This window comes from Brassica napus, chromosome C2 (genome assembly GCF_020379485.1).
Source record: "Brassica napus cultivar Da-Ae chromosome C2, Da-Ae, whole genome shotgun sequence".
Lineage (NCBI taxonomy): Eukaryota > Viridiplantae > Streptophyta > Magnoliopsida > Brassicales > Brassicaceae > Brassica > Brassica napus.
This window is the reverse complement of record NC_063445.1, coordinates 52,981,025-53,042,588: the sequence shown is the minus strand read 5'-3', so window position 1 is coordinate 53,042,588 and position 61,564 is coordinate 52,981,025. Positions and strand designations below refer to the sequence as shown.

The 61,564-nt window shown below is 34.9% G+C and overlaps 9 protein-coding genes and 1 long non-coding RNA gene across 15 annotated transcripts; 6 read left to right on the top strand and 4 right to left on the bottom strand.

The window, feature by feature from the left end:
- Positions 1–5,018: 5,018 nt before the first annotated feature.
- On the bottom strand, positions 5,019–7,912 carry LOC106347677 (probable polygalacturonase). Its single transcript, XM_013787267.3, has 6 exons — positions 7,675–7,912; positions 7,123–7,434; positions 6,708–6,828; positions 6,433–6,607; positions 6,273–6,343; positions 5,019–5,888 (listed from the first exon to the last, which is right to left on the bottom strand). The coding sequence occupies exons 1-6, from the start codon at positions 7,678–7,680 to the stop codon at positions 5,239–5,241; spliced, it is 1,335 nt and encodes a 444-aa protein (XP_013642721.1). The 5' UTR covers positions 7,681–7,912; the 3' UTR covers positions 5,019–5,238.
- A 7,480-nt stretch (positions 7,913–15,392) lies between these two features.
- Positions 15,393–16,970, bottom strand: LOC106347686 (protein PXR1-like). Of its 2 annotated transcripts, XM_048747038.1 has the most exons (4): positions 16,835–16,970; positions 16,242–16,694; positions 16,075–16,147; positions 15,612–15,747 (listed from the first exon to the last, which is right to left on the bottom strand). In XM_048747038.1, exons 2-3 carry the CDS (start codon positions 16,662–16,664, stop codon positions 16,124–16,126), a joined length of 447 nt encoding a protein of 148 aa, XP_048602995.1. In that variant the 5' UTR covers positions 16,665–16,694; positions 16,835–16,970; the 3' UTR covers positions 15,612–15,747; positions 16,075–16,123. The 2 variants fall into 2 exon arrangements, with proteins under 2 accessions (XP_013642729.1, XP_048602995.1); XM_013787275.3 differs by lacking the exon at positions 16,075–16,147 and having other exon boundaries at positions 15,393–15,747; positions 16,835–16,969.
- A 3,447-nt stretch (positions 16,971–20,417) lies between these two features.
- Positions 20,418–23,361, top strand: LOC106380122 (probable pectinesterase/pectinesterase inhibitor 58). Its single transcript, XM_013819938.3, has 3 exons — positions 20,418–21,215; positions 21,668–22,039; positions 22,533–23,361. Exons 1-3 carry the CDS (start codon positions 20,567–20,569, stop codon positions 23,222–23,224), a joined length of 1,713 nt encoding a protein of 570 aa, XP_013675392.1. The 5' UTR covers positions 20,418–20,566; the 3' UTR covers positions 23,225–23,361.
- Positions 23,362–25,419: 2,058 nt separating this feature from the next.
- On the top strand, positions 25,420–26,376 carry BNACNNG36230D. Its single transcript, XM_013819930.3, has 2 exons — positions 25,420–25,759; positions 25,838–26,376. Exons 1-2 carry the CDS (start codon positions 25,694–25,696, stop codon positions 26,291–26,293), a joined length of 522 nt encoding a protein of 173 aa, XP_013675384.1. The 5' UTR covers positions 25,420–25,693; the 3' UTR covers positions 26,294–26,376.
- A 213-nt stretch (positions 26,377–26,589) lies between these two features.
- Positions 26,590–36,926, top strand: LOC111204150 (ATP-dependent DNA helicase PIF1-like). The gene is made up of 4 exons (XM_048747037.1): positions 26,590–28,768; positions 29,029–29,143; positions 29,213–29,392; positions 29,471–36,926. The coding sequence occupies exon 4, from the start codon at positions 34,462–34,464 to the stop codon at positions 35,653–35,655; it is 1,194 nt and encodes a 397-aa protein (XP_048602994.1). The 5' UTR covers positions 26,590–28,768; positions 29,029–29,143; positions 29,213–29,392; positions 29,471–34,461; the 3' UTR covers positions 35,656–36,926.
- LOC106367134 lies at positions 32,128–34,219 on the top strand. The gene is made up of 3 exons (XM_048749229.1): positions 32,128–32,632; positions 32,732–33,238; positions 33,411–34,219. The coding sequence occupies exons 1-3, from the start codon at positions 32,128–32,130 to the stop codon at positions 34,217–34,219; spliced, it is 1,821 nt and encodes a 606-aa protein (XP_048605186.1).
- LOC106367124 (F-box protein At2g35280) lies at positions 36,616–37,154 on the top strand. Its single transcript, XM_013806836.1, has 2 exons — positions 36,616–36,889; positions 36,955–37,154. Exons 1-2 carry the CDS (start codon positions 36,616–36,618, stop codon positions 37,152–37,154), a joined length of 474 nt encoding a protein of 157 aa, XP_013662290.1.
- A 7,747-nt stretch (positions 37,155–44,901) lies between these two features.
- Positions 44,902–47,435, top strand: LOC106347664. 5 transcript variants are annotated; one of them, XR_001270763.3, is made up of 8 exons: positions 44,902–45,142; positions 45,237–45,338; positions 45,644–46,032; positions 46,136–46,259; positions 46,342–46,423; positions 46,526–46,648; positions 46,727–46,884; positions 46,973–47,435. It is a non-coding gene; the product is annotated as an uncharacterized LOC106347664 (long non-coding RNA). The 5 variants fall into 5 exon arrangements; XR_001270754.3 differs by having other exon boundaries at positions 45,237–45,314; positions 45,644–46,259; XR_001270752.3 differs by having other exon boundaries at positions 45,644–46,259.
- LOC106367113 (protein GAMETE EXPRESSED 2-like) lies at positions 46,997–54,748 on the bottom strand. The gene is given in 15 exon segments (XM_048747036.1): positions 46,997–49,366; positions 49,452–49,543; positions 49,628–49,776; positions 50,139–50,295; positions 50,379–50,617; positions 51,119–51,348; positions 51,438–51,728; positions 51,730–51,956; positions 52,040–52,164; positions 52,244–52,552; positions 52,635–52,767; positions 52,844–53,109; positions 53,187–53,513; positions 53,712–54,050; positions 54,352–54,748. Coding segments are annotated over 15 exon segments (3,363 nt in total). The 3' UTR covers positions 46,997–49,284.
- A 156-nt stretch (positions 54,749–54,904) lies between these two features.
- LOC106347636 (Fanconi anemia group I protein) lies at positions 54,905–61,204 on the bottom strand. Its single transcript, XM_013787224.3, has 13 exons — positions 60,044–61,204; positions 59,615–59,696; positions 59,329–59,520; positions 59,155–59,219; positions 58,927–59,086; positions 58,487–58,732; positions 58,288–58,404; positions 57,890–58,081; positions 57,713–57,797; positions 56,538–57,451; positions 55,934–56,435; positions 55,666–55,856; positions 54,905–55,586 (listed from the first exon to the last, which is right to left on the bottom strand). Exons 1-13 carry the CDS (start codon positions 61,072–61,074, stop codon positions 55,080–55,082), a joined length of 4,284 nt encoding a protein of 1,427 aa, XP_013642678.1. The 5' UTR covers positions 61,075–61,204; the 3' UTR covers positions 54,905–55,079.
- Between the last annotated feature and the right edge of the window lie 360 nt (positions 61,205–61,564).

Sequence of the window (61,564 nt, the reverse complement as noted above, 5' to 3'; positions counted from 1 at the left end):
TGCCAACTTGTTCTTAATTAAAAAATGGTTCATTATAAAGATGTTGGGTTGATGGGTCAACCATTAACCCATCTGACCCATTTAATTTAATGGATCATGGGTCAACCCAATCCATTTATTGAATGGGTTAGGTTGACCCATGACCCATTAACAATAAACCCATTTGGGTTATGGGTTGGGTTGACCCGACCCATTTTGACACCCCTACATACAATCACATATTTATCATATTTACACATACTCATGTACGACAATAATAACAAAATTTAAAATTATTCTTGCATCATAAGATTAATAAGGATAATAAAAAGTTGAATTGTATCAAAAAATTGAAAGAAAATACTCAGGAATACTATTGTGTTTAAAAATAAATTATATTAAACAAAAAAGAATTATAAAATCCTACAAGTACAATAAATTATTTAATAAAAATCATAAAGAAAAAATAACTATAAAATAAGTAATATTCTTCTTTTTAAAGCCTAAACAAAATAATATCGTAAAAGTACTCCTATTGTTTTATTATAAACTAGTATTAGCCCGTGCATACGCACGGATAAAATTTTGTTTTCTTCTGTAAATGATTTTCTCATAAACCCGTAATGTATTGACGTTTGTTTTATCAAAGTAAAGATTGCATATTTTGGAGCTGGATAACACCTAGAATCTCAAATTAGAAATGGCTACAGCCAAACAAAAAAATTGAAGCATTTAAACAATTATTATGATTTTTTGAAAAGAGGATGTACATATGGAAGCAAAGATGCCTCACATCATTTCCGCCAGTAGAATGATAGGTATTTCTTCAAGCATGTAAAAGTTACAAAAACAAAATAGAGTTCTTAAAGAGTAACAAAGAAAAAAGAGAATCAGAGAAGAACTAAGTATACCACTTGGTTTTAGATTATGTGTGGTTCTTCTCTTGTACTCCGTTTGTTGCAGAGAACGCTCTTTCGTTTAGTTTGTATGTAGTTTGAAATTTTCTTTTGCTTGATTATCTATTGGCCCAAGATATTCTTGTTAAAGCAAGTTTGTCTTTAGTCTTCTTCTTCCCCTTTTTTTGTTGGATGCATAATGTACCTTACAAAAAAAATTTATACATTTCATTTTGCCTTCTGTATTTGAGATTTTCGGATTTGAAGAAAAGAGATACAATCCTGAGTTTTCTGACGGCAGACCTTGTATGTGAGCGAGATAGTCTTCATATACAGAGTATAAAAAGAGTGAGATAAAATATAGATTGAATAAGAAAAATAAGAAAATAAGTTGTTATTTTTTGCCTCGAAGAAGAGAAACGTTGAATACCAACACTTGATTTGTAGATTTGAGTAGTACAGAAAGTTTGTTTTTTCTCAAGTAGATCAATAAGAAGACAAATATACATTATGCAAAAAGGTATCTGGCGATTGGTGATAAAACCAGTGATCGTGGTGGAGACGTGGGTAAGAAAAACAGTTGGAGAGAGATAGCTGAGCAATATTTGAATTTAGAAAATATTTTTTACAATAAATCGAAAACTTATTATAAATAACTAACTTTCCTTAGATAATTGTATGTTAAAAAAATTATAAACCAAAAATAGTTACAAATATTTCACAATTATATTAATTAGGTTTAAGCTTCCTCGTATTATTTTCACAAAACAAAATAGAGAAAATTTATATTTACCATTTTTATGGTACCATTATTCATCTTTACCACCACTAAATAAACATTTTCAAAAATATATCATTCATTAAGTGACAAAAGACTCTTATATGCTTGTTCATTCTCTATATATATAATAAATAATTATTTAAATAAATAAAAAAATAACAAATTATACTTTTTTAAATTCGAACTTTTTTATAATTTTTTTATTGAATTTGTTTTTCCCGAAATTGTTTTTTTCAAAATTTCTTTTTGGAAATCAATAATTATGTTTGAAACTATTTTTAAATTTTTTAAGTATTTATTTATATATTTATTAGAATCCTAATTTCACATTCCAAAAACCTTACATCACCCCTCAACTCTAAACCATAAGTCTAGATAAGTTAACTCTATGGTTATAAATGTCTTTTATCATTCATTAAAAGTAAAGGTAAAAGTGGTTAGTATAAACATGAAATGTGGTTACTATGAATGTGGTATTTTTGATAATTTTCCAACAAAATAGTATTTACAAGAAAATTATTACATGGGTATTTTATTTTAATTTTTTTATACTTATCTTTTTATTGTCATTATTACATCTGATGATGCTAACATATTTTTTTCAATTAAGATGTTTTGTCGTATATGAGTATGTGTGAATATAATGAATATGTGTATGTACGTATAAGTAAAAATATATAATAAATTAAACAGAATTTATATTAAAATAAATTAGTTGTATAAATATCTTTAAAAGTGAATTATAGTATCCTTTAGATACAAGATATTGTTCAATAAAAATATTAAATAAAAATTAATTATAAAATAAGTAAGTTTCCTTTTTAAAAAGTCTAAATAAAATAAAATTGTAAAAGTAATATTATTTTATTATAAATAACTAACTTTCCATTTTAATAGATAATGTGTGCTTAAAAATATATAAACTAAAAACAACTTCAAATATTTCACCTGATATGATTGTGACATGTACCAATAAAAACAAATTACATTGTTAATGTGTAAGTAAAAACCTGCCATTGAAAATAATATGTTTTTCCTAAAATCCTAAATAAAAGATATTTGTAAAATATTTTTTTCCTTTATTAATCTTAACCAAATAAGTTTTTTTTAAATCCTGACAAAAGAGAAATGTAAAATTTTATTTAATAGTAATTCTCATTTTTAAAATTTAATGAAAAAACATGATACTAAAATGATTTAGTTAACAAAGAAAAAATGTTAAAATATTAGTGATATTTAAAAAAAAAATGAATTATGAAAATAGCAACTTTTTAAAATAGTTAATATTAACTAAATATTTATTTGGTAGTAATTTTATTTTTCTAAATCCTAGACAAAATAAATTTGTAAAAGATTATGCAATATTAATTTCCTTTTCTAAAACTCTTAAAAAAACTGTAAAAGTATTTAATAGTTTTTTTATATTCAATAATCATAAACAAGAGATTTTAATCATATTTTTAAGTCCTAACCAAAATGAAATTGCATAAATTTATTTGGTAATGTGTTTTAAGAGAGAATTTGATGATGATCATGATACCAAAAATTATTTAATTAACAAAAGAAGTGTAAAAATAGTATTGATAAAAATTGTAAAATAAAAATTTAAAATTATTTAATAGTAACTAGAAATAATAATTTGATAACAATTTAATTTTCTGAAATTCTAAACCGAAGATAATTGTAAAAGGTTATATGATAGTAATCTTCCTTTTCGAAAATCCTAAACACAAAATGTAATCGAGTATTTGATTTATTTTTTAATTTTAAATACAAAGGAGCCTTTTTTAAAAAAATCTTAACAATTTTTTTTCAAATTATTTAATTATAATTTTTACAAAATTGTTAACAAGTATGATGTTAAAACTATTTAATTAAGAAAAAAAAAATTAAGATGTTGTCATAATTGGTATTTATATGTGTTTGGTCATACGAAAATCAGACACATGTTTGATCGTAAGAAAAATCAAAGACATGTGTCATATATATTTTCATTTTTGGTGATAAGAAATAAATTATTATTATTGTCACCGTAAGTGATCTTTATATGTGTTTTGTCAAAAACAAATCAAGATCCTTCGTCATCTTATTACATTTTTTTGTTTTTACTATGTAATATTTTTCTACTTCAATTTTTAATTAAAATGTTATTATGGAATATATCATTAAGAAATAATGAATTAAAAAAATTATTAAACATCAGATAAGTTTAATAAAATATTAAATTAGTACATAAATTTCTTTATAAAGTTGTCATTGATTCAACTGGTCTTATTTAACTTTCAATTTTTTTGTCTTTCCAATTCTTAATTCGGGTTGGGTTCGGTTTAAATTTATAGGTATGGGTATTTTTTTCTACCCCTAAATACAAAGTTGATAACAATTCACGTATGCACAATGATTATAAAAATACAAATATTAATTGTAACTTATGTGTAAAAACGAGTTCTATAAAATAAGTCTCACACAACATATGCAAACACAATCCCAAAAGTACAATAAAATTATTTCTTATTTTTATTTTTTTTTAGTAAATTAAAACATCAAACAAAACTCGTTGCAACGCACGGACGGATATCTAGTTGTATAAATAAAGTCATATAAAAGTCCATATATTTATCTCTGCATATTAGCTATATTTTCATAAAAACTCAAATAAAAGAGAAAAAGAATAATTGAATTTTTTTAAATAAGTTTTAATAAAACAAAAATTATTCAACATGCTTACGAGCTTATAATTATTTTCTGATATTGAATTTTAATAATTTCAAAATTGTAGTCATCAAAAACAATAAAAAAACTACAAATTTGTCTAATAATTTATATAGCATAGACATAAAATATATATACTCAAATACAAAATATAAAATAATCTAAATTAAATTAATATATATGGAAAAAATATTCGGTATAGTCCTGGGAAAATCTTTAGTATATGTGAATTAATGATGTAGGGTGGCAAAGTATAAAACTGCAAATTATCTATATAGTATTTTTAATAATTTATAATACCATTATAAATAATTGTTTAAAAGAATTTTTTAACTAAAATCACAATATTTTTTTATATCACTAAAATCATCTAAAACTTATTATAATCAATCAGAATTCTAAATATTAGATTAATACAGCCTCGAACAGAATTCTGAAAGGACACAAAAGAAACTGATGATGAAAGATCTTCTCTTAAGGCCATATGAAGAATATCCACTGAACAAAACTCTTTTAGGTTACACATGAATAAACAAATGAAATTCATTAAAATTCAAATTACTCCAAATTCAAAATATTAGATTGAATACATCCCTCAAACAACCTCTTGGCCTAAAAAAAAATAATCTTTGTGTAAGAACACAAGAAAGTGATGACTGAAATATTTTTTTAAGCCATATGAAGAATATCCGCTGAACAAAACTTTTTTTCGGTTACATATGAATGAACAAATGAACCTGTACAAGATATATGAATCTCACAATCTGCAAATAACATCAACAATGGGGTTTATTTTAGGAAAAAAGAATCTGACCTTTCTGCTAACTTCAACAAAACAAATATGAATCATGGAGACATGAGTTTTGGTTCTCATAAGGCCACAGCTCTGCCGTATGAACTTTCAAAACTCTTCAGCTCAAAGCACGGTTCAGGAACCACTGATTCTGAAGAACCCTCCACATACGAGCATCGCCAAGAATCATCATCATCAGGAGAATCCGAGCTCATTGACAGAGAGATATTCGATAGCAAAACCGAGGTGAAAGGAGACTCTTTAGTTCCAAAAAACTCTCCTGCTATACTTATGTTCTCTCCAACAATGTCATGTAACATGATGTGACTCACTAGCGGGTAAGCATTTGCATCGAAACCAGAGTCCGGGTGAGTTCCAAAGCTACCATTTGCTAGAAACGCAGTACCAACGTTGACCATGTTGATGTTTGAAACATCAATCTCTTTCATGTAACCTCCTCTTCCTTTTGTTGTTCTAAAGGCAACTCCGGATACCGAGTTGCGTATGTGAGCATCTCGGACCATGACGTCAGATATGCCACCAGACATTTCACTTCCAAAGGAAATGGAGGAACCAGAAGCTGCTTGGAGGTAAACGTTTTGTATCTGGACATTTGCAGTAGGTCTTGCATAGGATATACCGTATTCGTCCCAACCACTTTTTAGGGAGATGGCATCATAGCCCATGTTGATGCTAGAATCTTGGATGCACACATTATCAGAAGAATCTGAAAGAAGCAAAAGAGAAGGTTTCATTTGGAAAAGCAAACTCAAACAAGTGAAGCCATATCATTTTCACTAGGCAGAAATCTTGTGAACAGAATGCCAATTAACATCGGAAAAAGCAAAGAAACTTAAGAGAGCAAAATATAATTGAGTCAAATATCCGTTTAGAGTTTGTATATTGAATAATTTACAATCTCTTAGATCTATTTTATATTAGACTTAAAACCCGATATTCTTTTTCCCTTTAGAAACATTATCTCATTGAATTTTTTTTTCCTAATCCTAAAATGTAAACTAATGTGGTATTTTATTGGTATGTGGCCTTTTACCGGTGCACAGAGATTTAAGTCACTTCAAGAATCAACAAAAAACACAAAACAACTAACCGGGGACAATGCCGATGGTATAAGGAGATTCTGGAGAAGTAGTAGCTGTTACTTTATTTATGTACACATGGCTGCACAATATGAGTGACCAGAGTCAAGATTCTACTAAACCAAAAGGAGCTATATTGATAAGAACGGGAGTTTCAGACACTATTTTTACCTACAATAAACCGAGTGGATAGTATAAGCAGGAGCATTCAAGAACGTAAGATTTGAGACAATGACATTTTCAGAAGAGACAAACTCGACGAGATGCGGTCTACTGTGCTTCAAAGAATGAGAATTAAACCGATCCCACCAAAGCAGGCCTTGCCCATCTATAGTACCGTTATCACCTAAAAAACCGAGAAAACATGGAAATGTAACGGTGAGTTTTTTTTTATTTAGCATTAACAAACAAACAAAATGAAGTGAAAGGTTCAAATCATGTGTAACCTGTCACTACTACATCATGCAGCATATAGCCGTTTATTAAACTCATGTATCTCCTCCCAGGTAGATCAATGCCTCGTCCATATGATGGTAACGGATCCACAACTTGCCAATGCAATGGATCCTTTATACAGAGAGACAAAATGAAAAACACAAATTCATAAATGTTCTTATTAATTAGGCGGGCGTCTAGACCGATTTTTTAAGCGCATTGACCGATTTCTAGAAAAATTGTTTCGTTTAGGTCTGATTTGCCGACCCAATAGAAACAGACTTTGATTCAAACCATCAGAAAAAAGACATGAATCTTTGCATCTAATCAAGAACCTCTATGAAACAGTGAAGCCAAACAAACTCTGGTCTTACTCTTTAGAATGATCAAAGCTTTAGACTAAGAGAGGAGGAGAAGGAGGCAAACCTGGGAGGCGAGAATGACGGCGTCTTTTTCAAGAAAGAGAGTGAGATGACTGGTGAGATTGAAACTTCCGGTGAGCCACCGTCCAGGAGGAACATAAAGCTGAGCACCACCTTTATCAGCAAAAGACTTTAGATAGAAGACAGCGTTCTGAAACGCAATTGTGTTCAACGTTTTCCCATCTCCCACAGCACCAAACTCCAGAATCGAGACACTGTGTGGTCTCGTGTTGGGTCTCCGACCAAGATCGCATACGTTTCCGGCGCCGTGACTCTGAATCAGACAGCTCAATGCCAGCAGCAAAACTAATGCCACCTGCCAAAAAACATACAAAAAGAAATCATATCAGAATACTCTGATTCCAAAGTTCAGATCCAAGAAAGTAAATATTTTTCCAACGGATCCATCGAAATGACGGAGACCCAGAAACCGAGAAACCAAAACGATTGATGGGTTTGACTTATAAGCTTCAACTAGAATTCAATCTTGGACAAGACAGGGGAAGAAGGACAAGAGACTTAAGAAACAAAAAACATAATAAGAACACGTACTTACTGGCATCTTTATTTGTAACGAAACAGAAAGCTGTCTGAAAACGGAACTGAAAGAAAAGCTGTCCGAAAAGAGAAGAACTTTTCGCGCCAAGTGCAACCTGATATTGAGAAAAAAAGCAGAAGAAGAGAGAAAGGAGAAGAGTTATTGACCACAGAGGAGAAGTTTTTCTTTTTGTTTTGATTGGAAGAAGAGTATAAATGATAGTGGACAAAGACTGAGTTATTATATTTTTTTAATAGAATAAAATAATTTTCTACCAAGAATAAATAAGCAAAATAAGGTAGGGAAAGATTTAACGCCAAAATGACAGCCTTTTTTATGCGAATAAACATTATTGGGGGATAGAATAATAATAATAAAATAATAGAATTGAGTAATTTTTAATGAACTCAATTTTAATTAGCATTAATTCCCACTAATTTGCAGTCAATACATGTTAGTGTGTGTACTAGCAGGTTTAAGAATAATCGTAACGTATTATCACCGACGGCTCTTCGTAACACACCGGGGAGATCGAGAGCCGAGAGGGAGAGAACGACATTTTGTTCTTCTCTTCTTACAAAAAAAGATATAGAAGAAAAAAATGAGACAAAACTGGTTGTCTGAATTCTGAAAATGATATTTTTGTTATAAATTAAGCATTGAAATGATCATCCACTTCTTTACCAAACTCAAGCACTATGATCATCCACTCCTTTACCAACTCAAGCACTATGATCATCTACTCATCAAGCATTATGATCACCCACTCATTTACCAAATTAAGCACTATCTTTGTTATTTTATGTATTGTTGTTCACTATAAATACCATCACTCATCTCACTCTTTTGTACACCATAAACAAGAACAAGAGTTTATAATCAAAGAACCATTACATCTTCTTCTTCTTACTTATAATAAACTCTCTCACTTATAGTAGTGTTATTTGCTTCATACGGGTATTAAATTCTACTCTTATTTAAATTTCACGATACTATAAATTATAAGTTATTTCATAACACGTTATCAGCACGATCACTCTGCGATTCAGTAAAATTTATTTGTATAATTTATACCATGTTATAATGGTCGGTATACCGCCTCTACTATTATTTATATCATGTTATAATGGCCGGAATACCGCCTATATTATTTACTAGTAATTTAATTTATTTATTGGTCGGCCGAGCCGCCTTATATCCTGTTTATTATTTATTGGTCGGCCGAGCCGCCTTATATCCTGTTTATTATTTATTGGTCGGCTGAGCCGCCTTATATTCTGTTTATTATTAATTGGTCGGCCGAGCCGCCGTATAATTTATTTGATATTATGCATTGATCGGCTGAGCCGTCGCATGATTTATTGTCATATAACATAAATATTTCATTGTCATAATTTTTCACTTTTATGAAATTTTATAGATTTGATTGACCGTTTAATACGATATTTTCGGACTAATTTTTGGTGCACTCGATTTAACCCCAACGGTCACAAAGAATTTTTTTCAAAAATTTCCCCTTTCTCCAACGGTCATGAACAGTAATTTTCATCTATAAATACAACTCATTTTCACTTCATTTCATCATCCAAAACATTTCATCTTCTCTCAAAAATTTCAAAATCGCTCTCCTCCGATTTTTCAAGAAAGATGATTCGCGCACTTTTGTTTTTATGTGCCATTTTTATTTGTGTTTCTATTTATGGTTTATTCGATGGAGAATTTACTCCGAGTGAATTTAAGATGATTATCGGTTTAATTTTCTTTACATCGCTTCTCCTTGTAATTGCTTGTATGATTAATGTAAACGGTTTTTAAATTATGAAGTTCATAATAAATGGTTCATTTTAAAATTGCGAAATTCTAAATATATATATATATATAGTCATTTTAGACGATGATATATATATATATATCAACGCTTGTCTATATGTAAGAATAATAGTTATTTGATGAATTAAATTTTGCTTATTATACTTTAATATGCTTCATGGTTTAATGGTATTAAGGAAACATACTTTATGATTCATGGTCTACATCATAAAAGAAATTATTTGTAATCGGTTAGTTTTGTGGTCGATTAGTCTTTGGTCTAATATCATAAAAGAATTTGGATTATATGTTGATATTTACTAATGTAATGGCCATATTTATATGAGCAAAATTTAAAGTTTTCAGGATTGTGTATTCTCTCGGAAAGATATGTACAAGTTATCAGCCAATTCAGAAACGTGAACAGCTGAAACTTTCATCGCCGATATACTTCTGTTTATAAGATAAGTATTTTTATGCTTTATATACAAGTTTAACAAACTTGATTAGATAAATCAATTTGCATGAAGTTGGCATTGATATAAATTTGTTCATTAAAATTGATTGATAGGTTAAACTTTGTTAAAAAGCATGAGAGTAATAATATAGTCTATATAATAATTACTATGAAAGTTTTATTTATTTTCTGATATAATAAGACACCTTTGTTAATACATATTTATATATATTTGAAATATTTTGATTTTATTACCATTTATATTGAGGATTTTAAGTTTAAAGCTTGACTCTAAAAGATCCATAAGTTTTGGAAGATAATATATATAAAAAATGTATTATCACCTGAAGTGATTACCTAAAGCTCATTTTGTATTTTGCATTTAAAGATTACAAGACCTGAAGTCGGTAAATAAAGCCAACTATGTTGGATGTTAAGTTTAAAAGTAAAATTTCTTCAAGAAATTGTTTTATGATGCATATATATTGAAAAAATATCTATTGATAAATCACGTCTAGTTGATTATGATTCATTCTCCTGAAGAGAATATGACATTTAAAAACTCATAAATTGTGGTTTTAAACGTGAGCATAAATGAGGTCAAGGTCCAAAGAGTTTCTTTATAGAACTCATACTCTCACTTAAAGTTGAGAAAATAAACATGGTAATAAAGAAAAGAAATTATGACTTCATCTGAAGATGAAAGAAAATTTATTGTGTGTATAATACAAGGTAGTAAAACTTATAGAATGCTTAAAAAGAGGATATATATGATGCTCCAGAAGTATACATAGTATTACTGCACATAAAAATTTAATTTAAAGTTCTTAAGAGTGCAATTTAAAGTTCTTAAGGTATTGTATTTTTATAAGTATCAAAAGTTAAAAGGATCTACGAAAAATACATAACCCATGTAGGATATGTTGTTGATTAAGAAAATGAGATACATTCGAGATTGATAAACCTGTAGTATTATACTCTCGAGGGGAAGAGTTAAAGAATCTCACTTTTTATGATAAGTCAAACATCCAGAAGATTATATTTACACTAAAACTAAGATTAATGAATTTTTCTCAAAGTAAATCCGTAAGATTTTGAGACACTTATGTTGAGACAATAAGCAAACGAAATGATATATACATTTTAATCAGAAATAATTCTCAAAGCAGTATAAGTATTTTAGAGAAAATATCTACAGCCTCTTATATATTGTACTACACAAAGATTAGTATAATGAAGATAAATGTATAGTAAACTAGAAGTTTACATTTGGCATGAATCAGTTAGACCATTTTGGTTCATTAATAATGCGAATATATACTTAAAGGTCATATGCATAGTCATATAAGAACCAGAAGATTCTTCCGAATGATTTGACATATGTTGCTTACCCATAAGATAAAAGGGTAATATGGTTTTCACCAGCCAAAATAAGATATTGGCATAAATAACGAAGATGTTAGTGGACTGATCACCCACTATGCATTTTTATAATATTGGTGAATTCACTTCTTAAAGTCTTTAACGACTATAGCACATTCACTGAGATAAGTGCTAAACATTTTGAGCAACATTGGATCGCATCAAGCCAATAAATATTCACTAGTTCTCCCCATCATTGGTATAGAATCAGAAACCAATCATTTTCATCTAAGAATGTTGGATGTTGCTCCGCCACAGAGCTTCAAATGAAGATGTGTTTTCAAATGAGGTTGGAAATATATGTTGGATATAAATCTCTATTGACACTTAAGAATCCAGAGCCATCCCCGAAAACTATAAGTAAGGCTATACATGAATTCTAAAAGTGAGTTAGTACTTCCAACATAAGGGGGAGAAAATAAACAGCTGGAAAAGAAAATAAGTTGAAATGAATTATCATTGATCCTCGGGCTAAACACAATGTGAAATAGAAGTCCAAAAGATAATTCATTTCAAAACTTACTAAAGCAGTTGCCAGACACGACCCATATAAATATAGTGATCAAGTCACATATACCAGCTGTAAATGCTCCAATAAGAATAAATGTTCTACAAGAACAATATCAAACTGCTAGTCACGCCTGCAGCGTGGTAGACAGATTGGTTCCCAAGATAAATCCTCGTAAATGAAAAGGAGCATATATTGATAATGGTCAAAACGAGGCAATATAGTTTTGTATGATCTCCAGAAGAGAAATTAAACATGACTGACGAAAATTCAGGTACCTGAGACAAATGAAGAGATCTCAATAAGTTATGTCATGTATGAAACAAAATGGAACCGATAAGAAAATTGACGTCGATGATATTATACATGCAAAGTAGCAGTTGATATAATAAATGAGAAAGAGGATCATGAAAGAAAGTCTATTGAAAAGTGTACACAAAGAAATGATTGGCCAAATCAGAAAGATGCAATAGACAAAGATATAAACTTCTTGTGAAATAGAGAAGTATTTGGACCAGTAGTCCATACACTAAAAGGTGTAAAACAAGTGAGATGTAAATGAACCGTTGCACACAAAGAATGATCAATATGAAATTAATTGTGAAGAGACATAATTTCATGTGGTAGATGCAACTAGTTTTAAGTTCCTTATAGTCTGGTAATAAAGGAAGAACTTGAATGAAACAATCCACTTGAAAAATGTTAATCCCTGAAAGTATAATCCATGAAGGATTGATGATATCAAAATCATGTTCCCGGGAACTCTGCATATTCGATCGAATTGAAACAAACTATTTTATGGGATATATGAAATATTATAAGGTTAACAAATGTATCCATTTGTATTTATCAAGAGATTATAAATCAATAGAATCATGATTTGAATATAATCAAAACTCCTGAAGAGTTATAGAAAAATTATATTTTGGAAGAAAACTCTTGACAATACTATATTGTTTTATGTATTCTAAACTGGAGATCTAAAACTAAGATGTTATCATAAAGATCCTTAAAGTATTTTATTTAAGACGCTCGTATATGTTTGGTCCTGAAATACCATACGTAAGAGTGTTATTTAAGAAAATTATTAATCTTTTTCATTACTGAAAGATGTAATTTCATATGAAAAGAAAGAAAATCATAATAGTAACTTCTATAGTTACAAATGAATAATTCGTATGTACGAGACGAATTTCTATACGATTATATGTAAGAAATTTGGTTTGAAATCCAAATAGACCAATAAACTATTGTCTAAGTCAAAAGAGAATTATGGACAAGAAGTCTAAAGGACCTAGATATCATAATAGAAATGAATAGAGTTTATTCTCTTAAGCTTAATTCTCTGAAGAGAGTTGATTGGAATGCATATCCTGAAGATATTGTTTCCAGGGAAAGAAATATGATAGTAAGTGTGGTTGTACTCTTTTTCCTTATCATGGTTTTTTTTTATCCCATTGGGTTTTTCCATGACAAGGTTTTAACGAGGCAACAAAGAACATACAAAAGATAGACAACCAAAGAGAATGTTACAATTTGAGAGATGAAAATCTATCATTGTTCTAAAGGTTCTATGACTACTCATTCGAGGGGGAGCTTACGTAGTTGTACTCTTTTTACTTTTACTACGGTTTTTCCCATTGGGTTTTCCATGACTAGGTTTTTAACGAGGCACCACGTAATACAAGATGGATGATCAAGGGGGAGTGTTATAAATTAAGCATTGAAATGATCATCCACTTCTTTACCAAACTCAAGCACTATGATCATCCACTCCTTTACCAACTCAAGCACTATGATCATCTACTCATCAAGCATTATGATCACCCACTCATTTACCAAATTAAGCACTATCTTTGTTATTTTATGTATTGTTGTTCACTATAAATACCATCACTCATCTCACTCTTTTGTACACCATAAACAAGAACAAGAGTTTATAATCAAAGAACCATTACATCTTCTTCTTCTTACTTATAATAAACTCTCTCACTTATAGTAGTGTTATTTGCTTCATACGGGTATTAAATTCTACTCTTATTTAAATTTCACGATACTATAAATTATAAGTTATTTCATAACAATTTTGTGTTTTTTTTTTTTCCAACGGTTATTGTGATATTTTGTGTTTTTATTTGGAGGGTGCATGTGTTTGGTTCCTTTTTGTTGTAATTACTTCTTTCTTTTCTTTTAAATAATCTTTTCATCTTTCAAGTGTTTTGGTTTTATTATGTCTTTTTCATTGTTTAGTCGCGGTCAGTGGTGCGTACTGTTATTGTTTAAATGTCTAGCTCGTCGGTCCACTTTTAATCATTTCTATTTGGTTATCAAATTTTTAACGTGGTAAAAATATATTAATGGTATAGTGTCATTGGTACTTTGCATGCTTGCAGCAAACTATACTAATGCACAATTCGTAAAGTTCTTTTGTCACAATCAAATAAGTGTTATCAGTTCTAAACACAAAGATATAATGCACATATAATTTAATTTATAGTTAAACTGGAAGACTATATATATATATATATATATATATATATGCTAGGAAACTTGAATGTATATGACTTATATTTTTGTCGAAAGAATCAAATTTTGAAAATTTAAAACATTATACTTAAAAGTTAAATAAAAATTTAAATTTAAATGAGTAAAGTTTTGAGGAGTACAAAGAGATGCACTAAATGAGAAAGGAATAATATAACAAGAAAGGAAAGAGTGGTGTGGGTGGGGAAGAAGCATCGGGGGGAACTCAAAAGCCATGCATGTGGCCGAATGGTACCATGTGGCCCTACTTCTATCAATCTTCTAATTTGCCAGCCTGTCATTTTGTGTGTGTGTGTTTCCTCTAATGATTTCATTTCAATCAAAGTTATTCATTCATATGATAGTTCAGTTTTGTTTTTATGTTCTCCTTTTTTACGTCAGATGGTTCAATTTTGTTTCTTGATAGCTATGTTACTAAGAACATGGTATTATACATGGGACAGAGATGAATAATTGAATGTATTATACATCCCACATTCTAATGCAGAATTGTAATCTTCAAACTCAACATTTGTTGTTTTCATGTATTATAGACCTTTGATACTTGCTAGTACTTTTATCTTTATACATCAAAACGAGAGAAACAAGATTGGTTATAACTCATAGCATCAGTGATATAGTAATCTATGAACACATTCAGTCTGTTTTGCATGGAAAAAGAAATCACAATTTGAGTAATCTCATTGTGAAGTATAACTGTTACTTGAGCATAAGCAACTACAATTTTTTTGCAACAAATACAAGAGTAAGAGAGAGGCGTGTGTAAATACTTTTAGTATAAAAAAAAAAAAAAAAAAAAAAAACTTTTAGTATTAACACCACTCGTATGAAGTTCGAAGATACTCTAGGAGAGTCAGAGTCTCTCGTCCGCAGATCACTAACCATCTCTATATGCACAAATTCAGAATAGAATCTCTATAAGCACAAAATCATAAGAGTGTGAGGATGAGCTAAAGAAGTAGATTCCTCGTGTGGGGGTAAGCATGTCATTAGTGATACCAATAAAAGGAAACGATCTTATTAATGATAAACAAGATTGGTCACAAGACCGTCAATACTCATTAAGTGCTTGATGCACAAACGCCTAATCGCTTTCGCATTATTTCTCTATGTCGTCTCCAACAAAATTACAAAAATGATTGTTTCTCAGACAAAGATTAAGAAGACGAGGGGCTTGGGTTTAGAGAGTAGTGGACTCAACCAGAGCTTCCGTAATCTTCTTCTCCAGTTCCTTTGGTTCGATCCACAATGAACTTTGCTCGTGCAATAGCTTCTTTTTATCTTTCTTCTTCTCTTCCCTCTTTAGTCCCGTCATTCTCCAGAACTCCAGCTTCTCCTCTCTTTCTTTCATCTGCAAACATAAAACTGGTCTATGACTCGGGCGTTTCTTGAATATTTACAAAAATATTTACCATTACTGGGACCAAGAGACATAAGGAACTCAAATTTTAAACATAAAACTAGTCTATGAATCAGTGAATACTCCTATGGCAAGAGCGAGTGTGTGTGTACAGTGTTTCCTATACCAACAGCTCAAACAAATGGAACCTCTAACTAACTAATGAGTTCCACTGCCTTCAAAAGAATTCGCATGGAAAGCATCAAGGTCCATCTTATGTGTTATAAACAAGAACAACAGCTAGCTAATCTAGAGACATCATGATGGTTACATACTTACATGATTCATAAACCTCCAATCCCATAACCACATAACTCCATTAGCTCTATTAAATAAGACACCTGAAGCATAACTAGCAAAGATTCCCTAATCTTCAATACAAAGAACATCACTTACCATTATTTTCTTACAAGAACAATCTCACAGACATGATCAAAGAAACGTACCAGGGTTCTCCTGAACTCTTCCTCGAAGACCTTCCGCTCCTCAGCTCTAACCTTAGCAGCCACAGCTTTCAACCGCCGCCTCTCTTCATTAGCAGCACGCTCAGCCACCAGCCTAGCCTCGTCCTTACGCTGCTTCTCCACCCTAAGCATCTCAATCTCGTGAAGGTAGTCTTTACGATACAGACTCACTTTCTTGGCGTAGTCCCTCCTAAGCTGCGCGAGCATCCTCTCAGCGTCTCTGGGATCTTTAGGCGGCTCCCAGCTGTTGATGTACCTCTCCGGCTCGAGGAAACTGTGCGTCTCCTGGTGGTACCTGTGGTGAGTGGCGGCTTCCGAAGAGAAGGACCTGAGAGAGGTAATGATGGAGGAGGTGGTCTCGCTCTGGTGCCTTACGAGGCGGCTTAGCTTATTGCAGAAAGCCATGTTATACTGATTCTGATTCTGATTCTGATTCTACACAAGAAAGGAAGATTCAATAAATCATCTAAAGATTCCGACCAAATACACATGGGGCATGTAATAAATAGGGTTTCTACTAATTAAGATTCGTTGGGTTTCTACGAAATGCAGAATAAGGTGAGGAAGAAGCTTACACGGGCGGAGTGAGTCGATCGATGTCGGGGAGTTTGAGAGCAACAACTACAAAACGACGGTGAAGAGAACAAAACGGCGGTGAGCGTTTAAGGGAAACATGGGCTTAGTTTGTTTAGGTGAAAGCCCATAATAATAAAGGCCCAAATTATACATTTAAGAACATTTTATAACTAGGTTACGGGATGAACATTGTATATATAAATTAGTTTATGCATAATATGTTTTTTACATATTATAAAATAATAAATATATATTGAATAAATTCAGTAACTATTACATATATAATTAAATTGGTACAAACACATATAAATAAATTTTATTAATCCAAACAATATTTTTTTATTTGATAGAATATATAATTAAATTTAAATGATATTAACATATATAATATATTTTTAATATTAATATTTGATCATTTGTATCTTTTATAACAAAAAATTTAAATTACTGATAACAAAATTTTTTTATTGTGGAATTAATAGTTTTAGTAATTTATAATTTAAAAAGCAATTGTCAGTGTTTTTCAAAACTTTTATCAAAGGAAATTGTTCAAAGTAAATTTTGAAATTAAAATATATAAGTATTATATATATATATATATATATCTTAATCTTAATAATTAATTAATTAGACTTTTTACTTATATGATTTTGTAATTATTTGTAACTTTTTATAACAAAAATTTTAAACCATGGATCACAAAATTTGAATGTGAGAATTTTAACAGTTTTAGTAATTTATAGGCATTTTTTAAAAATCAAAATATAACATATATAGAAAAATCTAAATTTTATTATATGATTAATATGATTATTTAATTTATTTTAATAGTTTAAAAATAAAAAAATATGTTAAAATAATTATTTAATTTTGGGCACAATTTTTAATCATCATATATTCAAGAATAATTTTATTATTGGCACTTAGTGCGTCACTTCCACCATCTGATCCTAATGTATACGCTGCAAAGGTATACAAATATCAAAGTGTTTGATAAAATTTTAACTAAAAATATAAATATACAAATCTTATAGTTTAAGGAGATAGTTTTTGTTTGATAAAAAATATAATAACTCTTATTGTTCATCTTAAAAAATCTAAAGGTTTATTAGAAATCAAATCCATCCAAATTTGAAATTAACATATGTACCAAATAGCCAAATATTTATAAGCGTCCCATTACTTAGGAAACAATGAAAACTTTTTTTTTTCAATACTTAGGAAACAATGAAAACTCAAGTTTTCAATATTTTTTTGACTAAAAAGTCTTTGAATATGTTAACAGTTGTTTTCCAGAGTTGTTTATTTTAGTATATGATTGGATCTCTGGTAATTTGAAGCCACATGGCTCACTTCAAGTGATTAATAGATACATCCGATTGATTTGACTAGATTTTTAGCATTTTACTTGTGTTTCTGATCTGAAAGTTTTTATGTTATGATTTAGGTTGTATTTTGGACTTCTCATATGACTTCATACCTCCATATAAAAGAAAATATATCATTTACACTAATAAAAAAAGTTTCATCGATTTTTTTTTTAATTATTATCTACATTGAATCCATAAACTAAAACAGACATTTAAGAGAAAACTTAAGATTCTAATCATTTTAACGTTCAATGGCTGTTTTTCAGATGGATTCCTTCATCTTTTTATAGATTAAAATTTTCTCAAATGATGTTTAAGAATGCACAAAATTTTAGCCGAAAACTTGTTTGCGATTATACAAGCAATTGTTTGAAAAGTGAAATCAATAAGATTCTTTATGTTTAAGTAGTTTTAATGTTAGTCAAATTTAAAAACATCGATTTCTTGTTCCTGATCTCATTCCTCCGGTTTTTTTAACAAGGAGAATAATCATGTCTTCATAAATCAAGATTGATTTGCAAAAGTACTAGTAGATACACCAAGTGGATTTGCTCTTTTTAAAGTGCTTAATGATTGAACATGTCTAACTTTGAGGTAAATTATCTATTTGCTCTAATTTTTATGTTTGTTTGCTCAAATGTTTAATTTTTCTATCTATTATTATTATTATTAATTATTCTAGAAATCATCGCTATTTGGGTTAAAAACTCATCTTCAGACTCAACAGTCAGCACAAAAGATGATTTTGTATAATTTTGTAAAACCTAAACTACATTTAGTGTTTTTTATAATTTTTTTGTGTATGTATTCCAAATGGTTGAGCTAAAGGCTTTTGATATGTTTGAGAATACCTGTCCGGCTCTTGAAGCAGTGGCTAAACTGAATTGAGGGATTTTTAAGCAAAGGTTTGCACACATTTTTGAACGCTAACTATGAAATGGAAACATTGTATGTGGTGCTGATTCAAGGCTTGAGAATGTAGTCAAAGAGAAAATGATTTGTATTTTGTTTGAGTTTCCATTAATGAAACTTTTTATTCATATGATATGATAGTGTTATTCTGCTTTATGTTCTTTTCTTTTAGGCCAGATTGTTCAGTTTTGCTTCTTTTTGATAGATCTGTTACTGAAAACATGATATTGTACATGGAACAGGGATGCATAGCTAAACATATATTACTCGAGTACACCCCAAATTCTAATACAGAATTGGGATCTCCGGATTTGGTTCAAACTCAACATTTGAAACGATTAGTTATAGAATCAATGATTAGTAATTGATGAACATATTCAGTCTGTTTTTTGCATGGAAAATGTAATCATAAACTGAGTAATCTCATGGTAAAATAATTATTATTACTTAAATAGCATAAGCAACTACAAAAACTATCTTTTGCTGATCATGAACCATTGCGACAAGCAAAAGTTCAGATGAGTGTGAAGCTGAGCTAGAGAGGTGGAAATACTTTCCATACTCCGACAAGGAAAGAAGACGCACTGCCCTTCATGAGTCAACTGACGAACTCCTGTTTAGCTGCAGCCAACAGAATGATGACCATGTGTAAGTCCTTTTACAACAATTCTGATTTATTAAATATAAAACAAAAAAAAATCTCAGACAAACCACATAAGGATTTGTATTTTTCTTCCATGTCTCAACCTGCTTGTGTTGTTACAGTGGTTTACCGAAAGACAAGTCGAAGCCGATCATCTTTTCCATGGCAAGACTTGACAAAGTTAAAAACTTGATTGTGCTAGATGAGTGCCAGTGCCGTCTCAAATTATTTCTATATTACTATTCAAAAAATATTAACAGTGAGTACAATTCAGCTGGCAACGGGTGAGCATTGAGCAAGCATGCATGGTTGGACTCTATATGCTTCACTCTCTGTTGCTTTTATGTTCATGTTATCTTGAATAAATAAGCTATTCTCGGCCTTTGATTCCATGAGTGGCTTGTTTTTGAACTTGATTTTAGATTGTTTTCTTCCTATCAATAACAAATAACAAATTAGAGCTGAAGACAGAAATTAAATAGGTCAACCCTTGATATATTAGCGGTCCAAGAGCTGGAGCCCTAGCTTGTCCTAGAAGCAAATCCCTAAAAACAGAAACCCTAATAATAGCACTTTGTATTCCCATTATATAAAGTCCATCCAACAACTTTCATAATACACAAACCGTAAAAGAAAAAGAAAAGCAGAGTCAGAAGGGGCTTCAGCCATCCTTACAAGCCTCTCCTACTCTGTTTTTTTTTTCTTTTATTTTTTACAGGTTCAGTAACATATTAACTTTAAAACATAGAACTAAATTACCTTCTTTAATTTCTTGAATTTGTGAAGTTAGATAAAAAGAAGAGAAAATGGGCTTCGGTAAAGATAACAAAAAGAAGAAATGCATCGTCGCTGGGGTTGTCACGGGTTTGCTCGTTATCATGGTAGTCTCCGTGGCCGTCATAGCGAACCAACATGCCCATTCTTGTAAGAAAAAGCCCGACGTGAATATTAAAATGACCAGCAAGGCAGTCGAAGCGGTGTGCGCACCTACTGACTTCAAGGAAACATGTGTCAACAGCTTCATGAAAGCGTCTCCTAACTCCACCGAGCCTCTTGATCTCATCAAGCTCAGCTTCAACATCACCATTCAAGCCATCAAGGATGGTGTCAAGAAATCCTCTGTAGAGCTCAAAGCCAAGGCAGATCATGAGACCAAAGGGTCTCTGGAGTTGTGTGAGACGCTTATGAATGACGCTATAGATGATCTGACGAAGTGTTTTGATAACTTTGCTGGCTTTTCAGTTGATCAGATTGAGAAATTCGTCTATGATCTTCGTGTCTGGCTCAGTGGGTCCATTTCGTATCAGCAGACATGCATGGATGCTTTTGAGGAAGTTAAGTCAATCCTTGCACAAGACATGAAAGACATCTTCAAACCATCTAAAGAACTCACCAGTAATAGTCTTGCAATGATTACCAGTATGTCCAGCATGTTTGGAAAGTCCAACATCACAGGTAGTTTCATATTATCACTTTTACACTTGAATTATAAGAGCATCCCCATTGGTTACAGTTTCTTGGCAATTAAATTTAATATTTAAAATTATAGATAAAATGTAAAATAACATCGGTGAGTAAAGTCTCTCAATAATATAATTGTGATAACCCATCCCGCTCACTCGGAATCCGGCTCACAGCCCTGCAGGACACCGACCCCTGCAGGTCAATTGGTGACAACACATTCTGGAGGAGTGTTGTTAAATGGTGAGTTCCTAGGTTCGAGACTCACCAACAACATAATTATGGAGTCAGAAAGAACTCATAATGGAGAGGTTGGGGTCAGTGCCCTGCAGGACTGTGAGCCGGATTCCGAGTGAACTGGATGGGTTGTCACAATAATTAATTTTTGATCAGAAACTCTTTGAAAAATCTAACCAATGCTAACGCTCTAACATTTTGGGTAACAGAAGCAACGGGAGATCTTGGAAACAACGCCAGAAAGCTTTTGTATGCTGAAGACGGTTTCCCAAGCTGGGTAGGACCAGACACTCGAAGGCTCATGGCAGCACCACAAGGAGGTGTGAAACCTAATGTGGTGGTGGCTAAGGACGGAAGTGGTCAGTACAAAAGTATAAACGAGGCCTTGAAGGCTGTGCCTATAAACAACAAAGTGCCATTCGTTATCTACATCAAGCAAGGTGTCTACAAGGAGAAAGTCGTTGTTACAAAACAGATGTATCACGTCACTTTCATCGGAGATGGACCCACCAAAACTAAGATCACCGGTAGTGTCAACTTTGGTATCGGCAAGGTCAGGACATACCTGACATCCTCTCTCAGTGAGTCCAATTCTTAACTCTAACTTCACATATATTTCAACCATAAACAGCAAAAAATCTTATTTTTAGGTGTTCCAAAAAAATACACAGTAAAAAGATTCCACCAAAAACATGTAGCATAATGGCAAGGTCTACCTTGAGATTTTTGGGACCAGAACAAAATTCTTACTATCATTAGCTGAAACCTAAAACCTAATACTTATGGGAGAGCTAATATTATGTTTAACTTTTTTCTTACCTCGACATTATAAAACTTAAACGTTAAACCAAAAAATAAAACATAAATCATAAACCCAAACTCTTAACTTTAACAAAAAGTATGTATATTAATTCGTAAAACCCTCAAAATCAATGTTTCAATTCGTTATGCTCATGATCGACTCTTATTAGTGGTTTGTGATAGTGTTTCTCATTATGTTACTATTCGCGGTTCAAACATGTAACATAGTGGTTTGTGATAGTCAAATGTTAACATTCATGCCATTTTCTGTAGCTGTCGAGGGTGATAACTTCGTGGCCAAGAACATGGGGATTGAGAACACCGCCGGTCCCCCAGGAGGACAAGCCGCAGCCCTAAGAGTCTCCGCGGACTGTGTAGTTATCTTCAACTGTCAAATCGATGGTTACCAAGACACACTCTACGTCCATTCCCACCGTCAATTCTACCGTGACTCCACCATCTCAGGCACCGTCGACTTCATCTTCGGCGACTCAATCGCCATCTTTCAAAACTGCAACATCGTGGTGAGGAAACCCATGGGAGGCCAAGGCTGCATGGTCACCGCACAAGGCCGCACCGACGTGCGTGAACCCACCGCTATCGTGCTCCACAACTGCCGCATCATCGGAGAACCGGCGTATCTTCCGGTGAAAAACATAAACAAAGCATATCTTGGAAGGCCGTGGAAAGAGTTCGCAAGGACCATAGTGATGAGAACGACCATAAGCGACGTTATTGATCCAGCGGGATGGTCTGCATGGAGCGGTGATTTTGCGCTCAAAACTCTTTTCTACGCTGAGTATGAGAACAGTGGGCCTGGGTCGAACAAAGCCCAACGTGTTAAATGGCCTGGTATTCAGAGGATTACTCGTCCTCAGGCTCTTGGATTTGCTCCTGGGAGATTTTTAAGTGGTGGTTCGTGGATTCCACAAACTGGTGTGCCGTATTTGCCCAATCTGCAATAGATCTCACGATTCATTAAATTTTTTCATTCTTTTTAAAAGTTTTAAATTGTTTTGGAAGGTGAATATTCATTTAATTATAAAGACATTTTTTCTGTGACTAACAGTTTTTAATATCTTCAAATCTTTTCTAAGATCAACTAGTACATACCTATGGATACCATTTTGATTTCTGATGAAATGATGAACGTCAAATCCTTTATATATAAACTAGGTGTTTTTCTGCACCATGTGCAATAATTTTTTTTTTTAAATCTAACTTATATTTAAAAATATATTTTTTTAAATATTATAAATTTTACTATTTTCTTACTAATATTTAATATAGATTTGATATATATTAAATCAATTTGTATAAAACTAATAAAAATGATATAAAATTGTATAATTATCAAAAATTTGGCCTAAACAATATTTATAAAATTTGTAGATATATAAGAAACTAATGATCTTACGATTAGATATTTAATTTTTTTAAAAATTGTAGAAATTTTTGAAAGCTTTGGTAATACAAATTTTATAATTATACAAAATTAATAATATTTCAAAATTTGAAATGTTATATATGAATATATTTATTTTATAGATGATGTATGATCTATTACCACATTTAAAAAAAGTTTACCAAAAAGAAATATCAATATTAAATGTAATATATGAATTATTACCATATTCTAATAAGTTTGCCAAAAATATAAATCAACATTATATAAAATTATCCATGTCATATTTTTTCGGAAGTCATGTCATCAATTTCAGTAGCCATGTCATATTTGTTTTGTAAAATTGATTGTAGAGATGACATGTGGCAAAATCACTTCGCAAATATAGTCTAGGGGATTGAGAAGCATTACAACATTTTTTTGTAGCCACGTGTCATCAGTAGTATGATTTTTAGAATTCTTGGAGAAATAAGTTGGTTGATCTAAATATATAATAATTTTTTTATTAAACTAACCATAAATACATTATTAATGTGCTTCATTATTTCCTTAAATAAAATTACATAATTGTCTAATGTGGCTAAAGTATATCAGACAATTAATGATTTTGAATAATAAAGATTTGATAAAAATAAGTGTATCATATATTATATTTTTTTAATTTTAAACTATTAAAATAAATTAAACAACCATATTAACCATTTAAAAAAAATAAAAAATTTCTTCATATGTTATATTTTGAATTTTAAAAAACGAGTATAAATAACTAAAACTGTTAAAACTCTTACATTCAAATTTTGTGATCCATGGTTTAAATTTTTTTTATGACATGATACAAATGATTAAAAAATCATATAAGTCGAAAGCGTCATTTAATAAGTATTAAGGCTAATATATATATATATATATATATATATATATCATTTTAAATTAAATTATATGCCATATAAAAATACATAACTATCTTAATTTTGAAATTTACTTTGAACCTTTTTTTGATAAAAAATTTGAAAAAATATTGCCAACTTAATTTTTAAAACAATATAAATTACTTAAAATATTAATCCTACAGTGAAAATTTTGTTATCAGTAATTTAATTTTTTTGCTATAACAGATACAAATGATAAAAAAAACATATGAGTAGAAAGTATTATTCAATAAATATTAATATTAAAATATACTATATATATGTTACTATCATTTAAATTTATTATACACCATATCAAATAGAAAAAGTATTTTTTAGATTAATAAAATTTATTTACATGCTCGCACCAATTTAATTATATAAGTAATAGTTACTGATTTTTTAATTATTCAATATATATTTATTATTTCATAATATGTTAGAACATATAATACATAAAATATTTTATATATATAAATTAGTATAAATTACTTTATACATACATATATTGAAGAACATAGCTACTACAATACAATTACTACGAAACTGCCACTGGAGTTGTTACACACACGCTTGTCGCGTGAACTCTTTCTCCACCCATCCCTCTTCTCCAGTCACTGGTTCAAAATGTTTTAAACAAGAATTCAATATGTAAATTGCAGATATAAAGGATATTTTATAAAATCTAGAGATTTTAAAAATGAAAATTCGTATAGACGTAGTATTAAATAACTCCTTGTTTGGGTGAAATCTTGATAAGAAAAAGTTATATGCTGTTTGTGACTAGTAACTGCGGCAGAACAGTGAATGGTAAGAAGGGCCCAGGGGAATTCCTTGGTACTATTAAATGTTGAATGGGTCTTGAGATGCTCAAAACCAAACACAAAAAGTGTACTGTATATTGGTTTTAAAAAAACTCAGATGATCAAATGACCGTAAGAAAATAATACTACAAAACACTAGTTTAGTATAAAGTTGGAAAGTAACTAGGGATGTAATTAATAATAACCGAATAAGAAGGTGGAAAGAGACAAGATAGTGACATATCATTGAATCAAAGCAAAAAAAAAAGCTCTGTTTCTCTCTCGAACTCCTAAACGCTTTTCACGCAAGAAGAAGACATGTCGTCCAACACTTCCCCGATTTTCAGCGACTATGGCTTCGATCCCCAAATCGACTACTTCCAGGTTCTTCTTCTTCTTCTTCCTTCTTGATTCTCTTGTTTTAAATTCAAGTTATTTTAATACGTTGGGCCATGTTCAAAGGTTTTGGAAGAAGCGAGGAAGCACAAGAAAGAAACATCATCCATCGACAGTACTCATCAGTTCAAGCTCCAGAAACCTATCTCCAAGGACGACCTGATACGCACCGCTCTCCACAAGAAGAACAAAAAGAAGCACCGTTGGTTCTGGAGAAACGCTTTGCTCTTCTTCAGCTGGCGGAAGTGGCGAAAACGCAGCGGCGAGGGAGACATTGAGTTTGACGATCGCGACGTTCACGTGGCGAGGGCTAGGAATTTTCGGGCTGGTTCGATGTCTGGTCCGGTTTACGTTACGGAGACCTTGAGCGGTTCGAGCACGCCGTACCGGACGATAAGACCTCCTTCGTTGACGACGGTGACACCAGTGGTTCCGTATTTGAGTCTACGGGAGCTTAGCATGGAGAGGCAGCAGAGGATTATTACAACTTCTATGTCTGGTCCTCTTTACTTGGTCACGTGATATAAACATCTATTTTCAGACTATTATCCTAAGGAAAATACGATCATGGGGATGGAAGAAAAATAAATATTTAATTAGATATATTTGGGATGTGTGAGTTATTTTAAATTATAAAAAGCTAAAAAATTGATTTTCGGCTCAATATGGCTCAATCTTATACAATAAAGCTGTCTTATCTCTCTCCTCCTGCGTCCACATCATCAGGTAGGGGAGGGCAAATCTCGACACGTGTCGACACCTGAGTGGTTCCGTGTTTTTTCTCCTGCTTTTGTTTCTTGCTTTGTTGAATACGAGAGTCTGATGTGGGCTTTATGGTATTTGCGCATGAGGCCCAAAGTGGAGCCCCGTATTCTGAACGCTGTCTCGACTCGCGATTTCATTAGGGTTTTCCCCTTTTTCTTCTCGCGGCGTGAGCTTACCGACGAAGCCAGAGTTAGGCTCAGATCGCCGTTCCGATATACATAACGCCTCAGATCTCCATAAATGCGTTCTTAACTTCGTTCTCCACGTTATTCCTCCACTTATTTCATTTGAAGCCATCAGTAAACCTCTTCATCTATCCCTGTAACCGATTTCAGCTCTAGCTATAAATACAGTACTCATCATTCTTGCGATGCACAGTTTTTCCAAAGCGAATCTCAGAAGCAAAGCGAAATTTCGAAGCAAACACTTTCCTATCAACCGATCTCGATGGCGAATTCGTACACGCTTCTTCAGAACTTGAGAGCCGGCCGATGCTCAAACACTGCGGAGGTTCGCCTGCTGAGATTCTGGGAGGCCAAGAATATCAACAAGGGCGGAGAGCTTATTAGCGTTGACATGTTGCTTATCGATGAGAACGTAAGCACCACCGTCTTTCACTGATTCCTCTGATTCCTCTCTATGTAGCATCTTTATTGATATCTTGTCTTGATCTGTCTATTAATATCCTGTCTTGATCTGTCTATTAATATCTTGTCTTGATCGGTCTTTCAGTTAACGGTGGTCCACGGTTCAATCCCTGCGTCTCGCCAGCTTCAGTTCAAAAATCGCCTCAGCGAAGGCTCTGTCTACACTCTTAGCGGATTTGATGTCACGCGTAGCAGTCCCAAGTACCGGTTGTCTGATGCGCCTGTCTCTGTCCGTTTTAATGCTGAGACTGATTTTGAGAAGCTACCAGCAACTGATAGTATCATACCGACCGAACACTTCCGTTTCCGACAGTACGACCGGATAATTGAGCTAGCAAACACTGGCAATCAGCTTCCTGGTATGACTTTGTATATTTCTGCTTTTATTATTGAGATGTCTGCTGTATATTTTAATCGTTGATAATTGAACTGTCTGAGCATTTGTGTTTATTTGTATTACAGGCGTAATAGGGGAGCTTTGTGCAATTAGGAGCACAATAACCGATCGTATCCCGGGGGCTCAGCGCGTAATGCTAACCTTGCGACTTGAAAGGTATCGACTTAAAACATAAAGCAAAGTTTTTCTAAGCAAAGAAACACGTAACTGCATGTGTTTGTTTATTGAATTTGCCTTTGAATATAGTCAACAAATTCGTTCATTTTCTTATAGTAGTAGCACTTTCTGCATGTGTTGTCCATGTCATGACAGCTGCAATTATGTTGTGATGAATAAAGATTTGCAGAGTAATTTATAAACATCTAGACAGATTTGTGAATCAAAATATAAAAGTTTCACCAACTTTATGATACGTTCACCAACATATCTATAAAAGTCTCTGATTCATTATGAGCGAGGGTGCAACTGTGTGTGTAAGTATGTTTGACTATTTGGCCCTAGCATTCCATAATAAGCTCGATGGATACGGAAAAGAGCCAAGAATTGTTATTGTCACGGGTATCAACCCGAAGATGGTTTCCGGTAAGAGTGATTGCATGTGGTCGTTATGTGGTCAACTTAGCTTGCTATGGATAACATTAGCTTATGTTTATTTCGTTGTGTTTTGGCAGGGAAGCTCTATCTGAATGGCACTTCTGCCACACGTATTTATTTTGACTCTGAGACTGCTGTAGGGAAAGTCGAGTTTGACAGGCAAGCCATCTTACTATTAGTAGATATTGGTATAGTGAATAATTGGGTTCTGTAAAATTTGTCATGTTATTCTCCTTTCAGATTGCCAGGTGTTGATCCAGACCAATCAGGGTCTTCATCAAAAGTAGTTCACGCACAAAAGATTGAACCCATGACCGTTTCTGAGCTGAACCAGTTTGTCCTCACTGCTGATCCCCAGGTAATTTTCCATATGTTCAGAATTATAAACCTTTCAATAAATCATTGATGATTTTGTGTGTTCTGTTTTACTTGATAGATCATCGAGTTCCTCTGTACGGCGAAGGTGACTGAGATACAGCTCGATGAGGGTTGGAGTTATATTGGGTGCTCGGTGTGCTCAAAGAAACTAACCCGTGAGGAGACTTCATTTGCTTGCGTCCCATGTAATGAGACCAATGCTGTGGCTAAACTCAGGTAGGATTTGTGAATTTTGATCTGATGTGTTTTAACAGTCCTTATTATTTTATGATGGTGCTAAGATGCAATTGTTTGATTCTTGTCTCTGAATTGTGTATAAGATGTTTCTTTTACCGTCTTCTACACAACCTTTTTCTCTTATATCTTCCGGTTGGCTATAGTTGATCAACCACATCTACTTTGATTAGCTTTTGGAATCATTATAGAGTCATTGCGAGTCTTCTTAAATTAAAATGTTTTCATAACCCTTCTCTCAGGTACCGTATGATACTCTCCGTTTCAGATGCCACTGGCGCAGCAGCATTCCTTGGTTTCGATACAGAGATGTCCAAACTCACACACGTCCTTACTTCTGAGGCTGCACAGATTGTGGTATGCAATGTGATCGATTTTCTGTATCAGACAAACGATTATTTGATGTAATGTTATCCGTGTGTTCAGGGGATAGGAACTATTGCTCAGGTGGGCGTTGTGCTGCCTCGCCTACTCGCTGATCTCGTGGGAAGAACCTACACTTTCCAGCTCAAGCTCAAAGATTTCAACTTTACACCTAATCACCAGACTTTTACCATCTCTCGCATTTTTCCTCAGCGTGAGCTTGCGCCCAATCCCACGTTTGCTGTAAGCGTCCTTACCTTCTCTGTATTAGGAATCACTGGTTTTCCGACTATATTGACACAAACTCTGTTATGCTGTTAGGAGGAAGATGTTGAGGTCATCGAACCTGCAAACCCTCAGTCAGCGGCCGAAAGATCAGGTGACAAAGATGCTACCACGTCCAACGTTGCAGAGCAATCAACCGTGGCAACAGATGCAGAGGGGACGGAGCAGGCAGCCCGTAAGAAAGCAAGAGTGGAATGATTTGTAGCATGTATCACTAACAACCACGACGAGCCTTTGTCATTTTCTGTTTCCTGAATCTTTTAGTTCGTTTATGTTGGGTTTTTTTTTTTAAATTTAAAACTATGAGTCGTGGTTGTTATTCCTGTTATATAAGCAACTTTATTTCTTTCATGCAACGTTCCAACATGCGATCTGTAGAGATGCTTACTACAATACTGTGAATATCACAATTATTAGTTCCCAATACTTAATTATTATAAAATCAATAAAAAAAGAAGGTTACGTTCCCAATCTCTTGCGTATCACGCAATTACAAATGTTTTTTTTCCCTTTAACCTGGCTTTCAAGCTATTACAAATGTTTGTACGTTAAAGTAAATGAAAGCAGGACCTAAGAGTTGCAGGGGACAGAACATATTTGGATTAGTACACACAGATCAACTTCACTGAAAATATACAAAACAACACACAATAACAATGAAGATAAGTTGTTCTCTCTAATTCATTCACTTCACATACAAGATTTCGCAAACCAACAGATCTCTAAAGTGAACATTCGTGAAAGTGTGTAATGCAAGGAACCAGACATTCAACTATTTATAACATGATAAATTTAAGAAACCAGTAACAGCTGTATGGTGACTGAACGTTTTACAGAAAAAATTAAAAAACCCCTTCCACGCTCGATACAAAACACTTATCATACATCAGCCGTTACGAACAGACCTCATCATTTTCCCCTGCGTCTTTGTAACAAACTCTGCAGATTGCTAACGCGACCATCTAGCTTGCACGAAGTCATGGTTAAGACACCAGTATCAGATCCAGACAAAGCACCTGTGCTATCCACATCAGCATCATCATCGGCAACTAAACGAAGCCGGAAAAAAAAGGGGGTAAGTTTTTCCCACAATCAAAATTCATCCATCTTTATATTTTCAAACTACTTCGTCATGTTAGCTAGACTATGATCTATCAGTATCTGATGAACGCCAGCCGTGGTTGAGAGAGCACTATCTCACACCCTTGCTCAGAGGCAGGTCAAACGTTGATTGTTTATATGGTGAGACACACCTGATTCTGATTCTTGCTTTCGGAATTAAATCAAATGTTCTAACTCTTTTTGTTTCCACGCCATGAATACTCTTCTCAGCAACTAATGCAAAGGTTGCACGTCAGCGTCGGAGAACGATACGCGCAAGCATGAGAAACAAAGGACCTCAACAAACCATACAACACAGCCAAAGCACTACCCTATCTGAACAAAGTCATACCATTAATGATGTTGACTCGGATAGAGGTAATAGCCAACCAGATCATCAATGATCTATAAAGCATACTTACCAAGCTCATTTTCTCAACTTAAATTTAATTACAGTTAACAAAAGAACAGCTCGGGCTCTGCGGATGGAGAAACTGATTAAGAAAAGAGTAGCCACACCAAAAAAATGTAAGTGCTCCTCTTTGCCTAATTTCATAAATCTACAACACAAAGATTAAGTTCTAAATTCACCCAAGAGTTCTAAATTTATTTCTTAACTTTTTTACATCAGTAAATGTGGCTGCAAGTGGAAGCCGTCCAGGTATGGACCAGACCATAAAAGAACATGATACAAACACGTCTTGATGCTAATATAACCTTCTCATTCTTATTTAGGCGGAAGGTACCGGCGCCCAGTTGTAAACAAGTGGGATTTAGTCACATGCCCAGACTGTAAAGCGATTGTCTGGAATGCAGAAGCTGTTGTTCAAGAGACACAAAACTCTCCCAGGAGGTTCAGCATTTGTTGTCAGCAAGGCCGTGTAAATCTACCACCGAGGCGACAACCGCCATCCCCATTGAAAGAACTTCTTGAAAAATCAAGCTTCAAAATTTTGATTAGAGTTGCTAATGGAATGTTGGCTTTCACGTCAATGGGTGGCCAAATTGACAATTCTGTCACCAACACCCCTGGTCCCTTCTCATTCAGGCTTCATGGGCAAACTCACCATAGAATTGGTTCTCTGCTCCCACCCGAAGGAAAACCTCCGCAGTTTTCACAGCTTTACATAGTGGACACAGAACACGAAATAGCAAACAGAAAAAAGTCATTCAACAAGGGTACATCGGCTTTGGCTGTTGATGATGATTTGGTAGACAGCTTGATCAAGATGTTGGACGAACATAATCCTCTGGCCAAGACGTTCAGACATGCACGTGACCGAATCTTATCTGGGGACACAGTCGAATTCAGCATCACTTTAGTGAACCAGAAGCATCGAGGATGACAGTATGACTTACCAGCTGTAGGTGAGATAGGCGGTTTGTTAGTTGGAGACTTCACAGTAGACTCTGCAGGTAAGGATTTAGTACTTGAGTACAAGTCATCTAAGCTGCAGCGGATAAGCGATCTTCACCCTCTCTACATGAGTCTTCAGTACCCACTGCTTTTCCCATACGGAGAATATGGATACGATGAGCACATACCTTATCAAACCACTAAGCACTCTAAAATTAAACGGGAATGTATGACTATGAGAGAGTACTATGCGCATCAGATCCAGACAAGGCCATCAGAGGGTATGACAATCATAAAGTCGGGAAGATTGCTTCATCAATATATTGTAGACACTTATACAGCAACCGAGCAGGAGAGATTGCGCTTCATCAGACTTAACCAGAAACAGCTGAGGGCTGAGTTATATACAAACATCTGTGATGCATTGGAGAGTGGAGATACCGATGCAAGCAAGCTTGGGACAAAAGTTATCTTGCCTTCTTCTTTCACTGGAAGCCCTCGATACATGTCTGAGAAGTATCAAGATGCCATGGCTATTTGTCGTTGGTATGGTAATCCCAATTTATTCTTCACGTTCACAGCAAACCCAAATTGGGTTGAAGTGAAGGAGCATCTTGAAGTATACGGAGGGGACTTAGCAAACAACAGACCAGACCTTGAGTGCAGAGTTTTTAAACTCAAACTGGAGGAGCTTATGTCAGACTTTAAGAAAGGCGTTTTTTTCCCTAAACCAGCTGCATGCAAGTTGAAATTTCACAATTTAAAATACCTAAACCTAAAAACAAAATAGCTTATGTCTTACTCTCACAACTACCGTTCATTCTTATTGGTTAATACAGTTGTTTACACCATAGAGTTCCAGAAGCGCGGCCTCCCACACGCGCATATCCTTCTTTGGTTCGAGGGATTCAAAGGAGAAGCCACAGCTGAAGTCATCGACAAATATATCTCGGCCGAGCTACCTAACAAGGAAACAGACAAGGAAGGTTTTGAGTTGGTTGAACGCCACATGATCCATGGGCCTTGCGGGAAGCAACGGCGTCTGTCACCGTGCATGGAGAAAGGCGAATGCACGAAGAAATTCCCTAAACCCTATTCGAACAATACAAAGATCGACAAATCTGGCTTCGTTATCTACAAACGGCGCACTGATGATGGATCATCTGTTCTGAAAGGTGATATAGAGTTAGACAATCGCTATGTTGTGCCTCATAACCTCTCTATACTCAAGAAATACAAAACACACATCAATATTGAGTGGTGTTGCAAAACAAGCGCAATAAAGTACCTCTTCAAATACATAACGAAGGGGGTGGATCGAGCATTGGCTCTGATGGAGCAGACTGGTAACAACGACCGCACATCGCAAGAAAAAAAGAAGAAACAACTTCAACTGGATGAGATTGATAGATACCTGGAATGTCGGTATATCTCAGCATGTGAAGCCTCCTGGAGATTGTTTTCGTTTCACATTCATCACAACCAACCTTCAGTTATGAAAGACATTGCATCTGCCAGGTGAGCATAGGCTGGTATACAAGCAGGACAAGAGTATAGCGGAAGTTCTCTCCAAAGAAGATATAGAGAAGACGATGTTGACTGCGTATTTTGTTGCCAACCAGAAATACGAAGAAGCTAGAGAGCTTACTTACATTCAGTTCCCCTCTCGGTTTGTCTACCATTCTGACGACAAAACGTGGACACCCAGGAAACATGGGACAGCTATAGGCAGACTTATCTACGTACATCCAACCGCAGGAGATAAATACTATCTTAGAATCCTTCTAAATGTGGTCAAAGACGCTTTCGACTTTGAAGATCTCTGCACCGTAGGTGGTACGACATTTAAAGAGTTCCGTGATGCGTGCTATGCGCGTGGGTTGCTAGATGACGACAAGGAATGGCACGATGCAATAGTTGAACCATCCTTCTGGGCAACAGGTCGTCAACTAAGGTCCTTATTCGTCCTTATTTTGCTTTACTGTGAAGTTGGAAATCCACTGAAACTTTGGAATCATACCTGGAAGATATTGGCTGAAGATATTCTATTCATGAAACAGAGAGAATTCAACTTCGCAGGCTTGCTTCTGCCTGATCCGCAGCTGCAAGAATATACGTTGATTGAGATCGAGCGGCTTCTCAAAGAAAATGACAAATCCCTAGCTGATTTCGCTGGGATGCCAAAGCCAAACCCGAATGTTCTCAAGGAAATTTCAAACACTGTATTGCGTCAAGAGCTTAGCTATGACACTGAGAAAGAAGCAGCTGAGCATGATAAACTGTTTAGCACCATGAATGAAGATAAAAAAACATATACAGTGCGGTAATTGACTCTGTGGACAAAGGAAACAGCCAGTTGTTCTTTGTGTATGGTGCTGGCGGAACTGGGAAAACGTTCTTATACAGGACAATTATAGCAAGACTAAGATCAACTGGAAAGGTGGTCATCCCTGTTGCATCGGTAGGCATTGCAGCTTTACTGCTACCAGGAGGTAGAACAGCTCACTCACGGTTCAAGCTCCCAATAAATTTAACAGATACAACAGTGTGTGAGATTACAGCTGGTTCTATGTTAGCGAGTCTAATTTCAAAGACTGACTTGATCATATGGGACGAAGCCCCTATGGCACACCGTCAGGCCTTTGAGACTCTCGATCGCACACTAAGAGACTTGCAATCGCTCCAAGATCCATCAGCGGCTGATAAACCGTTTGGAGGGAAAACAGTGGTACTTGGTGGTGATTTTAGGCAAATCTTGCCGGTGATACCTCAAGGAACAAGACAAGACACAGTTAAGGCCTCCATCAGCAAGTCATACCTCTGGTCGCATGCAGAAGTTTACACGTTAACCATGAACATGAGATTGAGACAAGCTGACAAGGAATTTGCTGAATGGATTTTAAAAGTTGGCAATGGAACTGCACCAACTGTGAACTCAGAGGAGAGAAATCATGATGATGGAGAGCAGGTTATCATAGGAGACAAGTTCATGATACCAAGAACTGATCATCCTCACGAGTCTATATCAAATGCTGCGTATCCAGACTTTGTAAGTAAATACTTGAACCGCGCATACTTAACAGAGAGAGCTATCTTGTCCCCAACCAACGTCAGTGCTCATGAAATAAACTCATACCTTCTGCCTAAAGTACCTTCTGCTGAGAAAGAATTTTTGAGCTCAGACAGTGTTGCTTTTGAGAGCACGCCAGAAGAGGACTGGACCAATAACTACACGCAGGAGTACTTAAACTCGCTTGAGTTCCCAGGTTTACCACCTCATAAACTCTGTCTGAAAGTTGGTGCTCCGGTTATGATGCTGCGCAATCTAAGCCAAAAAAATGGGTTATGCAATGGAACACACATGATGATCTCGCGTCTGGGACACAGAGTACTGGAGGCCGAGCTTCTAACAGGTACTCATGTCGGTGACAGAGTTCTTATCCCAAGAATTCAGCTATCCCCAACAGACACTATCCATCCTTTCACATTTCGGAGGAGACAATACCCAATCAAGCTGTGTTATGCGATGACTATAAATAAGAGCCAGGGCCGGAGCTTGAAGCAGGTAGCTCTCTATCTTCCTAGACCTGTTTTCAGCCACGGGCAACTATATGTTGCGCTCTCGCGCGTCACCTCACCGGAGGGTCTTAAGATTCTTGATGATATAGAAGGTTCAACTAGAGAAGATGGTGTGACAAATATTGTCTACAAAGAGATTTTCGGAAATCTCAGGACACGTAAGTCTTATATTAGCCTTTCCTAAGAACAACAGTTTTAGAACCTACCAATACATAGATGTCTTACTTATGCTTACTTCATTACAGGAAACAGCTATGAAGGCCACTCCAGTCTCCCACATATCGGAGAATCATAACTGTCACTGGAAACTAATGTTCTGCTAGACCCTTATTTATCATTCCACCTTATTTTATATACAGAAAGTGTTTCCCACATCTGCTTTGCTTATGGATTTATTCAGTCTCTATATTTCTAAACAAAAGTCCCTGTTACAATATTTATTCTCTGCCTGCTTTTTGTTTTGCAATTCAAGTTGCCATATATATGCAATTTTTTAAAAAAACACGATATAACACTTAAGTTACGGGAAAAACAATATATGAGGTAGACTTATAAATTGTTAAATAAATTTACATATAATTTATTTTCTGTTAGATACTAAATGACATAAGATAATAGATATGAATTTATAAGGATGTAAGAAAAAGTTATAAAGTTTCAGTTATATAAAAAAAAAACCTAAAAAAGTACCATCGACTAAATGAAATTGTTACTCATGCACGTGCCAATATTAATTTTTATTTTCCCAAGCAACCAATATATCATTTCATTTGCGGTGAGAAACTATATCTCAGGTAAACTTATAAATTGTTAATTACATTAAAACTGGCTTGGAAAAAAAAAAACTTAGAAACAAAATAAAAAGCTCATATACTAAAGTTAAGAGTATTTACAGAATCGGAAAAATGAACTGTTGTCATCAACGCCTTCAGATTACATAAAACGTTCATACAAAAGTTTTACAAATCAACATAACTGACTTTAATGTCGAATAATTGCATCAACATGCGTTACCTTCCACTAACACTCTAAAAACTAAACAGTCACCGCTGCTCCTAGCTTCTTATAAATAGACGTGCGACCCAAGCACCTTACCGAAACATCTTCCCATACAAACACAACTCAAAAATCTCAAACCAGTCCCATGGATCAGAGAAGAGCAAAGAAGCAGAGCCTTGACAACATGCCAGAAGACCTGCGCATGGTCATTGTTTCTAAAGTGGGAGCTAACTCCGCATTGGACTACTTCAACGCGATCATAGCGTCCAAAAGCCTCTGCTTCCGTTTTGACAACCGCTTTATCGCTAGAGATCTCAACCTCGAGCCGTTGGTCAAGAAACCAGCCCAAGCGAAGAGATACAGATCGTTAATGGACAGCTGTCTCCAAGCCAATAACGTCCATGCTCACTTCGTGACAGGTATGCTTCAGGTTGACTACTTTGTGTTGTTATCAGATGTAGCATTTGATAAACTTTCCTTACAGGTATGCTTCAGTACTTCGACTCCCCAAATCAATTCTTGGGTATGCATCACCTCCGCATAGCATCAAAGGCTGGTCACCTCCAAGGAAGGTACGTTTATGGAGTTCTCCTCATGGCCATAGGCCAAACTGAAAAAGGAGTACGAATCATCAACAAATTGACCGATGAGAAGGGTATTGAAACAGTGAAAAACTGCATCTAAGATTTCACGCTCTCTCTGTACCGCCTGGACCGCAACGTGAAGGATATCTACGTAACATCCTTCACCGCGATTGATAAGATCATAACAAGAGTCATGGCATCGTGGGATCATCATAACAAGAGTCATGGCATCGTGGGATCATCTCCACTTGTATACCATGTTCTATATTAGTTTAGTGGGCAGTTATTTAGTTGACATGTTCTTGTGTATTTAAGTTACGTATGTTTTGTTTAATGGGATATGAAAAGAAAATTGAAGTAACTTGTGTTTTGTTCTATTTAGTTTGTTCTTTCACAAACTCTCTTAGCTTTGAGGAGGGGCCTTAATTGGCATCAAAGCAAACTTGTGTTCTAAGGTATCAAAGGGGTTGATTAAGTTCACTCCTAACAGCGATGAAGCCAAATCATCAGTGCCAACCTCCGGAGATCAACACAGCATGCTTGAAATGTTACCACTTCTTTTTGATGACCGAGTTCTTTGAGACCATGATAGGTCTCAACTAACTTCCTGGATATCTAAAACGACCTTCACGTTATATGTTCATGTCGTTTTACCGTTTGCGTTTTGCATCTCTATTTCTATTTCAGTCCTCAGTTTGTGTTTCTGTTTCAGCTCTTGCTTTGTTGCGTTTAGACTTTGCAGCCCTTGCTTTGTTTCCAGTTCTAGATTTCAATTATTAAAATCTAAAACCTTTTTAAATAAAAAACGCAATCACTTCTTTACAGTTATCCATTTCAATGTCTGTTAGTCTTTATGTTTAGTCAATCGTTTCTTACAATTTAACTACAACTGATACTGCGATCAATAACTTAAGGTCTTCTGACTATATACTTCATGAGCTTAAATAATTCTCCAGCCCAAATACCAACAACTCCGGAATCGTACCAAAAAATACAACCTCTGGTCTTCCGCAAACCGTTCAATAACCAACACATTTAAAACCATATGATGTTATTATCTCAAGAAGAACATGCCCAAAAAAAAACATGGACCGTTATTATCTCATTATTCTATTACCATATTAACTTTCACAGATCATAAATCAGAAAACATATAAAATGTTGTTGGGCCTTTAAATGTTGAAATTGGCCCAGATCACCCGTCGCGTCAACCTATAGATTCGAGTTTTCTTTTCCTTAGCGAGGGAAACTCGAGAGTCTTCTTCTTCCTTCACTCCACCGCTGTCTCTTCGAATCTCATCGCCATGGCTGAGCCTATCAGTTCTTCTACCATTCCATCTAGACGTCGGAGGTTCAGTGAAGTCGACTATTCCTTCGGAGAAAACTACCGCTACAGCTCAGGAGTTCTATTCGCAACATTCGATGAACGTCTCCAACGAAGCCGACATCTATTCTCCGGCGCTGTTCCGATCATCGGAGATAAAACTCACCGTTTTCCTAATAACGAAGCCGCTTCCGGGTATCGTTGTCTTTCTCTTCGAGGCTTTATGGTTCAAGGTTCTTTAGATCCTAAGGATCGCTCTTTAGATGCGGCGTTTGAGGTTATCGATAGTGTAGGATGGGCTTACACTGTGATGCATGTGCATCCATTCTGTCCTAGGGTTGTGAGAGAGTTTATCTCAAACCAACCCTTTGATGATGAAGGTGTTCTTATTCGGGGACACGGGTTTCAGTTTAGCCCTTCGGTGATCAATCGATTGATGATGACACCATCAGTTACTCGGTCTTTTGGGTGGAGGGAAGTTGTTCTGAAGGAAGCTATCTCACACCTCACTGGAGGCAAATGTTCCGGATGGAGGGGATTCAATCTCAACGCTTTGATCAATCCATTCCAAACTCTTTATCGTGTTTGTGAGTTGAATTGGCTTCCAGGTCCTGAGGCAGATTTGATGATCAAAAATCAACTACGCCTTCTATATGCTGTTGCCAAACGCAACCCTATTAACTTTGGCCATCTTGTGTATGATCAAGTTATCGAGATGACCCGCTTAACAGACTCGGATACGAATTTGGTTTTTCCAAACCTCATCTACCAACTCTTGATGCTTCAACATGAGGTTCCTTTGTTGCCAGGCGACGAGGAAGCTATTGGAAGAGGGTTCCCTATCCAGGGATTTGCAGGTGATACGAGTGGACCAAGAGGACGTAGGAAGCTGAATTAGTGTAGTACCAAGCTGGTTTTTTGTTAGGTTCATAGTCCTTCATGGTGCTTAATTTTTTCTTGTGACTATTACATGTTCTTTTTGTTAACTCTATGACAATGATGTTTTAGTATGGGTTTATTGTCTAAACCAAAGATGTATAAGGTAAATATTGGCACCAAAGGAATATGATCAGTGGTGTAGTCAAAATCTTTGGGATCTTTGCCAATGTTGAGTTATTGGTAGGGTGCTTTATACCATAAGAAGAAAAACTTATAACATAAGCTTTCTATATTAAATATTTCAAATCCTGATTCTACAATGCAAAGTGGAAAATATAACTCTGTGGCTACTGCCTGAGTCTTGCTTACCAAGATTCAAAACCTAATTTTTTTATAAATAACATAGTTACTAAAACGCAGGCTTTCGACTTCTGAACGCTGCTGGGTAAAAATAAAAAAAACGCTAAGTGTTTATCCTATTGATCGAGACACCAAGTACCTAAACAATATGGCCAGACTCAAGCCCCCAAGAAGCTGCGATCTTCAAAACAATAATCATCTATGGAAGGATTGCTATTACTTTTTGAGAGTGGAGAAATTTGTACAATACGTACATCATAGATAAATTGTTTCTTTCGTTCATTTTTCCTTTCAATTTGGTTTCTTCAAAATTTATTAAAGAGAACATGGCTTCTAAATAATAAATACACTCTATTGTATTCATCTCTATATTAAAGTTTATTATAATACCACATACCAATAGCATACGACCCTCAACATCATTTGTGGCACACAACATATCCAAAAATTCACACATCAAGATATTCGAACCCGGCGTGTAGCGCCGGAAAGCCCCTAGTTATCAATAATCTGGATTGATAGAATTAATTTTTGTTTCTATTAAACAAACTATATACGGTACAACCTCTATAAATTAATACTGTTGGGATTTTGAAATTTTATTAATTTATAGAGATATTAATTTACAATAATTTCTTTATTTAGATTTTGTATTTTAAGATAAGGAAAATATTTTATTTTAGTTTATAGACATTAATTGATAATTTTTTTAATTTGACATTTATATTAATTTAATTATATTATTTGTTGTAGATAATATATATTGCATAGAACTTAAATTTGGTTTTAGATATAATATTACTAAATCTCATCAAAAATATATTAAGTGTTAAGAAAATATAAAGATAATTTCATCGTCAATATAAAACAAACGATATGATAATAGGTTCTTACTTATATAAAATATGTATACATATAAATTATTAATTTATAATTTTAATGGGATCATATATTTATATAAATTTTTCTAAAAAAATATTATTTTATTATTGGGTTTTTTGCAAAATTGACTCAAAACATGAAGTCAGCCACAAAACTAACCTATGTTTTTTTTGAAATTTTCTTTTGCCCTATTCAACCCACAAGTTCACATTATTTACGAAAATGCCATTAGCTTTTTTTTTGTTTTCCAAATGAAATTTTTACTCTCTCAACCTCATCATCTTCATGTATTTTACAAGATTGTCATTGCCATCAATACATCAACCACCATGAACAACCAATTTGAAGCTCTTAATGCACCTCAAATCGATTTACAATTCTTCTTTCTCAATTCTTATCAACTAAAAACAACAATTCTTTCACTTTCTTTCCATATTCATCCAAAAAAATCCCAAGATTTTGATTCTAAATTTTTTATGGTTCATAGAGCCATTGAAGCTTGCGATTCTTGGTGTGTCACTTTTGTTTGAGATTCTGGGTGCCTGGAAAAGACTTATGTGTGCTAAACAAGTTATTTCACTGGTTGAAACTATGAAATTGAGATTTTTTTCCAGATCTGTTCGTCTAGACGACTTACAGGTAAGTATTTTGGCTGTAGACGACTTACCTGGAAGTCGTCTAGTCAATGCAGAGGTTAGTCTTGCAATCGACTTTCAATTTATTTTTTCTAGACGACTTACAGGTTAGTCGTCCACCTTTGTTAGAAAAAAAAAAATCGTGATGACTTACATGTAAGTCGTCTAGGGAAAACGGGTTAGTTTTGCATTTGACCGGAATGTGTCAGAAATTTGACTTTTTCTGCACGACTTACAAGTTAGCCGTCCAGTAGAAAATTAAAAAATTAATATTTTTTTTCTAGACGACTTACACGGAAATCGTCTGTCCGACGACTTACATATAAGTCGTCCAGGATTTTATTCCGAGATTCTGGTCAAACCTTGCTTATCTTGGACCACTTACAGGTTAGCCGTCTAGAAAAAAAACTCGAGACGACTAACGTCTAAGTCGTCTAGAAAAAGACAATTTTTTGTTTAATAATTCAATTACAAAACTAACCTGAGACGACTTACAAGTTAGTCGTCGAGAAAAAACAAAATTTTAATTTTTTAAATTTTCTACTGGACTACTAACTTGTAAGTAGTCCAGGGAAAGTCAAATTTCTGACACATTCCGGTCAAATGCAAAACTAACATGTTTTCAATTTTTTTTTTATCAAACAAAGGTGGACGACTAACCTGTAAGTCGTCTAAGTTAAAAATCAATTCCAAAACTAACCTAAATAGACGACTTCCTAGAAGTCGTCCAGACGACCTCCGTGGAAGTCGTCTGCGTCAATGTGTAATAAACTTTCATTTTCTCTAAATCTATAAAGAATTTTTAATATTTTTTTTGTTAATTCATTTATATTAGTCAATATTAGGGCTACTGAATGAAATTTATAACTTAATTGGTGATATTTATGAGGTTACCAATATTCACGTTAATTAAAGTTTCTTACTGATCCTAGAAGACTTCCGTGAAAGTCTTCTACGCTAGTTTTTAAGTCTTCTACGCTAGTTTTGAATAACTTGTATATTTAAGAGTGATAAGTAACTTCAAGATACGTAAAACTCATATTTTCAAAATATATTTTCTCCCTTACTTTTACTAAATTTGACTAATTTTTTCAACACAAACTTGTAAAAAATGTGATATGCTTTGACTAGTTACTATGGTTTGTTTCCATCTCTTAAGTATTATTGCTATAGACACCAATGATGATTATTGTTTTGAGTTGGAAGAAAGGCTAAAATGCTTCTTAAAATGTTGTATCAGTATGAGGCTACCAACATTTTTGTTTATTAAGATGAGAAGAAGATCATTGAAGTTTATTATTGCATAAGGGAGATCCAAAGATAAGAAAAAGGCTATTGAAGTATATTACTTCATTGATTTGTAAATGTGTAAACACATTGTTATCACATATATTACATCTTGAGAAACATTATGACTGATTTTACAAAATTCATAACTAAAAGAGTAGAAATGCAAATAAAAAAACAGACCACAAACAAAACTATTATAGATCATTCCTCTACAAAGACAAGCTTAGACTCCACTTGATATGGAAGAAGACTTCGTCAGAAGACTTCCTGGAAGTCGTCTGGAAGACTTCCTGGAAGTCGTCTGGAAGATTTCCTAGAAGTCGTCTAGCGCATTATATTGTAGACGACTAACAGGTAAGTCGTCCCAGAAGTCTTCCAGATCTGAAAAACCTGCATATCAAATCCAGATCTGAAAAACGTGCATATAAAAAAACGTTCAAATGGCTTAAAAACAGAGAAAATGAGTGGAAGATTAGATAAATCTACCTTTATAGAACACACAAAAATACATATCTAAAATTAATAGATCTACCTTTAAATGAGTGGAAGATGAGAACCATCTGATTAAAAACCTGCAAAAAAAAAGATGGATTAGTGAGAAAGACATGAGACAAAACTGAAAAATTCATATAGAGTTTGGTGTTTTCAAGTCAAAGAGATTAGAGTGGGTTTGGAGAGTTTTAGTTTGGGAAAAAAAGTAAGAACTTTATACAACAGAAAGTTACTAAATGAAGAAAAATCAGACATAAAAATCTACCAAAACGCTCAGATCTGTTATCAAAGGGAGAGACATAGGAGAAGACTCCGTCAGACGACTTCCAAGAAGTCTAGACGACTTCGTGGAAGTCGTCTAGCGGATTATATTTTAGACGACTAACAGGTAAATCGTCCCAGACGTCTTCTAGATCTGAAAAACCTGCATATCCAAACCCAGATCTGAAAAACCTGCATATCCAAAAACGCTCAAATTGCTTAAAATCAGAGAAAATGAGTGGAAGATTAGATAAATATACTTTTATAGAACACACAAAAATACATATATAAATTTGATAGATCTACCTTTACATGAGTGAAAGATGAGAACCATGTGATGAAAAACCTGCAAAAACAAGATAAATTAGTGGGAAAGACATGATACAAAAATAATAAATTGATATAAACCTTAGTGTTTATAAGTTCAAAGAGATTAGAGAGAAGTTGAAGAGTTTTAGAATGATGAACATTACATTTTTGTTGCTGCCATTTGAGAGAAGGATAGAGAATGTGTAAATTTTTATTTATATAGGGAAACAAAAAAAATCCAATTAGGTTAAATATTTTTGATTCAGACGACTTCCTAGACGACTTACTTGTAAGTCACCCAGAAGACTTTAATATTTTAGTGGGAAACTAAAATATTTTTAGCGGAAAACTAAAATAGAAGATTTCCTAGACGACTTACAAGTAAGTCGTCTCGTTTAAATTATTTAAGCGGAAAATAATTTTTTAAAAAAATTTAGGCAGAAATATTTGAACGACTTACATGTAAGTCGTCTGGTTTAAATTATTCACCAGACGACTTACAAGTTAGTCGTCTAGACCCTAAACATAACCCCTAAACTTAATTAACTAACTAAACACTTCATAAAATCAAAATAAACTTCAAAAGTGTTTACTGTGCACAAAAATAAACACTTATAGGTAAAAATTTAATTTTTCAAAAAAACATTCAAGCTTTCCAAAATCTAACTCTAAGAGTACATACAATACTACAACATATGTTATCAAACCATAAAACTAAAGAATATCATGATTAACTACTTTCACTCATCTATGTTGAAAACTATTCAATTTTATTATATCTTAATTTACATTACTTAAAACTGTTTATAATTACATGATTTTAATTTTTAATTTGTCAAAATATATATTTTTTTTAAATTTATAAATTATTTTTAAGATCAACTACATCAGACGACTTCCAGCATCTCAGACGACTTACTTAGGCTATATTCGTAAAAATGGCTTATGTTTTTTTTTTTTGTCACAAGGGGCTGGCTGTAATTTCACAAGCTTTTAGGTTAGTTTTGTATTTAATTCAAGTTTGGGTATACTTTTGCAATCAAAATTAAGTTTTGAGTCATATTTGGTAAATCCTCCTTTATTATTTTATTTATTTGTGTCAAATTTTAAACCGGCCCAAGTTGAGACCGACGAAATATATTAATTTATAAAAATTATTAATTTATCGACTATTAATTTATAGAGACCGTATGTATATATATATTATATCAACTTATCTTTTCTACGTTCAGTTTGAGAGCTGACTAAATCTATCTATCTATATATATAAAAGATAGTTTTCTCTCTTTTTAGTTATGCCACATGGGAAATTCGGAGTCTGAGAACGCGACACCTGTCCCGTTGGTAAAAACTCACCGTTTCATGTAAGGTGTGGGCTGGTGCGTTTCCTTTATGTGTTTCCTTTATGAGTTTCTTATGATATAGTGGGCCTTATTTTAACTACCGTGATTCAACCCAAAGACAGCTAGACTTGCAGCAAGATTTTTAGGGTTCTCTGTTCTTCTTCGACAATTAAATGAAGATTCTTTTTGACTAAAAAAAACCAAGAGTCTTCTTGTTCGATCTCTGATACAACTATAGAGTTTCGATGTATTCAATCCACGTTAAGACTCGCTCTGGGAATCTTCGATCTGGCGTTCTGTCTTCTCTTTCAGAGTAACGAAAACTTTTTCTCCTAATAGATTCATCCCCATCTGAATCGATGGATGATCAACTCTTCTGAACATCGATCCTTTTTTTCGATTTGAAGTCAGGCGATGTTCTTCAACCATGGCGGTGAGATTTCTCAGATTCTGAGAAGCCAGAAACGTCGGGAGCTGATGGGCGTGTATATGCTCTTACTGGATTCAAAGTTATTTCTTTAAAAACTCATGTTCATGTTGTTCTTGAATTCATGTTCATCGTTAGGTTAGGCTACTTTGGCGTGTAATCTCAACATTATCAAGGTTTTGAATTTAGATATTTGTTAGGTGTTTCTGTTCGTAAACTCATGTTAATAGTGTTCTTAAACTTTCATTTTAATTAAGACCAGTCTGTTTTTTAAATCATGTTCATATTGTTCTTAAACTAAACTCATGTTCAAAGTGTTCTTAACTCATGTTCATATTAATATATAAATTGTTTGTTGATTATGCTTCCTTTCTTAATGTGTTTCAGGCGACCCTCATGCTGGCCACTGTGAATGTTAATAGGCTAGCAACTTACATGCCTTATCTCAAGGCGGGTAATCAGAACTTCCGGATTTCCTACTCCTCCCTGTTGATTAGATTCAGTGATGCTAACTCTTTGGATGAAATAACCGAACCGGCTTCACCCACACCTGAAGAATGTTTCAGGTTACGTAATCACACGAGATGCTTGGTCCTGCCAACTCACACTCAACTCCCAATTATTCTTCCTATAATCTGTTCATCTATATAGCAAGATAAAATATTTAATATTGATTATCACACACATATTGTTTGTGAGCTAACTGCGGTTAAAAGTACTGTGAGTGACCCACCCCAAGACAAGAGCCGGATGATGGCAACCATTAAAATGGATAAGTATTTTACTATTTCAGATTAAACCCTTCAACTTTGCATATCTGATTTCTTACTTTTTTTTTTGTAATAGTATATATTAAGCACTTTGATACATGTTTTCCAGTATCAGTGATGTTTCCGTGACATTGAGTTTATTCGACTCACAATCTATTAAGTTTCACACCAAGCTTGAGGCCGTACGTGGCGATCCACGAGCGGTTGTTGCAACCAGCATTCATCCAAAAATTGTGGGAGTTATTTACTTATTCTTTATGTTTTAACGGTCTGCTATCGTATATATGCTACTTAACACACTCACCACATCTTCAGGTCGTTTGTTTCTCAATGCCACATCATGGACACACATCTATTTCAACAAGGAGACTAATGTTGGGGAACGATATTTTTACAAGTAAGAACTTTGTTGATTATTAAATGTACGCTTCACATTGACTATATATGTTATATAACTTATTAAACACTAAACCTGTCGGGTTACTGTCCATTTATGTAGGCTGTTCTATAGCGACACTGGGCATGCATCAGCAGCTCCACTGCTGAGGGGCTATGCCAAGGTCGAGCCTCTGACTATAGCTGAGCTCAATGAATTCGGTGACAAGAATGAAGAAGAGCTCAGGTAGTACAACTAGCTTTAACATACGATAATTTCCATTTTCAGCACTCTGTATGTGATTCTGATATTCCAATAATGTAGGATATTTATTTTATCTGTATCGGCATGATCACCGGCATCAAGATAGACAAAGGGTTGTGCTACGTTTCTTGCTCCAACTGTACCAGGAAGCTTCAATGCACTGTCTCAGCCTTTACATGTGTTCACTGCAACAATACTAATGCTGTTGGTGTCCTTTGGTATGTATAATTCCGTAGTATGTTGTTTACATTCATTTTGGTATCACGTGTAGGTCTTGACTTTTTATAAACGTTCACTGTCTTATAGCTACGGTGTGGAAATGGTCATTGCTGATGATACTGCTGTAGAGTCTATTTGTGTGTTTTGACGGGGTAATGATGACGAAACTGCATAACATGAGAGTCTATGAAGATGATATGTCTGGTGCCAACTCAGTACCTGCTAAGGCAGCACCAAATACAGGAGCAGGTCCAAGTGGTGTCAACACAACTAAGTCTCCAGCAAGGATGTTCTAAGATGGTCAAGAAAGCACTCAAGTCATAGATAAAAATAATGATAGATTTGGCATGAGTATTTCTTCTTTGAATAATGCTTAGGTTTTTTTTCCTTTGTTTTTGAACAAGTTCATTTATGTTTCCCTCCTCTTTTGGGTAATCTATGTTTGGTTCAGACTATCTTTATAAAATATGTCTCAGTTTCCAAAATTGATGTATATGTAACTCCCTATATATTAAGACGGGCGACAATTGGTCCCAGCTTATTGTCTGTAGGAAACAAGTGTTTTACCATCATCTTCGTATAACCGACTTACCCTTAATCTAGAATCCAAACAATAAGCAAACGTTTTGAATGATAGTTAGTACCAGCTCCAGCTAAATCCAATATATTGATCCCATCTGTTGTTATGTTACAGACATTGTTTCCTGCTGATACTTTAAATTGTATGAATTAATGAACATAACATCAATTGCGTGGGAGATAAGTTAATGTATTTTCACATTTCCTAAGAATTAGTATGTACCCGTCGAGTTAATTCATTTTATAGCCTCTGCTAATTCCCTATATCTTTCGACAATTCTCTGAAATCTCAACCTACAATCACAAAAAAACTCTTTATGGTGAAGAAAACATCAAAAGAAAGAGCTCGAACTGACACCGGGGAGCCGAGTACAAGCAACCTTAGTCGTCTGGTCGTAAGCACTGAGTCACCTAACGCTACGAACGTTGCTGATGACTCCATCTCAGGTTTGTACAGTTAATCTAACTTTAAAAAACATATTATCAACCATTTTTAAAACTCTGTACCAACACTTATCTTTATCCTCATTGACGATATGTTACTCATACAGAAAACGCTGCACAGTTGTCAAGACAAAACCGAATGCTCCTACGATCATCAAAATATGTTAACATACAATAAAATTTGACTTGGAATTTACAAATAATTTATTTACATAATCCAGAATAGTTTTTTTTTTTTGAACTGAGGCTTCATAATTCAGAATAGTTAATCTCTTAATTAAAAGAATTTGAATATTATCGTGACATCATATTTCTAAAGAAACCAGCTAAATTTTAAAATATTACTAAAAGCTTAAAAGTAAATTAAAGAAAGTATTATAATATATATATCTTCATCATCTTTATTGTTTTTAGGTATTTTTGGTTCTATAAAATATAACCTTATTTAAAATAAAAAAATAAGCAAAATTGAACAAAAAACATTAATAATAATATTATTCATTTAATAAAACAGCAAAAAATTAAATTAAAACTGTAAAAATTAAGAAACTAATTGAAAATAATTAATAAAACCAAATTGTTTACATAATAGTAATAGTAAACACATATAACTAAGCTATAAAAGTCATGAATTAGTTATGCATGGAGGGTATCTTCTTTACAACTGGACAACAACATTAAACGAATTGAAATATTTGAAATGGAATTTTATAACTCTACATTTAAGTGTGAATTTATAATATAAACAATTTCCAAATATAGCAAAAAAAAAAACAATTACCAACCAATTATGTATTCAAAATTATCACAAAATAACTAGAAAGCACCACCAACATCGTATACACCCAATCTAATAGGTTATACGCCACAACCTACTTAATATAGACAGAAACATCAAAATCATACATAATTAATTTTAATTAACATACATAATCCCTTTACACACCAAAGTTCTTAGAAACCAAAAACAGTATAATACATTTCTCTTGCAAAAGCTTATAGAACACACACAAAAATAACATACAATTCCATAGATATATACATCACATATAAAGCATATTCGCGTGGACCGACCCTAGTTGGTAATATCAAAGAAGAAAGGAGCGTAACAACAAAAGCATGAAAAACAATGTTTGGTTGGTTTAAGGAACTTTATAAAGGAAAAAAAAAATGTTTTGTGATGAGAACTGCTTACAAAATAAGGAGGTGTTAGAATAGACATAAAATCATGAGGACATAGCCTATATATATATATGGCTTTCTTGTTTTTGCATATATTTTCACCTTCCATGAGATTTTTTTTAATCCGAATTACTTGATTGTATGTCACTAGGTTGCACGGGTATGTCATCATGATGGCTCAGATTCATCAACTTCTAGCCTTTCTCTAGCTCGAACGGAACAATGTTAATCTCTGGCAACTCCTTGTTCTGCGTGGCAGAAGTTTCGCCGACTTGTCTTTACCACCAAAATAACACATAAATCATATACTTATTCCTAGATTATTTATCCAATGTATAATATATACGCAATTATACGGTACCTGTTAGGTGCATGGCGATTCCAGATACTCTCCGGGAAACAACGAGTGACAATTCTTGTTGAAACATTGTCATTTAACAATTTGGCATTGTCCTGGTCCAGAAGAGAGACATATCTTGGTTATATTTGGACACAAATGTCTGTAAGAAAACACAAGAGAGATGAGTGTTTAATTACCATCGTTGGTTTCTGCGGATTCATGTGAACACTATGTTGGCTTCTTCTCTCGTGTAGGAGAAGAAATGCGCATTTGCAAGTGAAGAACAGAAGTATACTAGCGAGAGAGAATACCACTAGAGACTCCACCACAATCACAGATCCTAAAACTGCGACCAAGTGACAAAAGGTATTAAAGCTAGAGGTGGTCATAAAAACTAAAAAAAAAAACCAGTCTAACGTACCGTACAGCAATGATAAACCAATATTAGGTTTTAAATCAAACCAAACTCAGTATGCCTATGGTAAATCGATTGTAAACGAAATAATCTAATTACCGCCTAACGATTTCTTTAATATTGTTTAAACTAAACGGATTTAGACTAAATAAAAGCAATAACACCAGGTTTAACAAAGTTGAAACATTTTGGATCAAGGTAAAACCCAAATTGAAACCTAAACAAATTCAATTGATTAGAAAACAAGTAAACCAAACTGAGTCAAAACCACTCCAAGTGTTTCATACACGTACCATGAGCTGCAAGGGAACTTAAGGGTCTCTTTCTAATAAGGTTTACGCGAGCCACCGCGTGTAAAGGCAGTGAAATTCTCTCAGCGCAATCAAGAAAGCACCCGTAATTCCCCATGTCACTCATTTTCAAGGTCAAGATAGCCCCGTTCTCGCCTCCCTACACGGTATTTGTAATAAAGATATCAAGACACCCCAGAAAAAACATTCAAACTAACTAAAAGATAGATGATTGACTTTTACGTGATGAAGAAGCCGTTCCATTAGGTCGTTGCATTGCTTTATCGTTCCACGAAACCTGATCCCACTGGCTTTGACATTCACGTGTTTAGAAATGGAAGCGTAAGTCTGAATTGGCTGCCACCTGAATATGTTTTTGAACTTTAGCTCGGTTGAGTTTATAAGCTCGGACGGTAAGTTTGTCCGAAGAAAGCCGTCAGTAACTTCCACCGAGAACGTTACTAAAAAATGAGATTCACCACCTGAAATGTATTGTCAAAAATATACTGTCAGTCGGTATATGCAAGTGAAACATTCACCTATAACCCCAAAATTTTAAAAATAATTTACGTGAATATAAAGTCTCCAATTTTTTTTAAAAAAAATTATTATTAAAGTCTTTACTAAATTGCCTATAATTCCTTAAATCTGGGAGTCTAGGAGTTGGTTTTAAGAAATAATTTACGTAGTTGATCAAAAAAAATAATAATAATAATAATTTACGTAAACATTTTTCTTTCATCAATCAAAAATAGATTGTCGGTCGGTATAGGCAAATGAAACATTCGCATATAAAGAAATAATTTACATAAACATAACCCTTCAAATTTGTTTTAAGATAATAATTAAAATCTTTAACAAATTTCGCCTATAAGCTCCAAATTTTTTAAAATATTAATTTTTTTACTAAATCGCCTATAATTCCTAAAATCTCGGGCATCTTAAAGTGAACAGGAGTGAAGTTGTGTTGTTGTTAACATTACCAGGGAAACCAGCAAGATCTGGATCTCCAACTGAGAAGTTGAACTTGTCTGTTTCCTTGTGGAAGATAAGCGACTCTGTCCCATTACTCTCAAGCATTATATAGTGAGGAACATTTATAAACGGTGGATCATTCACAGGTTCCACAAAGACAGGAACATCTAGTTGATTAATCCCATTCTTGTTCCTTGTAGTAAGCCGAAGAGAATCAACACCAGAAAAGTTCTCGTTCCTGAGGCCAAAGAAAACAAACAAAGTTCAATCTAGGGAGAAGTTCGAAACTTGTGACGCAAGTAAGAGTATCTGGGATAACATATATACCCTAGATATTGTATTGAGTGAAGTGCAGGATTGATAACTCCTATTTGTCCTTCTAAGATCAAAAGCCTTCCATCTTCACCACCATTTCTAACTGAGAGTCTTCCACTACCAGGCAACCTGAACTGCATCAGCATTGGAGACAAAATAACCGATCCGGAAAGTGCTTGTACAGCGACTGAAATGTTCTCCAGCTTGTCTGAGTAGCTTATCTCCAGACCAGAGAAGCCACTGTAATAATAAACATTCAAGAATAAGATTATTATACCTGAAGTGAGAATTAAAGAGAATAGCGAGTACTTGCCCTGATCTAGGACTAATTACATCTTCAGTTGCTTGTAATCCTCCAGAAAAGGATAAAAACTGAGGAGGAGCAGTGAGGATGATGATGTAAACTGTAGCTATGCCTAAGTTTCCATTGATATCGACTATTGTGTAAAGAAAGGAGTCGTTTCCAGAGAAGTCCTTGATCGGTGTGTATCTAAGAAGGTTCCCATCTCTCAGAAGAGAACCATGATCTGGCTAATAATATCCAGACAACAACAGTTTAAGTCAAAAGACAAGAGAATGTCACAATCTGCCAAAACATAGAAAGAGATGCTCACTTGTGAAAAACCAACAAGGCTCGCATTGTCACCAGCAACGTAGTCGTTTTCCAGAGGATAGAAAGAGATAGACTCATCTTCCCACACGTTGACTTCATCATCATAGGCCTTTGGAAAGTATCCACCTAAGTAGTCATAGGAGAGAATCTCAAAGACATATGAAAGATGTAAATGGGAAAATAAATGATAAGTAAAAGGACTTACTGCTGTACACATTGACGTCAAAGGGGCAAGGTTGGATATGTTTATCGTCAAAGGTTACACACATCCGGAAAGTACCGACATCCATGGCTAGATAGCTACCAATATATGTCCCATCAGTGTTATCGACAAAGTTCCATGTAGTGAAACTTGATGTGTTAGTTGAGGTTATCTCAAGGTTTAACCGAGATGGCTGTGAAGGCACAGGATTGTTGAAGATGTCCACTAGTAAGACCACAATATCATTCTTGATTTCCTTTGGCACTTTTGCATTGAATTGGGTTACAATGCAAGATGCCACATTCACTTCACCTAAGAGAAAGCAGAGAGTGTGCTGATCACAAATAAGAAGTATATAACTTGTCGAAATCGCGGTAATGGAGCCTGATCATACCTGCTTTAACTTCCTTGATGAAAGGTTGGCCTCCATTGAGGACTATGTTCCCAGAGGATATAAAGATCTTATAAACTCCACTCTGTCTTGGAGTATAAGATACGTCAAAAACACTCGCCTGCTTAAGTAAGGCCTGCAAGAAGGAAACCACCTTAAGTCACCAGGTGTTATGGGTTATGTACAAGAACATATGCAGATACACTACTTACTTCTCCGCCGTGTTTCTCATACAACGGTGTAGCAGCTCTGTAACTTGATACTTTTGTACCATTGAGGGTCTCTCTTGGCTTTATGGTTGGCAAAACATACGAAAAATCAGCCTCTTGTATGATTCTAACCTGAAGTATATCCACTTGGACTGATGAGGGATAACCATAAGCATCTTTCAGGTATATAGAAAAGCCAAGAGGCTCTCCAGCAATAGAAGCATTGAGCCCTGAACCATTTACAATACTTCTTGCTCCATCACAATAGCCTGTCAAGAAAATAAATGAGAGAAGAGAAACATTCACAAAACTTGTTCCCATGGAGAAGGTTTTGGCAAACACTGACCTATATAGACTGTATACTCATAAGGCATACTAGAGATGCTCTTATTGTGCTCCATATCAGAAAGAGTGATCAAGAAGCTTCCTGGCTCAGACAAGGTGAAAGACATCAACTGGATCCCTGGATCCACATACTCAAACTGGAAATCTGCTACCGGTATGGATAAGCCAGTCTCTTTCCCCACCACATCAGCATCAAACTCGTAAAATCCAGATACTAGGTTTCCGAACCGGTCTCTCTGGTGTAACATGATCTCCATTTTGGAAAATATCTGCCATGTGTTTAGATCTGACTTCCATATGCTCACACAGTTTGAAACATCTAGAGGCCCTACTCAAAAAACAACAAGTATAGAAAAAGATTGATCAACTACGCAGAGCCGATCCTGGGCATAGCCGAGTGAAACATTGGCGGCCATCAAAAACTTTCCAATTGATATATAAACATAGACCCCTAATTTTTAACTAAAATTATTACTAAATTGTTTAAGGAACTAAAAGTTTTATGGAAAAATAGTCAATATCACACCTGAATTAACCTCAAGAGGTAGTGGAACACCGTTCAGGGTTTGGCTTTCTTTCTCCACAAGCAGTAAGAATTTTCCAGCGGTGACAAGAACAAACTCAATGGAAATATAACCAGACTCCATCCATCTGATGTGTGTTGTATTAAAAATGGTAGCAAATGAACCATTTTCATTCTGAAGAGACAAGGAAAACCCCTGCAGCTCCATCTCCTTCCCGGAAAAGGAGATGTTGTTTCCAAATGCATCCAATGGAAGAATCAAGATGGATGCATTCGTCCCAGCTTCAAACACGTTGTTAAGACCCATCCATGAAACAACACTGACAGATGGGTGCATTAACCCTACACAAAGGAGTAAAAGAAACACAATACTAATCAGATGCAGAATAGCATAAGGAACATCATAACTATTATAAAACACTCTTTAATAGATTATTAATATTATAAAACAAAATACTAATCAGTAACCAGACATGGCTGGTGAAACATTCGTCTAGACCCTAAAATTTTAATTAATTAATAGTATGTATAAATTTTCAGGTCCCATAAATCTCAGAATCGGCCATGTACCCATAATATTAAACAACTTAACCATGCAACAGAACAGGTTGAAGAACATCAGAAACAATTCAAGAAACCGAACCTGGTTCGACTTCAAAATGTAACGACGAATCCAGGACTTTGAAAGTTTCATCATCTATAACGATGTTGAGAACCCCAACCATGATGGGAATAAAAGAAATCTTCCACGTGCTAATATCGGCACCAAGATCCAGCGAAACACCAGAAATGTACGTACTGTTCCCAGTTTTGCCGTTGACAGTAAGTGTCGGCTTAAACGCTCCCTGTCCTAACGAAGCGTTCCCATTGGTTTCGAAGTTTCCAAGAACTTTGATCGAGATTCTGGCGATTTCACCAGATTTAAACTTGTTCTTGTCGTCCGACCAACTGAAAGAAAACTTCGGGAGGCCAGATTCATCTACGCTTAAGGATGGAGTGAGTAAGAAGAGAGTCAAGAGTGAAGCGACTGTGATGGCCATTGTTGTTGAGAGAAACGGTGACGATTGATGAAGAAGGCGCCAACTGCTACTGTGTTTAACTATTTGATCGGTGAAGAGATGAGAACACGTGTCATTAGTGTAATATCAACCGTATGATTTCATCTTTGCGGTTTAATAAGACAAAGACAGGTCGTGGAGGAACGAGTTTAAACCAATTTAAATTTTTATCTGTTTTTAATCAGCAATATAAACGACATGCAGTGCACGCTAGCAGCCATGAAACATCAAGGCTTGCGCTAGTATAAACGGCCATGGATGAAGGAGAGCTACCCATCTCTGAGTTTCCAAGTTTTTGTTTACAAACATGAACCTAAAATGTTACAGAATCTTCATCAGAATCTTCCACGACCAAACTCTTCTTTGCTATCTTTTTAGGACGACTTAAGCCACTTCCTTCTTCTTCAGCTTCATCATCATCTTCTCCTTCTTTCTCTTCTTCTTGGTCTTCATCATTCTCTTCTGCTGCTATGGCTTTATCAGAATCTAAGTCCCGTGATGCTTGTTCCGGATCATCTTCCGACTCTTCTCCCAAACCATCCTCATTACCACCAACGTTGTTGTTCTGTGTCTCTGTTTCTTCTTGGTTTCCTCCATCTTCACCACCAGCAGGAGCTTCTGCATCTTCAATTATCTTGAAGTCTCTAGCAGTGCTGCGCTTGGCATGCCTCAGCAAATTCAATTTAGTAACTTTGCTTAGCTGTATTAGGTATCTTTCATAGTCTTCTATCTGGAATATCAAATCAGGGATGCATTTGTTCTCCTGTTTGATCTTGTTGATTATACCCTTGGAATTGGAACTGACACTTTCCTGTTGTTCCTGCAATTTTGGAAGAAGGATTCACGTTTAAGATTATGGATCATTACATTAATAACGAAGAAACAATCAATCTTTTTACCTTTTGCATTTCAGCTAAAAAGGGATATAAAGGAACCGTGAGACTCTTGCAAGTTAGTTCCACGAGTTTTTGAAATTTAAGGCTGGGAAGAGTTTGCTTGCAACCTTTGGGAGCAATCCTCTGTTTCACAATCTGTGCTAATTGTTTGTAAAACTTAACAGCCAATCTGAGAAACTGTGCTGCTTGCGAGTCTGCAGATCATGAAAGCAAATGTTCATTAACAAGCTAAGTTAGAGTTAACCAGAAGCAGATTAGGCAAGCAGATTACCTTTGAGGTTCATCAAAACAAAGGAAGAGAGTATCCGGACTGTTGACTCAGCCATTGCGTAAAGGGCTTCTTCGAGAGCCAATCCAAATGTACTCTCATCATCATGGTCGAGATGGATGTTCTTCTGAGAGGCCACATACAAATTCTTTAGCTTCTTTGTGCCCCAATCCATGTCACCTATCGCTGAATCAACTAATTGCAGTATGCTAGAAGTTATTGAAGCACTTGTCGACTGGTTTACGATCATGTATGATTCGGAGACTTGTGATGTATCAGATTTGTCGAAACCGATGACATTTTGCAACTCCTTAGCCACTTCCACGGCTATGGAGAGATCACCAGGAGATGTGGTAAAAGAGATGGCAAGTTTTAAAACGCTCTTTGCAACAGTGGTGTTAGATGTTTCACAGCTTCTGAAGATTTCATGAGCCCATGATCCATGCCGTTGTTTCAATTTGTCAGGTAGAGTGCTCCCAAGCATCAACACTATGTCACAAAGAATCTGAACAGCGCATGTGAATATTATAGTATTAGCTTCCTGTACGTAAAAGAATGTGCTAAAGAGAAACTAAAGTCATTTTATTTTGAAGTTGAAGGAACTCACCTCTACATCGTTAGAGTTTTGGGCGATAAGGTCTGTGATCATGGGCTTCATGACTTTTTCCATGAAAATTTCGATGTTCTTTACAAGTGGATCTTCAATTTTTGAAGCTTCGCTGCACTCTTCTAAAATAGCATCGTCGGATGCAGGCACTGCCAACAAATCCTCAAGCAACCCAGTCAAGCCAGATCCATTTGAATATATACTGAGCAGCTCTTTCAAGCTAAGCAAGGCCAGATGTAGACACTGTTTTCTTCCTTCAGCATCTTTCCTTCCTTTATTCATCTGTCCGGTTACTACAAGTGGTCCTGGCTTTAGCAGGTAAACTACTTTCATCAGTGGAGGGCCCAGAACTATCATGTCACCATAGACCAACGGTTTAAGTGGATTTTCCTCCTTCATGCAAAGAGGTGATCTTATGTGTCCAACACAAACATGCAAAGTGAAAGACAAAACTCCAGATATTGACTTCTCCGTCTTGGCTGATGATGACTGGCTGTGATCCTGCGAACCTGAAAGATTACATGCTGATTTGCTGCTATGGAGTTTGAAGGCGATTAGAAATAGCTGGTAGATACTTGAAGTAGACAAAAAGGGAACTTGTTCTCGCTCTTCGTTGATACTTGCGAATCCCACATCAGTATCATCAGATTTACTACGAGAGCTGAATCGTACTCTCTTGCCGATATTGCTCTGTTTTGATTTCCCCGCCTCCTTTTCCAGTGATTCATAAAGATCAACCAAATCAACAATATCCTTTTCAATTTCACCTTTCTTTCCTTCTGGCTGTTTCTCTAGATCCGTTATGATATAATTTAGCAGCACTTGAACGATGCCCAATATAATCAGACAATAGGATTTTCTTTTATCTTCTTCTAGAGATGCGGAAACTGTATCCTGAGACAGCCCAACAATATCTGTAAAATGTAAACAAGATCATCAGCAGCTCAAGTACTTAAAATAAACAGAACAATTTAAAAACTGAGATGCTCCTATCAGTTTTTAACACTCACCATCTCCAGATTTTATTTAGTTTCTAGTCTAAGTAACGCAACCTATATGAGCCAGAAATGAAGGTTAACAAAAGTAACAGCAGACCAACGTGTTCAGGTAACCTAACCAGATCAAAATGAAAAGAATAGTCAATGATTTTTCAACAAAGATCATTTGTCACATACCTCCTAATTTTTTGCCTAGTAGAAAGTTTCGGACCTTCAACAAAGTACTGGAGTACACTTCATGAGATACATTTCTTCCTGCCTGCTGCTCACATTGGGAATTAAAATGTAACGAACACATTATTATTTAAAGTTAGGCATTATTAGGTAACATAAGACCAGTTCTGCTCCCAGTACCTCATTTTCTTGAGTAAGTGCGAAACCAAAACATGGCCAGGTGGCATCAGAAGGCCGATCAGAGTTGTTGTGCGGTTGAAGGAGTAAAATCCAAGAGATACAAAAGAGAAGCCTATCCAAGGGCTCTTCAATAATAAATTTTCCACCTTCTACTTTAATGCATGGAGTGATTCCAAGCTGAAAATCTGTGTCCTGCCAGTATAATCATAAGTTGTCAAGGCGTGCATGAAAATGTGTCTATCAACAAAAAAGTTTAAAATTTTGGCAACAGCTCAATCCTGTAAAGAAATTCAAGGTCCCAGAGAAGTTCAAAAATATAGCAACTTTTCACTCTTCTAACAAGCCAGACGGAAAAGCTATTATCAGTGTGGAGAGAGGATGTAGCATTTGACAGTTACCTGTCTGAAGAAACGAAGAAAGTGAGGCATAAGAAAGTCCAATACATGTGCTCCACTTGATGGATCAATCAGGACTAACTTCACCAGCCCATCATAAACTACTTCTTTCACCTTTGCCTGGATATAAATACGAAAGAGCTCTAAGACGATCTACAAATTCTTGAAATAAATTTTCCATGATCAAGGACGGAAAAGACACCTGTTGGTAAAGACATCTTTGAAGCAACCCATTCAGTTCAGTAAAGAGGTTTCCCCTCACAGTGCAGCTCACTTCAGTGTGCTGACTAGAACTGGCTTGGCTTGATGAGTCTTGGAGAGTAAATGAGCTGTCTTCCTTAGCTTGTTTCTCTGCAAGTATAAGTTCAATTATTACCTTCGTCGCTGATACACGAACTGTATCTTCACGTCTAAACATAGCCTTCCGAATCACCAAGATGGTATAATCCTGCATCATCAATTTAAATTTAATCCGAGGTTTTGGCGTAAAAAGCTCGTTTACTTTTCCAAATTTCATAGATCAGAAAAAATGAATACAAATAGACGAGTAATTTCAGTTTCACCAGCTGAAACACTCCAAGCAGCAACAGATGTGCAGAAGAAAGTAGAACAAAAGAGGATGTGCAACACGTATACTTTTACCTGCAGATCACGGCTGAATTTGATGAGCGGGATAACAGCAGAAACCAGAAAACAGCTAATATTTCCCTCCATGAGAGTGAAATAATCCAATAATTCTTTGAGATGATGGACATATTCCAACATGATAAGTGAGTATCTCTGGACAAGAAACCCCAACAACCTACAAACTCCACCTTCTCAGCACATGTAAAAATGGTTGACAACAATAACCAATTAAGCGTTACTGACCTTAATATCGGCTTGCTCTTTGCGCATTTCAAAGAAAGAATGCGAAACTTGCATTGCTCAATTATCTGCACAATATGAATGTCACTTAACAAAGTTTCTAGAATAAAAGTTTGAATGTCAGGCAAAAAAGCATTAAGAATAATTAATGCATCAGTAATCAAACGGTTTATCAACCTCGTTTCTTGTCATATCATGGACTTCAAATAGGGTTCCCAGAATCTGAATACTAAGCTTTTCAATACCCAGTACGCCACTGGAACCACCAGACTCGTTGGATCTACCTTCTTCAACAGATTCTAGCAACATAAAGCCAAATCGAATAACACTCGGAAACACATGTTCCCTCCCATATTTGCACTCACTAACCTAATAAAATATAAGAAAACATATTTCTTAATCTTCTCGTATGATACACAGGACTAAAAGCTCAAAAGCAAAAAAAAAAGGTAGAGGAAAATACCGCTCTTAGCAAAGATTTTTCAACCAATTTGGCATGCAGTAAACTCTCTTCCTTCAGATCATCAGGTAGCCACTTGCAATCTCTGTATATCATCGGCAAAAAGAAGAATTGGTAAAGTGTACCCTACATGGTGAAACGTCACAGAAGTGTTTCCTACAGCCTAAGACGTAAGTAAAAGAAAATAATCCTCATACATTTTTCATTCTGATTTAGTTTCCATGGTAAGCCATTACGTGAGTTATTTGAACTTGTTTTTACCAAAGGTGAAAGGAAATGTAAATTCTTTTCTTCTAGACACATGAATAATAAAGCAAAGGAGAGTTCACCTAAATGGGTGCATTCTTTTTTAACATAAACATCAAGAAATAACCAGTTCCAGGAAGATCGCATGAAAATCCAAAACAAGTAAGAAATTTTTTCACTACTTACTTGGAGAGTCTGTAATCGTTGTACGCACTAAGCAAAGCCGTTCTCAATACCCCCAATGAGTTCTCACCGAACTTTCTAACCCTCGCAACCGAAAACAGAACCGCGACTGTAAAATGATTAAAAGCCCTGAGATCAGACTTAACCAACGCCACAACCTCCTGCCCCAGTGAAGGATCCTGCTTCACTGCAAAATTCACATGGAGAAGAACAGTCCCCTCGATCTGCCTAAGAACAGACGCTACTCTACTCTCAGCTTTGGAACCAAAAAAGCAAACAACTCCTCCAATCAACTCCCTCTTGCAAAAACCTTTCGAAGCAAGAACAAGTAACTGATACACAAGTGAAGGCAAGTCCTGCAAGTCTATACACTTGACACCCAAAAACACTTTCTCCAGCAACTCACTCTTTCTCCCCTTATCAAGAAACGTTAACTCCTTAGCAAGAGATACCATTTTCGTCAGAAACCCTTTCTCCCATTCACAGGTGAGAACACGATCTATAGCCGAATTAACGTAATCTATCTCACTAGCCTTAGCTTCTCTACGCAACAAATCAAAGCACACAGGCAATAGATCAAACAGCTGGGCGTCATCAACAGAGATAACTCTAGACACACCGGATAAGATCGAATCGACGACGGATTTGATCTCCTTGACGTGTAGGTACCGTAACAGAGTTCCGAAGAGCTGAATCGTCTTGAGGGAATCCGAATCGCTCGGGATTTCGGAGAAGATCTGAGTGTAGGCGATGAGAAGAGATGCGAGGAGAGAGGGGAGAGACGGAGTAGTCGGGGATAGAGAGATTAGCGATAGGAGAGCGATCGCGTACTCTGAAACGGGCTTCGACGGGGAAGGTAGAGAGGAGCGGGATTTGAGGTACGAGAGGAGAGGATCGTGGGAGGTCGGAGAGAGGAGGTAGGGAGGGAGGGAGAGGCTGGTTTGGCAGTGGTGGTACTGGGCTAAGCGGATGATGTCGTTATCGGTGAGAGGCTTCTGAGCGTGGTGCGACGGTTCTTCGGCTGCGACGGTCATTTTTTTCCCCCGGCGGGATGAATGGAGGTTTCGAAACTTCTGAGGGAAGATAGTTTTAGGTTTTCATTTGCCTTTACGCGGGAAAAATTGTTTGGGCCTTAGTTTCTATGGGCCATAAGGCCTAAAGAATCGGGACTGTTGTCAGTCACTCAAAATTGTGTGTCGAAATGTTATTGTGTTTTAATTGTTTTAAAATTCAGGAATAAATTCTAAGGATTAAACACGATTATATTTTAACTATTATATAAACTATTAAACGAATAATAGTGATCTATAGTTTTAAAATTATTAAATTATTAATCCAATAACATATGCTCTGTTTAGATTTCAAAATTTCATTAAAATTCAGTAATCTGTAACGCTTACTAAGAATGTAATTACTTTTCTGCAAAATACAGTACATGGTAATCGAAATAAGCACATCTTTAACACTGATCATCAAGAATATGGTGGATGATGATGGTACGTGCCACGAGGACTATCAAACAAC

Bases quoted from the DNA above. Each gene is read 5' to 3' on its own strand.
- BNACNNG36230D (XM_013819930.3), top strand. From the start codon at position 25,694: ATGTCGTCCAACACTTCCCCGATTTTCAGCGACTATGGCTTCGATCCC. The intron at 25,760-25,837 runs GTTCTTCTTCTT...CCATGTTCAAAG, and splicing joins CCCAAATCGACTACTTCCAG to GTTTTGGAAGAAGCGAGGAA.
- LOC111204150 (XM_048747037.1), top strand. From the start codon at position 34,462: ATGTTAGCGAGTCTAATTTCAAAGACTGACTTGATCATATGGGACGAA.
- LOC106347677 (XM_013787267.3), bottom strand. The intron at 6,829-7,122 runs GTTTGCCTCCTT...CTCTGTATAAAG, and splicing joins CCGTCATTCTCGCCTCCCAG to GATCCATTGCATTGGCAAGT. The intron at 5,889-6,272 runs GTTAGTTGTTTT...TGCTTCTTTCAG, and splicing joins TACCATCGGCATTGTCCCCG to ATTCTTCTGATAATGTGTGC.
- LOC106347636 (XM_013787224.3), bottom strand. From the start codon at position 61,074: ATGACCGTCGCAGCCGAAGAACCGTCGCACCACGCTCAGAAGCCTCTC. The intron at 59,697-60,043 runs GTAAGTAGTGAA...GATGATATACAG, and splicing joins AACGATTACAGACTCTCCAA to AGATTGCAAGTGGCTACCTG. The intron at 58,733-58,926 runs GTAAAAGTATAC...TTGATGATGCAG, and splicing joins AATTCAGCCGTGATCTGCAG to GATTATACCATCTTGGTGAT.
- LOC106367134 (XM_048749229.1), top strand. From the start codon at position 32,128: ATGAGAGAGTACTATGCGCATCAGATCCAGACAAGGCCATCAGAGGGT. The intron at 32,633-32,731 runs GCAAGTTGAAAT...TGGTTAATACAG, and splicing joins TTTCCCTAAACCAGCTGCAT to TTGTTTACACCATAGAGTTC. The intron at 33,239-33,410 runs GTAACAACGACC...TGCATCTGCCAG, and splicing joins GGCTCTGATGGAGCAGACTG to GTGAGCATAGGCTGGTATAC.
- LOC106367124 (XM_013806836.1), top strand. From the start codon at position 36,616: ATGGATCAGAGAAGAGCAAAGAAGCAGAGCCTTGACAACATGCCAGAA. The intron at 36,890-36,954 runs GTATGCTTCAGG...CTTTCCTTACAG, and splicing joins CCATGCTCACTTCGTGACAG to GTATGCTTCAGTACTTCGAC.
- LOC106347686 (XM_013787275.3), bottom strand. From the start codon at position 16,664: ATGGCTTTCTGCAATAAGCTAAGCCGCCTCGTAAGGCACCAGAGCGAG. The intron at 15,748-16,241 runs GTACGTTTCTTT...TTATGTTTGCAG, and splicing joins AAGAGTTCAGGAGAACCCTG to ATGAAAGAAAGAGAGGAGAA.
- LOC106380122 (XM_013819938.3), top strand. From the start codon at position 20,567: ATGGGCTTCGGTAAAGATAACAAAAAGAAGAAATGCATCGTCGCTGGG. The intron at 21,216-21,667 runs GTAGTTTCATAT...TTTGGGTAACAG, and splicing joins TGGAAAGTCCAACATCACAG to AAGCAACGGGAGATCTTGGA. The intron at 22,040-22,532 runs GTGAGTCCAATT...CATTTTCTGTAG, and splicing joins ATACCTGACATCCTCTCTCA to CTGTCGAGGGTGATAACTTC.